Below are 72,089 nucleotides of genomic sequence, written 5' to 3'. Positions count from 1 at the left end.
AAATCACTTGAATTCAGGCCCAGATCTTCTCTTAACTCTCTGTAGGATGCTTAATTGTATTACTCTGGGCCACAGTTGTCTTCTATTATTCAAATATTGCTTTAGAGCTAGGAGCTCTTGAACATCTTTGACCTTTCTGATAGTTTATATGTTATTTACTTTAGGAAAATAACAACATGGGAAAAATATGCCAAGTGCCCTAAAAATACTATTATATTTGAGAGCTACACTTTAAAATACAAAGAGTCTAGATTACTTAATTTTGAAATCCAAAGCGTCATTTATGTTTGACGGATTTTGTGGTCTATGTCAATTGAAGCTAGTGCAATATTTTGTGACAATTTTCTTCCTAGTTGCTCTATATAATGGAAATATAAACAAGTACCAGTCTGAATTAAGCCCTCATAAAAGATTAATTTTGATCCTCCTTTGCCAACTATGGAACACCTAGCTTTATACAAACCTTGGTTTTCTTCATGATTGCCATGTCATCGGACCTCGTATGGTTTGAATATACATAGGTGTCTGAGGGTTCATTGCCTTCTGGGCTGTGACTCTATAAGTGAACTACCATGTATCTAATTGGGCACTTAAACAAGTTATACCATTATCATATATCTGTGTACCAATTTTCTTTACTAGAATTCAAATTTCATCTAAGCAGGCACCATGTTATTCCATAAACTTAACATCTCAAATTGGTATTCACTTTAAATTTTATATGTTCTTTTAGTTATATATATCGCCACACCTTTTAACCTGTTTAGTCAAGACTTTCTATGTAATACTTGATTCATTATTTATTTTCAGATAAGTAAAATATTCTTTCAATTACTTTCTTGGGCTGGATCACAACATTAAGAATAACATGACCCATCATTTCCCTAGAAATGGTTCTTCTTGTCAAAATTATGAACTAGGACTTGATAATGTCTTTGTGAAAGTTATGCATTTATCACAGTTTTTTCATTTATTTAATTCCACTGGAGAAACCAAATATCAAAAAAATTGTTTTTTCCTAACAACTGATATATTTTTTGTTATATGGTCACAGCTTATGTTGTAGCTAATAATGTTTTCCTTTTGATCTGCTAGAGGCTCAGAGCCATATATTTGATTCAGCTATCCAATTTTACCATTTAATGCAATACACATGTACCATAACTTTTTCTCTGGTTTTCGTTGTAGTTTTTGTTTTCTTTCCCTTTAGCTATTTTTATATTCTTATATATTATGCATTTTTAGAAAAGACTTCATATCTATTTTGGAATTCCATGGGTGTATGCAAACAGACGACTACTAAATACTCTGTTTCTAAGAATCTGAGCATTTTAAGCCTACATTCTTCCCCTGTTTAAATTGAGAGCAGTGAGGTATTAGCACCAGTTTATGATATGTATTTGCCTTTATTGGTCTTAACAAATACAAATTTTAGTTTTGCTGCTATTAGTATGAGTGGGCAAACCCAAGTCTATATTTGTAGGCATAATTGGAGTGTTTAGATAAGAAAATTTTGCATATTTGAGTTTTACTCTATTTATTTTACTCATCCACTTCTTTACACAAATCAGTCTTTTTATTTTTACAGAAGGGAGATCTCAAACCATTTCATCCATATAGTAGTAATTCAATTTACACTTGTTAGTTTGAATGCAATTTAAATATGAATGCCTTAATTTTGATTGCTTACAAAAGAAATGGGACTATTTTTTCCAAGCTTATATATATATCTAGAGAATGAAGAAAGTTCAGGCCCTTAAAAGTAGCTGAAAATTTCCTTCAAGCAAAAACTTTGAGGAATTTTTTTTTTTTTTACAGGTTTTAAGCCATCGGACATGATACATTAGAAAAAATAGTTTATTCAATGAATGGTCAAATCATTTTTACTTTCCTAATTTCACTAGTGTTGCATACATTTCAAAGTCTGATCACACTCTAGTAACATTAAAAATTTATTTAATGCTTGCATGTATTTCAGATGGAATGTTATTTTTTGAGTCAAGCTTGCATTTTTGTAGCAGATTTTATATGTTGTAGAGCAGTGATAATTTTGTGTGTTTTTCTATATTAAGTTTCAAGAACTGTATTTGGCATCATCTGGTAGAGATCTGTCTGTAATATTGACACTCAATTTAAAAATCTCAGATTTTTTTTGAAAATGTATTAGGGTTCCTTTTTCTCTACACCCTAACCAACATTTGTTGTTCTTTGATTTATTGATGATAGCCATTCTGACAGGTGTCAGGTGATATCACATTGTGGTTTCAATTTGCATTTTTTTGAAAATGAGGACTGCATTGCAAGACACAATCCCAAAGATATTTCAGGCAAATAAGGAATACTTTTGTCTCAAAATGTTCTGTACTTTCTTGAACCTCTAGTTAACTTTGTGTTGTACTGACCTGACACTATAATACAAATCAAAGCAATAATGATTAAAACAAGGCTTTAAAAAATTTTTATTCCTATTTCTTTAAATATATTTTTATTTTGAACTGCCTGTTTATATTGCCAATAAGAATAAAGTGCTAGATTTATTTAAAATGTATTATGAAAAAGATTAATTCCAAATATACCATAAAAATGGGTGACTCCCTAGTAGTTCTAATTAATTTACATTAATGAAACCAGTGAGCCTGGAGCAAGATTATGTATATAACACAAATATAATTTACATTGGTTAGATTGTAAATCGCACTGTATATCTGAACACTTCAAAGAGACTTTAAATGATTTTTTTTCAACAACGGGCAAAGAAATATATTGCTTCACCAAAATACATTCTAATGAGTAGGAAAAATAAAACTCAATGGATTACGTAGATCCTGAACCTCTATGTGGCAACCACATTAGTTTTTGTAAACTTACAGCTCTTTTGTATTTGTTTCATTTTACTGGTTCCCAGGATTTTTTTTCCTAGATGATCAAGGCTTTTCAAAATCCCAGTAACATATAAAAAGACAAAGTCAATGAAGTTCATAATAATTTGAAATACTCTATTAGCATATGAAGCCAATAGACCCCCAAATATGCTATTACCTTAAAATCAAAGATTTCCAGAATATATAAAGAACTTTAAGACACTGATGAGTGAAGAAAAAAAAAGACCCAAAATAAAACAAAACAAAACAAAACAAAATAAAACAAAAACAGGAATAAGATTGGAATAGGCAGTGATTAAAGAGGATATAAAAATTGGCAAATTATATATATATGTATATATAAATATATATACATAAGCATTCAATTTTGTTAAGTACTAGATTAATTGTAAAGTAAACCACAAGAAACCACCACATATTCATGGGTTAAAATATAAAAGACAAACAAAACCAAATTCAAAGCAACTGAAGTTCTCAGATATCAATGATGAACTAAAAAATTAGTAGTACATTTTGGAAAAAAGTTTGGCATCATCTGTTAAGTGTGAACATATATTCCCTTACTCAGAATTTCTACTAGGAATCAATAGTATATAGGATACATTAACCATAATATATTTGTGCAATGTAATCCTATAGAGCAATGAAAATAAATATGACTACATGCAATGATTTGGATGAATCTTAAAAATATAGTGTGAGCAAATGAATTCAAGAAAACAAATCCAAACTTCCTAAGTCAATTTATATCAAGTTCCAAAACAGGAAAAATTAATCCAATCAGAATAGTTGTTATTTTGAGTGGTAGACTGATAATGCTCTATTCTTTGATCTAGATGCTAGTTAATTCCAGTGATATAATTTAAAAAATAAAATTATCAAAATATTTATAAAGCTCTAAATCTATAGAAACAAAAGGAAAGTTATTTAACTTTCTGATGATTTTTAACTTTCATGGAAGTTAAAATAGTTTTGACAAAAGTGGAGGAGTTCATATTTTTCTGTTAGTTTTTGTTTAGTTAATATTAAGGAATTATCTATTTTTAATTTTTGGTGAAACAATGCCATTTACTTTTGTTATGGTTTCTAGCAAGTAAGTGTGATTTGGGAAGATGGAGCACTCTATTATTGGTAACAGTGATTGAGAGATGGTAGGTTAGATCTGAAAAATGGGGTTGAAAGAGGGAATGCAAGTTAGGATGAAAAAGCACATGAGTTTATCTGGTTCTAGGTTTCAGAATCCAGAATTGTAAGCCAGAGAGTGGGTTTATAACATGAAAATTGAGTGATCCTGTTCACAGGTCAGAAACAAATTGATGAGTCTTGCAGGACACACGAGTACAGGCAGAGGCCTTTCTGATGTTTTATACTGTAGCACACTCATGAGGAATCTGAGTTGAGTAGGAAGAATAAATGAAAGAAAACAGATGACTGAAGTCTTAGAATGACTTAGGCATTCAGCAAAGAACAGGCACCACAGTAAAAGAACAGTGTGCCTTTCAGACACGGAAACCCCTGGCAGTGAGCTCAGAATAGACTCATGCAGGACTTAAGTAACATCTGAGAAGGGCAAGGCCAGCTGATACTGAGGCAACCAATTTTGAGAGAGAGGCTCCTTGTAGGTTTACTATTTTAGATTAGAGCTAAAATTAGACTGTGAGATGAGGCTGAGACCAAAGGTAGAATAAATAAACAAACAAACAAACAAACAAATAAAAATAAGGAACATCTGTAGGCAGGAAATGAGTGATAGCTCCTGCTTCTTCTGTCAATTACAAAGAAAACTAGGGAACTTTTTATTTAAGACAATATTGATTAAAGTTTAATCAAATGTTATAAATATGCTAAATCTCAAGTTCATGAAGAATAAGGAAAATGAATACAAAATATAAAGGCCATCACATATTTTTTAATATTTAAATCTATATCTTTCTCTTTTCCAAAAGCATAATGATGAAGACAAACCTGCATTTTTATCTTTTAACCACTACTGGGCTGGATAACCTTGAACAAGTTTCTTAAATTCTGTAGGCATCAAGTCTGCCACTGGTGACAATACTATCTAACAAATTTCTTATGAATATAAAAGAAAATGTGCATATGAAGCACTGAGTCCAGTGCCTGGCTCCCTGAAATCTCTCAATAAATGTTCATAGTCATTGTCCTTTTTACCTATAAAATAATAGTAATCTCAGACTCAAAATGTTTTAATTCATCATGCACAGTGAATATGTTATTAAAAACACAATTCTGTTGAATGCTCAGATATTTTACCACTGCCTTTGAAACCAAATATTGGACTTATCTTTCTAGAGCTCACATTTAGCATCAATATAGAATACTAATTTTTCCTCTTATTTTATGGCAGAATAAAGAATATTTATAAAACTGACAGTTAATATGAGAACAGTTTCTCCATTATGTAATGACTATACAAATATTATCTTTGAAATACTATTTTTACTAAAATCTATCCCATTGAGAAATAATCAGTATAACCACTTCAACTTACGTTTTAAATGACATAGTTCTCTTATATCAAAAAGGATCAGATTGATTGATATTTATGAGACATATTTATATGTTTAAAATAAATGGCATTATCTTAACAATGTATTTTGAATATTTTGTACGTATTCTCTGTGTAAATAATTATCGATAGTTTGGTATTTCCCTTCTAGAAAGTTGTACAAATTTAAGAACAAAAATAATCTCTGCATACACAGGTATGAGGTTCTGAGAAACAAAGTCTAACAGCATAGATAGGAGAAATTATAGAGAACAATTTTAAGAAGAATATTTTTGAAAAAGGGTAAATTGGAAATTTGATCCTGATCACATAGTAAGCCATAAAATTTAATGAGGTTATCTTCTAGGAATTAACATGTCTGAGAATTGGGGAAAAAATCTTGAAGTTCTCTTAAATAAAATAAAAAAATAATCAGCAAATCAATAAATTTCTTTTTTTAATTTTGCTTTTTGTAAGTTTGATTGTACTATATTGTAACTGTGTGATCATTCACTAAACAAATGGTTTTATTATTTATTTATTTTATTAGTTTCAAGTATACAGTACATTGGTTAGATATTTATATAGTTTATAAAACCATCCCCCTAATTGCTCCTTCTCTCCTCTGGTTTTCCACCTAGCCAATATATTAATGCTAATTCCATTCCCTAGACCGAGTTCCCCATGCCTGTGATCATCTATCGACTACTAATTTGTAATTCTTTAACCCTTCACCCGATTCTCCCAGCCCCTCATGCCTCTATACTCCTCTGTCCGTCACCAAATTGTCCTCTATATTTGTGTGTGTTTTTGATTAGTTTATTCTTTATGTTCCTTAGATTCTGCATATAAGTGAAATCATATGATATTTATCTTTTTCAGTATGACTTATTTCACTCAACATAATAACCTCTAAATCAATCCATGTCATTGCAAATGGTAGGATTTCATATTTTTTTAATGGGTGAGTAAAATTCCATTGTATATATGACTTATAACTTCTTTATCCGATCATTTGTTGATGGGCATTTAGGTTGCTTCCACATCTTGGCTATTGTAGATTGTGGTGCTATGAATATTGGGATGTATAGAACTTTATGAATTATTGTTTTGATTTTCCTTGGATAAATACCCAGAAGTGCAGTTACTAGGTCAAAAGGTATATCCATTTTTTCATTTTTTGAGAAACCTCCAGACTGTTTTTCATAGCACTGTAGCAACTTGCAATCCCACAAACAATGTATTAGGGTTCCTTTTTCTCCACATCCTAACCAACACTTGTTGTTCTTTGATTTATTGATGATAGCCATTCTGACAGGTGTCAGGTGATATCACATCGTGGTTTAAATTTGCATTTCTCTGATGATTAGTGACCTTGAACATCTTTTCATATGTCTATTGGCCATCTGTATTTGGAGAAGTATCTCTTCAGATCTTCTGCCCATTTTTTAATTAAATTGTTTGATTTTTTTATTGTTGAGTTGTATGAGTTTTTTATATATTTTGGATATTAACCACTTATCAGATGTATCAATAGCAAATATCTTCTCTCAATCAGTCGGATATCTTTTCATTTTGTTGATGGTTTCCTTTGCTGTCCAAAAAATTTTTAAGTTTGATGCAGTCCTACTTGTTTATTTTTGCTTTTGTTTCTCTTGCTCAGGGAGATATATGCAAAAAGAAATTGCTGTTAGTGATATCAGAGAGTTTACTGCCTGTGTTCTCTTCTAGAAGTTTTATGGTTTGGGGTTTTACGTTTAAATCTTTAATACATTTTGAGTCTATTCTTGTATATAGTGTAAGAAGGTGATCCAGTTTTTTTTCATTCGTTTTCTTTTTTTTTTTTTTGCATATATCTATCCAATTTCTCCAACACCATTTATTGAAGAGACTGTCTTTACCCCCATGGTATATTTTACGTCCTTTGTCGTATAGTAAGTGAATGTATAGGCATGGATTTATTTCTGGGCTCTCTATTCTGTTCCATTGATTAATACATCTATTTTTATTCCAGTCCATTCTGTTTTGATTACTGTAGCCTTGTTTGATATCAGGTAGTGTGATACTTCCAACTTTGTTCTTATTTCTCAAGATTGTTGTGGCTATTCGGGGTCTTTTATGGTTCCATACAAATTTTAGAATTAATTATTCTAGATCTCTGAAAAATGCCATTGGTATTTTGATATGGATTGCATAGAATTTATAAATTGCTTTGGGTAGTTTGGCCATTTTAACGATATTGAGTCTTCCTACTAATGAGCATGCTATATGCCTCCATTTATTTGTATCTTCTTCAATTTCTTTTTTTGATGACGTCTAATTTTCTGAGAATGGGTCTTTTACCTCCTTGGTTTATTTGATTCCTAGGTATTTTATTGTTTTCGATGCTAATGTAAATGAGATTGTTTTTCTAATTTTTCTTTCTGAAAGTTGAGCATTGGTGTATAAAAATGCCACTGACATCTGAATATTTATTTTATAACCTGTTTTACTGAATTAATTGATCAGTTCCAACAGTTTTTTTTTTCCAGTGGAATATTTAGGGTTCTCTCTATATAATATCATGTCATTGTCAAATAATGAGATTTTTACTTCTTCCTTTCCAATTCAAATGCCTTTTATTTCTCTTTATTGTTTGAATGATGTGGCTAAGACTTCCAATATAATGTTGAAGAGGAGTGGTGAAAATGGGCATCCTTGTTCTTCATCTTAAGGAAAATGCTTTTTAGCCTTTCCCCTTTGACTATGATGTTAGTTGTAGGTTTGTCATTTATGCCTTTATTATGTTAAGGTATGTTCCCTCTATTCCCACTTTGCTGAGAGTTTCTATCATAAATAGATGCTGGATTTTGTCAAACGCTTTTTTCTGCATCTATTGATATGATCGTATGGTTTTTGTCTTTCGATTTGTTAATGTGGTGTATCACATTTATTGATGTGAGGATATTGTACCAACCTTGCATGCCAGGAAAAAATCTAACTTGATCATAGTATATAATATTTTTAATGCACTGCTGAATTCGGTTTGCTAATATTTTGTTGAGGATTTTGGCATCAATGTTTATAATAGATATGGCCTATAGTTTTCTTCTTTTGTAATGTCTTTGTCTGATTTTGTAATCAAGGTTATGGTGGCTTCATAAAAGGAGTTAGCGAGATTTCCCTCTTTTTGAATTTTTTGGAATAGTTTGAGAAGTATAAGTGTTAATTCTTCTCTGAATATTTAGTAAATTTGCCTATGAAGCCATCTGGTACAGGACTTTTTGTTTATTAGGAGGGTTTTGTTTACCAATTCTATTTCATTGGTGGTAATTGATTGGTTCAGATTTTCTGTTTCTTCTCGACTCAGCCTTTGTTATGGCTTATTGATTTGTCAATTTTTTATTATTATAGTGCCCTTATTTGTCTCTTATTATAGCCTTTGTTTTAAAGTTTACTTCACCTGATATAAGTATCGCTACCCAGGCTTTTTCTTTTTTTAATTTCCATTTGAAAGGAAATATCTTTTTTCATTCTTTTACTTTCAGTCTGTGAGTGTCATTTGATCTGAAGTGGGTCTCTTGTAGATAGTGTATGCATGGGTCTTGTTTTCTTATCCATTCAGCTACACTGTTTTTGATTGGAACATTTAATCTATTTACATTTAAAGTGATTACTGATAGGCATGTAGTTACTGACATTTTATTATTCATATATATATATAATTTTCTTTTTTACCCCTTCTCTTTGCACAGAATTTTCTTTAATATTTTTTGTAATACTGTCTTGTTGGTGATGAATTCTTTAAGCTTTTCCCTGTCTGAGAAGCTTTTTATCTCACCCTCCATTTTAATAGAAAGCCTTACTTGATAGCATATTCATGGTTATAGATTCTTGTTTTTCATCACTATGAATATTTCTTGCCAGTACCTCTGGCCTGCAAAGTTTCTATTTAAAAATCAGCAGACATTCTTATGGGAGTACCCTGGTAAGTAACTAACTGCCTTTCTCTTGCTGTTTTTAAGATTATATTTTTGTTTTGGACATTTTGCATTTTAATGATGATGTGTATTGGTGTGAATATATTTGAATTCCTCTTGTTTGGAACTCTTTGTGCTTCCTGAACTTGTATTTCTAATTCCTTTGCCAGATTAGGGAAGTTTTCTGTCATTATTTCTTCCAATAGGTTCTCAATCCCTTGCTCGCTTTCTTCTCCTTCGGGTACTCTTATGATCCCTATATTATTATGCTTTATGTTGTTCCAGAGGTTTCTTAAACTATTCTCGTTTTAAAAAATTCTTTTTTCTTTTTGTTGTTCTGATTGCGTGTATTCTGATACCTTGTCTTCTAGTTCACTAATTCGATTTTCTGCTTCATCCAATCTCCTGTTGAATCCTTCTAGTGTATTCTTCATTTCAGTTATTGCACTTTTTATTTCTGTTTGGTTCTTTTTTATGGTTCTTATGTCCTTTTTTATGTTTACTATCTCTCTGTTGAGGATCTCATTGTGCTAAATACTCTCCCCCTAAGTTCGTTGAGCATCCTGGTAACTATTATTTTGAACTCTGTGTCTGGTAGGTTCCTTACCTCCATTTCATTTAGCTTATTTTCTGGAGTTTTCTCCTGTTGTTTCATTTGTAGCATGTTTCTTTGTATTCTCATTTTATTACCCTCTCTGTGTTCATTTTTATGTGTCAAGAATATTTGTTTCATCTCGCAACCTTGGCCAGATGGCCTAATGTGGAAGATGTCCTGTGTGACCCAGTGGTGCAGTCTCCCTGATCTCCTATGCTGGGGGCTCTGGACATGATCTTTGTGTGGGTTGAGTGTGATCTTCTGTTGTCACCAAGCTTTTATTGTTGTTAATATATCAGGGTGGAAATGATGCTCAGGCTGACTAATTTTGGGAATTGGCTGCATTCACTGGGTAAGAGTTGCTGTGTGGGAATTGACCACACTGAATGGGATTTGCCCTTACAGCCTTGTGTACTTGTTGTAACCACCCTTTGTGTATACCGCTAATAGAGCCAGTCAAGAGTTTCTCCATTGTGATCTGGTGCCAGACTCCAGATGCATTGGTTTTATGGCCCCTTGTGAGTGGCTCCCCAGTAGGACAAGGTCAGCTGCTGCTTTTGATTGCTCAGGGGTACCCAGTGGGAGCTCCAAAGCGATCCACAGAAGGCTGTAGCTTATGCTGCATCTATAGGTAAGTGGAAGAGTCAGTGCTGTAGGCAGTGGTCTGGTTATCCCCGTCCTTGACCTATGGAAGTTTAGCAGAGAGACCAGAGCTCCTCCAGGTCTGACTTTGCCTGTCAGCTGCCTACATGTCTCTGAAACTGGAAGAGCCTCTGGATGATATGCTTATAGGGTGGTGCATGTACACCATCAGTCTCCTGGTTCTATTGAATAAATTTTCCCCTGCCATTACAGTGTCAGTTTCCATGCCAGCACTGTCTCTGTGGCTCCCTGTATAAGTTTCCAATTGTAATAAGAGAGAAGGCATCTGAGAAATGCAAAGAGAAAGGCTTACAGAAATGACTGACAGCTGATTATAGATGAACAACATCCTATAGATCTCTGAATGGCCTTCTGGAAACTCTTGTCACAACTACAAGGTAAACTGTAAATAGGACTGGTGGTCTGGGAATTTCTTCCCCCTTGCAGTCCCCACCCGAAACTTCCCCTCCCTATCCTGAGTCATGAGGTGTATGTAGAACCTAAGAGAAAGGAATCATGTGACTTTTGCATTGATACTGCAGAGGCATATAAGCTGTAAGAAATCTAACCAAGAGGATATTGTGCTTTGGTGCTGTTCAAAGCCCCATGCACTCTGCCGGCAACAAATTCTCCTTCTTCTAACAAAATTGTCTCAGAGTCCAAATTCCTCAGTCAGGTGTCGCTTCCTGCAATAGTAGATAGGTCAGATGCTGCTCACCTTATTCCTGAATGTGCCATCCCAGATAGGGGCAGCTGCCTATCACCGTGTGGAGAGCACTTTGTGTATTGGATGGGGCAGGACCTCAGGGATTCAAGGGCCTTTGGCTAAAATCTTCAGTTTTCTGCAATTTCTGTGTCTGTACATTCTTAAAATAGTCACAGATCACATGGAAACAAGCTGCTGTCTGGGGCAGTCCCACAAAGCCCTGAGATCCCCTTAAGAGATATTGCAGTTCATACGGGCAGCAATGTTCTGCCCACAACAGTTTTGCTCTAAAGGCACTCACTGCACTAGACATGATCTGTTGCCTGTGAAGAATGTGCAACCCCAGAGCCAAGAAAGGATGGAGGAGACTGCCTGTCAATGGGCTGCAGGCACTCTTTAGCAAGGGATGTCAGGCTGATACAGCCGCAGTTTGGGTGCAACATCTGTGCCTGGGCATTTACACTGTAGTCACAGATCACAGTGAGACCAGCTGCCATCTGGGGCGGTCCCACAGACCCTAGCTCTCCCCAGAAGCAATATTGTAACTCTTGCAGGCAGCAGAGGTTGGCCTGCAACTGATTTCCGTTCAATGCTTGCCCTGTGATAGCCAAAGTTTGTTGCCTGTGTAGATTGGAAGACTGGGGGTGGGGGGAAGGGTGGTGGCAGTTTACTGTCAATGGGCCACCTGGGGCAATTGGTGAGTAGGGTGGGGTGGGTTCTCAGTCATATCAATACAGCCTTAGTCTTGCTGCAACTTTGGTAACCATTGACACATTCCTGCAGAAGTCCCAGATCTCAGCAAAACCAGCTGCTGTCTGAGATTGGCCCACAAATCCCCAAGATCTGCCAATGTTCAAGTTGGCAACAGTGATCTGCCCAAAACTATCTCAGAAATGTGCACTCACAGGGCTGGCTGCCAGTTGTGAGTGTTTGACCCCGAAATGGTGCAAGGCAAGGTAGCCATCCAAAAACAAAAGGCCAGGGCAATCTGCACATTGGGTGTAGCAGGCTGATCTCAGACAAGTGCTTCCTAATGGCCATGTGTGTGGGGCGTTTGCACAGTCCAGCTGGAGTTGTCTGTAGATTTCATGGCAGGGGGCCCGACCAAGGAACAATGGTGGCTATCCTTCCAGTCCTTGTTCTGGTGCCAGGTAATTAAGACTTTCTTGATATGAATCCCACTGGAACCTCTGACCCACCTCTGGTGTCTCAGGTTAGTGTCCACAGGTCAGAAAGCCTGAGCATGGGTCCTTCAAAAGGGTGTCTAAGGTTTAAGACTCCTTCCATCTCACTCAGACCACTAGAATCCCCTCTGATTTTTACTGTCAGAGTTATTGGATTCTCCTCTTCTTTGGACTGGGACTCTGGACTGGGGAGAACCCAAATGAGGCCAGTAGTCCCCTCTCCTTCCGTGGAGACCCTGCAGCCTTGCTCTCCCTCCTGGTGATCCTCCACCACCTGCAGGTGCGGGTCCAGCTCAATTTGTGACTTTGCCCCTCCTACCAGCTTCAATATGGCTACTTCTTTATATTATCAGACATATGTGTTACAATCAACTGGACTTCACGTGATTCTCCACATTTGATTATTTTATAATTTGGTTATGATTTCAATGTGCACCTGAGAAGAAGCGAATCTTGCTTTTACCTAGTCTGCCATCTTTCACCAGCCCACCAAAATGTCTTAAAATTTTTTTTTTTTTCAGAAAGAATTATACTAAAGCTATCTATAAAAACAATCCCAGACTGGAAAAGGCTAGTGATTTTAAAATGTTAAATTCCCCCCTTGTAGATCAATATAGTAAAACGTGCCATCTTTCAAAGAAAAAATATTAATATTAAGTTCTGAACAGCAGAAAATTTATGTTTTAAGATTATAACATGAATTATCTGTTAAAAAGTTGAAAAATAAAGCAGTTCTTTTTCTGGCTTTAATGAATCAGAGCATGGCATATCATCTTTTTTGGCATCTCCTGAGCATATTAATGTTATGTTAAGAATCATAATGAAAATAAGGGATAATTAATGAGAAAAGGGAAAGAACTCCATGAAAATGTGTAATCTCACCTACGTTTACTTGATTAGCATTAAATGCAATTGAAACATTGAATTCTCTTTCAACATGTCATTTGATGTAGCAGCATCACTAAGATAAGAATATAAACAACTCAATTTCCTGCCAGAGTTTGGGTTCTGTTTTGTCTTAAAAGATAGATGTGGGGATAAAGCTACTTGCCTTAATTTAATTCTTACTGGACTCTGCTAGCATCTGCACAGAAGAGGAAAAATGGAAATATTAATTAGAATTTGAAATGAAATCTATCATTTCAGTGCAGCTGTCATCTTTCTGTGAAGCAAAGATCCTGGGAAAAATCTTTACCCCATACTTCTCTCAGTACAACCACTTTATTGACAGATCTTGCATGGGCCTTGAAGTCAAAGATTATGGGGTCTCCTCACCAACAATGTGATTTGAGGTCATCTACCAAGTTTTCTCTGGTTCAGAAATGGCATCTAAAGAATGCCGTTTGTTCTCTCTACCTACCCGAATTAAGAAAAGTAAATGATAATCTATTCGTAAAGCACTTGGCCCAGTGCAGGTCATTGGATACAATTCATATTATCTCTTATGTTTTCACAAACCTTTTTTGAATAAAATATTATATTTATTACTCCTTTTCAGTCCTGACACTCAACCTGCATTTAATCATCATGATCATTGTCAATGACAGTTCTTCATTGTCTGAAGAATTATTCAGATTAGAGCAGGCTGGCCAAAAGCAATTAGATTAGGCAGGTTGGCCAATGCCGTTTTTTGGCTAAAACAAATAAACACTAGCAATTTTATTAAATATAAATGTTACTTAGTAACTATCTTTCAAGCTTTGGTAATGTTGCTGGTATTTGGGGTGATTCTACAACAATTTATAGGTTTTATGTATCCTTTAAAAATATTTCTATTTTTAAAAATAATGCTACTTGACTATCACAATTTTTAATCCTACTCTATTGTTTTGTTTGAAAGAGAAATATACTCTTTTTGTTTGAAGTAAAGAAAATTCTCAATGTCTAGTTAATACCTGAAAAGAGTAGCTTTTGAAGCCATAAAAATAGTATAACCCTATATAATTCTACATACAGAAAACGTACACATATACGCTTTGCATATACATTTTAAATTTAAAATGACATATATAAAGATATTAATGACTATAAATGGATATAATTATAGAGTTTTTAATATTTTTAGTTAATTTGCATTTTCTGATATTTCTGTATTAAGCAAGAAGTAATAAAATGCTTCTATATTAGACACATCATACCAGACTATTGGCTGAACCTATTATGGTAATCACTGCATAATATTTATAAATATAACAATCTCACTATATGCTTTAAATTTATACAGTGAAGTATGTCAATTATTTCTCAATAAATCTAGAAAAAAAGACTTGGCTTTCTAAGTTGTTACAACTTTTTGTCTTTACAAATAACACAGAGCAAGAATAATTAGATAGAAATAATTTAGAAAATTTTAAAAGAGAAAGCAGAAATATTTTAATAATTTTGCAATCATAGATTCATAAATTATTATTATTCTATACATGATTCTCCAAAAATAAAAATATATCTAAAAATCATCAGTGGTGAATACTATTTTTTCATATTATCTCAAGATGGAATTGTAATGGTGACCACTCTGCTTTATAGCACAATTTTTTTGTTTTTTAATTTGTTGGGGTGACATTGGTTAAATAATTACATAGATTTCAAGTGTACAACTCAATAACACATCATCTGTATACTGCATTGTGTGTTCACTACCCAAAATCTAATTTTCTTACGTCACCATATATTTGAAACCTTTTACCTTTTTTTACCTCTTGCCTCCCCACTTTCCCTCTGGTAATCACTAAACTGTTGTCTATGTCTATCGGATTTTGTTTGTTTGACTTGTTCATTTGTTGCTTTTTATTTTATAATCTACATCTGAGTGAAATCATATGGTTCTCACATTTTTCAATCTGTCTTGTTTTGCTTTGTGCGATTATCTCAAGATCCATCCACGTTGTCACAAATGGCAGTATTTCATCTCTTCTTATGGCTAATTTGTACATTGTTTATATGTACAACATCTTCTTTAGCCAATTATCTATTGAAGGGATTTTCAGTTGTTTCCACATCTTGGCCACCATGAATAATGCTTCAGTGAACATTTGGGTGCATATATCTTTATGCATAAATATTTACAAATTTTTGGGGTAGATACCCAGAACCTTTTGAGAAACCTCCATACTGTTTTCCATAGTGGTCGGACCAATTTACATTCCCAATGACAATGTATGAGGGTTCTTTTTTTCCCACAACCTCTCCAACACTTGTCATTACTTGTCATTGATAATAGTCATTCCAGTGGTTATCAGAGAGAAAGGAGGAAGGAAGGGAGGTAGATAAGGGTAAAGGGGATCAGATCTTGTCGATAGTAGCCACTCTTACAGGTGTGAGGTGATAGCTTATTGTGATTTCGATTTGCATTTCTCTAATAGCTAGTGAAGTTGAGCATCTTTTCATATCTCTGTTAGCCATTTGTATGTCTTCTTGGGAGAAATGTCTGTTCTGGTCATCCGCCCATTTTTTAAATGGATTATTTGTTTTTATGTGGTTGAGTTGTATAAGTTCTTTATATATTTTAGATATTAACCTCTTATCAGAGGTGCTATTCACAAATATCTTCTTCCTTTCCCTCGGTTGCCTTTTTGTTTTGCTGATGGTTTCTAGTGCAGAGGTTTTTAGTCTGATATAGTCCTATTCATTTATGTGTGCTTTTACTTCACTTGTATTTGATGTCAAATTCTCATTTAACAAGATATCATATTTACTTATGATGAAAACACTAATGTAATGGTGATCGTTAGTTTCATTGTAGCATTTAATATTTAATATAATTTTGAAAGTTCTCAATTTATTTACCAAAGTAAAGTTTTATAAATTGACTTCTATTTGGCATACTCTTTTTTTTTTTAGTAGAGCTATGATAAAAGTTTTTTGTTTGTTTATTTATTTTGTAGTAAAGCTTTTTGTTTGTGCTTGTTAATCTTATATTAGATAGACTATGAAACATTATCAGAAATACCTCATAGAGATTTCAACATTCAGATTTAATTTTCAAATGTCCTGCTATTTATTTCCGCTGATTTAATATTAAAATTATAAATTGAGAAATAAGTAAGCTTCTTTTACATTATCGATATTCTAAACCTTTTTGTAATAATGAAAATGACATTATTTATTTTCTAACATGAATAGTCTACTTTAAAATTGTAAAAATATATTTGAGGATGTTTAAATGAAAAGATATGCAAATCTCTTTATGGAGTAAGGTGGAACAAATTCATTAATAAATAAAAGAAACACTGAGATAAATACTCTAATAATGGGAACAAAAGCAAGTTTTTAAAAGTTTATGTTCAAAAGGATTTTTATTTTAATTTAAATTTTTTAATTTAAATTTTTGTTTTTCAAAAAGATTTTTCTAGTTAATCTGTAAACCAAGTGACAAAAATTTTGAAAGATGAGAAAATGAACAATAATTAAAATTTAAAATGAATAGAAGGTTAACCTTGCTTCATAAATCTGTGTTTTTAAAATATTTAATCAGTTTATCTCAGGTCAAATAACCTAACCTGTTCAGTTAAATATATTAAAATAAAATTGTTATTGTAAGTTTTTGGCCCATGAGTTAAATTCATGGCCATAAATTATAAAATACATGTTAATAATTATAAACTGTGCAGTCTTCATTATATGTGATATACATAATAACTATTTGATTTGTATTCTTAAATATTCCAACAATTTCTCGGTAAAATATTTTAAAATTATTAGTTTAGTCTCTGATAAGCATTTATTTCAGTAATATAACAAAAATTCTATTTTAGATACTTTCACTTTACTATTAGTAAAAAAAAAAATGTATAGCATTCATCAAAAAGACATTTATAAATATACTTACTAGTGCCAGATTGATTCTTTCAATGAATATTTTCTAGCTACATTTTATATGCAGGCACTGGCCACTTAAGATTACAAGATACAAAGATGAATCAGAAAATAGTTCTGCTCCCAATGAATTACAGTCAAGTGCAAAAGGTAGAAAGTAATATGTCTTTATCACATGCAATATCTGGTAAGCCAAATGGCTGTAAAATACTCATAGAGAAGATGGCAATAGTGTAGTTACAAGAATAATTAATTTTGATTGTTTAATTTGCTACGAGCACTACATTTTCCCAGTCGACCTATTCAGCATGTCCTATTTTCCTCATTTTACACATAAGAAACTAAGCCCTAGAGAGTTATTTTTCCAAGCTCGTATGCTAATAGGAGGTAGAACTGATCTCACATCTGTTACTTCTAAATACTTATCTCTGATATTTCTTCTGATGAATTCAAGCCAAACATTATTGACCATTTACTGGGCATGATATTACTGTAAACAACAACAACAACAACAAGAACAACAACAACAAAACCCAGAAAACATGATCAGGAACAAATTTTGAGTGTAATTGAGACACATAAATATGATAATATGCCAAGGTAAATGAAATAGTAAAAAATATGTAGAATATGCTACTGAAAACATGTAGGTGGAAGCAGCACTCTCTAGAGGAGTCAGGACAGCTTTCAGAAAAGTAGTCATTTAAGCTGAGGTTTGATTTCTTTATTCAGTGTATATATATATATATATATATATATATATATATATATATATATAGTGTGTGTGTGTGTGTATGTGTGTGAACATGTGTGCTGCATGTGCGCATGCGTGTGTGCATGCACACGTGCGAGCACCATAGTATAGTTCAGGAGTGGACATCATTTGGCTAACAGACAAGGAACATTTTAAGGTAGAAGAATCCATCTGTGCAAAGAATTGGAATCATGCAAGAACATAGATTATTCAGAAAAAAAACTAAATAATGTGGTTTGGAGAAACAGTAACTATAGGGTAAGAAGTTGGAATAGTAAACTGGGATCACATTGAAAATACTAATGGACTTATCTAACATCCATCTCTGGTAGGAGAAAGCTATCAGTTATTTCTGGAGTTAAAAAATGAGACATGAGAGCCTGAAATTGGCAGCATCAGCTGATAGTTACTGAACTGAGAAATACTGCAGTGGTAGGATGCAGAAGGCTTGCTAATGGACTGGAAATAGGGAACAAGGAGTGAGATAAAATAGCTGAAGAGGGTACCGAGATTTTTAGCTCAGTTCAATCCATAGATAGTGACGATGTTACCAGGAGAATGGAATACAAAAGAAGAACAAGTATGGTAGCCAGAAGAAAGATGAGAAGATAGGAGCTGAGAAAAAAAAAACAAAAAAAACCCCCCAAAAAACCCCAACTAAATTTGTTTTATCTTTATTGAATATAATGCAATTAAGTAGAACAAGAGAGTTAAAAATAATGAGTGTGTCATTTAATTTGCTTTGAATGCTGAAGGATTTAGGATTTATAAAAAGAATTATTTCAAATTGTAAATTTCTTAAACATTTTAATAATAAATAAGCTTCTAGTAAAAACCTATAACTTTTTTTTATTCAAAATCACCATCGAAAACCAATTTTCTCTTCAAATAAAAGGCTCTAATTATACATGTTTTGTTACTATTTCTATCGAATAATGCACAATTTATATCTTTTCCACATGAATGAAAATTCGAACAAATAATTTCAGAAATGATTTTAAAGCATCATTGAGGAATATATGATTAGTCATTATATCAGCAATAATGAAGAAAATAACAAAACAATTATTTTTGAGGTAATAATATTTATTTTCCAAAATATTTTATAAGTAAGAAATATAATTTTTAAAAATGTGTCAATTATTATATAATGCAAGTTTTTCTTATTTTGAACTCTCATGTGTTCTTTAATATAAGATATTTCAGTGTATAATATTTAAAAATCATAAAAGAAACATTTAGCTTTTTTTTCAGTTAAGTTTCTTTCCTTAATTTTTAAATAGATATTATCCCATGATATTTGGCATCACTCTTTAAATTAAGAGTGAACTTAGTTCTAATCAGCTCTTAGTTCTGGCAAATTCTAACTGTAATAAAATAATAATAAAACCCCTGTAAGGTCTTTATAATTCAAACTATGTTGTATGTTTCTACATAGCATTATTAAATTGTCGTTTCTACACCAAATTGTATTTTGCTGGTTAGAATATTTCTTAATTATATCAACTTTTACTTAATTATACAAATACTAAAGGACATATTGAAATTAGGAATTATTAACATTGTACTATCATACATTTTTTGATAGTCTTATGAAAAAATCAAACATGAAGCTTTCTTTTTTAAACTGTTTATTTCTTTCCTCTTTTTTGCACAAATCTTGACTTGCCTTATAAATAGATCAGTATACCTGATGTTTTCTTCATTGATATTTTATTGTGTGTTGTATATACAATAAAAGGGCTTTAAAGTGAATATTTCTTTGTAGTTTCTAAAAATACCAGAGCCAACTTAAGGTAGTTTAAGAAACAAAAGCTCTGTTCTTTTTGCCTCTTGTAAGCACAGTTTGAAACACTGACATTAGTGGTGAAAATATGAGATTTGAATATTTTCACCACAACATTCTAAAATACTTTCTCTACATTAAAAAAAAAAAGTGAGCCTTTAGTGCTGTTAAATATTATCAAGGGGTTTAATTGAGAAGGTAAAGGTAAAGTTAGCATATTGGGCTTTAATGGGCTTTGGAGATTCTTAGGACATCGCTAACTATTCTATTAATATTTCTGCATCCATAGGATTCATTTATGTAACAGAATGGAACAGTTATTTAGGCTGATAGAAAATTAATGTGCTCACCTAATCCCCTGTATGATAGAGGCAATTATTTGGTAATATTGTCTTAATGTTGGGCAATTATGTGTATTACAATTTTAAGAAGAAGATAGACTTCGTAAAATATGGCAGAGTTAGAGATGTCCCCAGAAATCTCCCCTTGAAACACCAATAAGCTGAACAACTAAAACTCAACAACACACACACACACACACACACACACACACACACACACACAAACTGTACACAAGCACGTCTGAGTATGGGATCTGCGCATAAGAGATACCACATGTCAAAACCCTGAGTGTGGGGTAGTGGACTGGGAGAAATAAAGAAGCTGCCTCTTGTAGCCCCAGGAGCTCCTTATAAGAGAAAGGGGAGAGGAAAAGGAGCAGCGAGTTCCCTGAACAGTCCTGCTTGAGAAAGCTGTGAGCTTCCCGTGGCCGGTGGCAGGGCCCAGTCATCCAGGCAGAAGGTAGAGAACCGAGATGGCAGACAAACAACAGTTGATTTTAATGGTTATGGTTGCAAAATCAAGGCTGAGCCACAGCTCCCAACCCCTAAACCAAAGGGCCCTCCCTCCATACCCTCCAGACCTAATGGCGCGGAATCCTAGGGGAATCTGAGCTAATGCTACCAAAACTGTTGCTAACACTGACAGGGACTGAAACTGAGGGTAACGAGCATGATTAAATATCTATCAGAAAATAAAAAGACATTTTTAAGGTTTTATATAAAGCAGGGATCCCAGAAGCTTAGACGTCACCTACTGGAAATCAAAAAAAAAAAAAAAAAAAAAAAAGCCAAAGAGAAAGCTTTATATAATAAAACTTCCTTCTGGAAAAAAGTAGAATACATTTCCATTAATGCCCAGACAGATAAATAGTCCATTAAACACCATGAACAATCAAAGAGACATGGCAGCTCAGAAAGAAAGAGAACCATCTCCAGAAAATAAGCTTACAGACATAAAAATATGCAATTTAATTGACAGAGAATTCAGAATGGTACTTCTGAAAAAACTCAGTGAATTCTGAAACAAGTAATATCAACACTTTCAGGAATTGAAAAAAACACCTAGCTGAGCAGAGCGAGGAGATTGAACCCCTCAAAAAGAACCAAATAGAACTTCTGGAGATAAACAAACAAACAAAACACTGCCAGAGTTGTAAAATGAAATAGCAAGCTTGGGAAATAGAGTCGACCAAAATGGAGGAAAGGATCAGTGATATTGAACACAGAATCTAGAAATGAATTAGAAGGAAGAAGAGAGAAACTGAAGAGTAAAAAATAATAAAAAGGAAATTCAAGAACTAGCTGATACCATCAGGAAAGGAAACATAAGAATAATGAGCATTATCAAAGACAAGGTAAAGGAGCAGGAACTAGAAAGCATTTTCAGACAAATAGTAGACTAGAATTTCTTAAATCTAAAGAATGAGCTGGAGCTTGGAATTCAAGAAGTCAACAAAACACCCAATTATCTCAACCCCCAAAAGCCTTCAATAAAACACATTGTATTAAAATTATCAAAAGTCAATGATAAAGACAGAATTCTCAGGGCAGCTAAGGAGAAGAAAATGGTAACATATAAAGGAAAATCCATTAGATTATCCTGGAGTTCTCAGCTCAAACCTAATAAGGCAGAAATGAATGGAATCAAATATTTAAACAATTAAGTGAAAGGAACTACCAACCTAGAATAATGTATCCAGCTAAGCTCTCCTTTAAATGTGAAGGAGAAATTAAGAACTTTCCAGACATACAAAAATTGAGGGAATTTTCCACTATGAGGTCTGCACTACAGGATATACCGAAAGGAGCCAGTTCAAGTAAAAAAAAGGGAAAAAAATACACATTTAGGAGTACAGTGACTATCAGGCAAATAGAAGCAGAGTGCAACTTTTACTAAGAACAGGGCATTATAAGATTAAATGATAAGAAGAGATTTGCTACAGGAATATAATAATGAACATTCAGCATATATAGGGACAGACTGAGATAACAATGACTGAAAAGGGGAGGATTCAAAGATCCAAATTCGCAAAGGTGAATGGAGATAAGGCACACACAGAAGAAAATGAACAACTGAATATATATAACTATCCTTTACATATTTGTAATGGTAACTACACGCCAAAGATTCAGAACTGTTGTATGTAACATAACACAAGAAGGACCAGGGGGGAAACCCAAAAAGCCAACCAAAATAAAGAAAACAGAAACACAAGGACAAGGAAGCGAGAGAAACATCGAGCTACCAGAAAACAAAAGATAAAATGGCTATAAGAAGGCCTCATATTTCAATAATTACCCTAAATGTAAATGAACTGAACTCACCAATAAAAAGGCACAGAGTTGCAGAATGGATCAAAGGCAAAACCCAACCATATCCTGCCTTCAGGAGGCACATCTCAGCTCCAAAGACAAATATAGACTCAAAGTGAAAGGGTGAAAAATGATATTTCAAGCAAATGGCATTCAGAGAATTGTGAGTAGCGGTACTAATATCAGATGAAATAGACTTCAAAATAAAAAAAAGTAAAGAAAGATATTGAGGGACAGTTCATAATGATGAAGAGAATCATGCACCAAGAAGACATAACACTTATTAATATCTATGCTCCCAATCAGGAAGCCATAATATATGTAAAGCAATTGCTAACAGAACTAAAAGGAGGAAACAGACCAAAACACTATCATAGTAGGGGACCTAAATACCCCATTGTTGGATATGGACAGATCATCCAAACAGAAAATCAATAAGGAAATAACTTTCTTAAATGACACATTAGACCAACTGGACATAATTGACATATACAGAGCCTTCCATCCCAAAACAGCTGCCTATACATTCTTCTCTAGTTCACATGGAACATTCTCAAGAATCGACCACATACTGAGACACAGAAATAGCCTCAACAAATATAAGAGGGTTGAAATCACACCAACTATATTCTCTGATCATAATACTTTGAACTAGAGATCAACTGCAAAAAGAAAGCAGGATGAATCACAAATACATGGAGATTAAACAAAGTGCTACTGAAGAATAACTGAGTCAGAGAAGAAATAAAAAGAGAGATCAAGAGATACATAGAAATGAATGATAATGATAGTACAATATATCAAAACTTTTGAGACATGGCAAAAGCAGTTATAAGAGGAAAGTTCTTATAATTATAGGCCTATCTACAAAACAAGAACGAGCCCAAATAAACAATCTAACACTTCATATTAAAAAACTAGAAAGGGAAGAACAAATGAAGCCTAAAGTCAGCAGAATGGGAAAAATCATCAAAATAGAGCAGAAATAAACAAAATTGAAAACAAACAAAAAATAGAAAAAATAAATGCAAAAAGAGCTGGTTCTTTGAGAAGGTTAATAAAATTGACAAATCTTACTATATTTACTAAAGAAAAACAAAAAGGGCACAAATAAACAAAACCAGGGATGAAAAAGAGGAAATTATGATTGACATTGCAGAAATACAAAGGACCATACAAGAATACTATGAAAAATTATATAACACCAAATTTAATAACCTAGAAGAAATGGACCGATGTTTAGAAAAATATAACCTTCCTTGATTGAATAACTGGAAAATCTAAATAGGACCTATCAGCAGTATGAAAATTGAAACAATCATCAAAAACCTACCAAAAAGTAAAAGTCCAGGACCAGATGGCTTCACCAGTGAATTAAAAGATTTAATATCTATTCTCCTCAAACTCTTCCAAAAAATTGAAGAAGAGGCAATATTTTCCAACTCATTTCATGAGGCCAATATTACCCTGATATCAAAACCTGGCAAAGATAACACGAAAAAAGAAAACTACAGATCAATATCTCTCATGAGCACAGATGCAAAAATCCTAAATGAGATAGTAGTGAACCAAATACAGCAACATATTAAAAAGGTTATGCACCACGATCAAGTGGGCTTCATTCCAGAGACACAGGGATGGTCCAACATACACAAATAGATTAATGTGATACACCACATAAACAAATTAAAAAGTAAGAATCATATGATCATATCAATAGATGCAGAAAAAGCCTTCGACAAGATACAGCATTCATTTATGATCAAAACACATAACAAAATTGGTATAGTAGGAAAGTATCTTAACATAATAAAGGCCATATGTGACAAACCCTCAGCCAACGTTATACTTAATGGTGAAAAACTAAAAACCTTCCCTCTAAGATCAGGAACAAGGCAAGGCTGTCCACGATCGCCACTGTTATTCAATATAACATTGGAGGTCCTAGCGAGTGCAATCAGACAAGAGAAAGATATAAAAGACATCCAGATAGGTAACGAAGAAATCAAACTGTCACTATTTGCGGATACATGATTCTCTATATAGAAAATCTTAAAGACTCCACAAGAACACTACTAGAAATAATAAGTAATACAGTAAACTCTCTGGATACAAAATCATCGTTTAAAAATCCATAGCGTTCCTGTAGTCTAATAATGAAGTGTCAGACAAAAAAGTGGATGAAATTATTCCTTTTGTAATTGCAATAAAGAATAAAATACCTAGGAGTAAATATAACGAAACATGTGAAGGACCTAAATAGTGAAAACTACAAGGCCCTATCAAAAGAAATTGAACACGATACAAAGAAATGGAAAGTTACTCCATGTTCTAGGATTAGAAGAATCAACATAGTTAAAATGACTATATTACCTAAAGCATTATACACATTTAATACAATCCCCATCAAAATCCCATTGGCATTTTTTAAAGAAATAGAACAAGAAATCATCAGATTTGTATGGAAGTAACAAAGATGCCAAATTGCCAAAGCCACCCTGAGAAACAAAAATGAGGCTGCAGGCATCACTCTTTTTGACCTAAAATTATACTACAAAGTGACAGTAATCAAAACGGCATGGTATTGGGAGAAAAACATACACATGGACCAATGGAACAGAATTGAGAGTCTAGAAGTAAACCCATATGTATGTAGACTAATAATTTTCAACAAAAATGCCAACAACATACAGTGGAGAAAAGAAAGCCTCTTCTATAAATGGTTCTTGGAAAACTGGAAAGCCATCTGCAAAAGAATGAAACTAGACTGTTGTCTATCGCCATACACCAAAATTAACTCAAAATGGATTAAGGACCTGATTATAAGACCTAAAATAATAAAATATATAGAAGAAAACATAGGAACTAAACTCAAGGACCTTGGACTTAAAGAATATTTTATGAATTTGACCTCAAAAGAAAAGGAGATTAAAGTAAAAATAAATGAATGAGACTACATCAAAATAAAAAGCTTCTGCTTAGCAAACGAAATCATAAACATGGTCAAGAGACAATCATTCAATTGGGAAAATATATTTGCAAGCAATGCCTCCAATAAGTGCCTAATATCCAAAATATACAAAGAACTCATACAACTCAATAACAACAAAAAGCAAACGAATCAATCCAAAAATGGGCAGAGGTCCTGAACAGATACTTCTCCCTAGAGAACATTCAAATGGCCAACAAATATTTGAAAAGATGCTCAACATTGCTAGCTATTAGGGAAATGGAAATCAAAACCAAAATGAGATACCATCTCACACCTGTTAGAATAGCTATAATCAACAGGTCAAGTAATACAAATGCTGGAGAGGATGTGGAGAAAAAGGAACCCTCATACACTGTTGGTGAGACTGCAAATTGGTATAGCCACTATGGAAAACAATATGGAGTTTCCTCAAAAAACTGAGAATTGATCTACCATATGATCCAGCAATATCTCTACTAGGTATTTACCTCAAAGACTTGAAAACCCATATCCAAAAAGATATTTGCACACCGATGTTCATAGCAGCATTATTCACAGTTTCCAGGACACAGAAGCAACCCAAGTGTCAAATGATAGATGATTGACTAAAAAGCTGTGGTACATATATACAATGAAATATTACTCAACCATAAGAAGAGATGAAATACTGCCATTTGCGACAACATGGATGGACCTCGAGATAATCATGCTAAGTGAAAGAGGCCAGACAGAAAAAGTTAAAAATCACATGCTATCACTTATATGTAGGATATAAACCTAAAAGTAACAAATCAACAGGACAATCAAACAGAGACTCATGGACATGAACTATAGACTAGTGATTACCAGAGGGTAGGGTGTGGGGAAGGAAGGGGTAGACAGTTGGATAAAGGGGATCAAATATATGGTAGCTGAAGGAAACTGGACTTTGGGTGGTAAACACAATAGAATATACAGATTTCAAATTATAATGTACACCTGAAAATCATAGAATCGTATTAACCAATGTTACCCCAATAAACTTAATTAAAACAAAAATGGAGACAGAGCAGTCATTCCAGAGGACCTGCCTTTCCCATATTGCTCCTTGAAAGTCTGTCATGTTTGTAATAGGCCAGATCTTCAGACTGTCCAAACCAACATTGTCTTCTGAATAACTGTTTGCAAAGCTAACACTTCTATTCTGTTTACAAGGACTAATTATTACGGACTTTGTTGACGCAAGAAACATCCAAACCTGTAGAGAATTTTTATAAGAATTTGTGCCAAACTGACAACATGTGGCATGGAGCACGATCTCAAATTCTGTGAAGAATAACAGTTTTGCAGCTTATTTTATACATTTGAAATTAAGGAGAGAATGTAAGGAAGATTACATGGAGCTGAAAGAAAAGCAAGGTGGGATTTTGCTAACAGGATCATGAAAATCATGTGCTCTTTGAGGGTGGTTACAAAGTCATGTTAACCTAGATGTGCAGAAAAGAAGGCAAAGGTAAAACTTTCACTAAAGAAATTTTATGCCTGTTGCATGACTACTCACCATGATTTGCCCAGTTAGATATTTTCGTTCAAATCTCTCTCTGAGGTTCTTTTCATAGAATCAATTCCCGCTTCTTTTGACCACAACTCTTTCTGAAGATAGACTCAGTAACTATCCTTATACAGTGTAGAGGAGGAAGAAACTTTCCTCTACCTTCCTAGGTTCATTCCACTGGTCTAATAATTAAATTAATATGAATCAGATTAACAAGAAAAAATAACTGAATTCAGTAAATATGTACACGTGGGAACCCCACACACATGAGAGAGTCAGAGACTTCACATCCATGAACAGTTCAGCTAATGAAAATTATATTGATGTAAGAATGCCCAAACCTGTAGAGAATTTTTATGAGTTTTTTTGAGCCAAAATGATGACATTCTTTGAAGCAAAATCCCAAATGCTCCAGAAAATGACAGTTTTGGAGTTCTTTTCCTAAATTTGGAATTAAGGAGAAAACTTATGGAAGCTTACATGAAAAGTGTGACAGGGTAGTTAGTAAGATTATGTGCTCCCTTGAGGGTGGTAACACTTTCCTTCTCCTCATAGGGGTCTGAAAAAGAGGATTATTTCTGGTATTTCAAGGATGTGTTAACCTAGATGCACAAAAACAATGGACAGAGCTTGCTTAAGGCAAAGTTAAACTTTTATAGTCCTGTGACATGACTACCCACCAGGACCCTCCCAATTAGACATTTATGATCAGGTCATCTTGTAATGTTACCTTCTGTCACTGAACTTGCCAGATTTATAACATAGCCCTTTTTTTTGTTTGCAGTTAAATTGAGGTATATGTAGCATTCTGAGCTAAAGATGAGGTAAGGTACCTCAGAGCTTCAAAGGATCATTGCAAGATGATAATGATGATGTTCAGTAATTAATAGTTTGTTCTGTCATACAGATAGTTAAAAAAAAAGTTACTGTTAGTGATAACTCATTATGGGCAAGACCCCTTATTTAAATTCTTTAAAGGAGAGGTAAAAGTTTCTTGTGAGCCTGCAGGGTCTTGATTGCCTTCAGCTCAATATAATTCAAATGCTAAAATGGTACAATTTTGGAGGCCTTTTCTGAACCCCTACAATAGCCAAAGAATAATTCAGCTTGCCAGCTTATTAGCACCAATAGAAATGTCTTTTATCTATTCATGTAATTGTCCCTTCTTTTCTTATAAAATCGCTTGCTCTCACCCTGCAATCAGGACACTATTTGGGTTCCTGCCAGAATCAGTGTTGTCTGAATTTCAATTCATTGATCCCGAATACCCACTTAGTGCCACAGATTTTGGCTTTTTAATTTTAGGTTACCATAATCTTAACTTTCCCCCAAACTATTTTCTTTCTTAAATTAACATTAGATCATTTCTGTTACTTGTACACCAAAAAATAAACAGCCCAAGCACATTTATCTAGATGATACAAAATATCCCCAAATATTTAAGAGCCTTTAAACAGTTATAAAGAGCTTGAAAGAGGAAGGACAGTATGTTCAAAAAAGACCAGCTAATAAGACAAATGTGGAACATCTAAGCAGGGCCAATAAAAGAGGAAATCTTGGGTAAATAATTCCAGAATACTCTATTAACTTCACTTCCCACAAATTCTTACTTTTTAAAAAAAATTATAACTAATGGGGGATTTACAGTGTAACCCCCTCTGTAAACTTCATGCTTATTAGCATATGTTTTTATCCTAAATAATAGCATATAAGATTCTCATTTCAGCAAGTAGGGATACAAAATAGTTATGTTAAAAATCTGCATAATTAAAAAAATAGTTAGATGTCTGAACCAAATTATTTAATCATTCAAAAATACTCATCGAGTGCCTATCACTTGCCAAGTACTCTGTTAGATGTTGGGGATTAATACAACAGGGGCATATAGGCCTAACATCCCAAGCCAAACACTGAAGTCAAGATTCTGAATAGACAACATTAGTTAAAGGTCTATGCTTTACAAAATATTGTTTTAAGAAGCCTTATGCTTATCTACAGTCCATACATTATAATAAAACTGAGTACACCAAGATTTATAGTTCTAGCTTTACGCTTTCTTCCTAGGTAGAATAAAAGCTCCTCGAAAAAAAGTGATTGCATTGTTGACCTCTGTATATTCATGAATGTAGCAAGATGCTTGGATCCAGGCAAACGGTAAATGACTCTTGGGTGAATGAATGCATATCAGCGCAAGTCAGAAGGGGTTATTCTTTATCTGTTTCAAGGCTCCCATGGTCTCTGTGATGGCAAGCTGTTCTTTCCTAAGAATAATGGAGAATTTATGGTAGTTTATACTGTTACCAATTGGAGTCAAAGGAGATTTTGAAATAACAAATAAATCAACCAATGAGAAGTCAGACATATGAATGAGTTAGCGGGGTGGAGACCGGGGAAAAATATTTAGAGAATATTCCAAAAGACAGGAGAAGGACAGAGTGACAGAAAAAAGCAAGAGCATAAGAACATTAGGTAGGAATCAGAAAGCCATTTAGTTTTATGTTTTTACTGTACTCATGAGAATGATATATCCCCAGAGGTAGTGACTTTTCAATGCCACATAAGACTTATTTCATAGAGGTTGAATTAGAGAAAGATGAACAGAATGGAGGCTGGTGACAAGTGCAGAAGCTGAAGCCAGAGAGGAGAGTCAGAACCTGGGAGGAAATGAGAGGCTGAGTTGGCAGTCCCGGGTTTAGGGAAGGAGAACATTTTTTTTAAAATTGTTTTTGTTGCAGACAGTGACTAAAGGGGAGGTTTGTCTGTTGGTAGAAGAAGGAAGTCAGAATTGAAATGTTGTGGAGTAGATTTGTTTAAAACAGAAATTACAGACAGACTTTTCTGAGAGAAGAAATAACACCTGTAAATGAAATGCTGTCTCTGCAACTTCCATTGCTAGCAGTTCTCCTGCCAGGTGGTAACAATGAAGATGGTAAGAACTCTGGCCACTGCCCAGTTGGGTGCAAGAGTGTGTGTGTGTGTGTGTGTCTCCACATACCTGGAGACTGAGAAAGCCAGCATAGTTCCATTCTGAGCATCCCTGATTCCAGTACTCTGCACTTCTGATGGTTGTATATAATGTGTGGGGTCCTGGGGCAGGCAAATGTCTGCTGAGGTAACTATGGCTTCCCTTTCCTCCAGATTCTGAGTTTTCCCTCTCTGGCAACTTTCTTTTTCCATTCCCTCTCCATTCCAGCACCTTCTTTCTCAATTTCTCTGTTCTTTTGCTATAGTCTTCCAGGAGCAGATCTCCTTCAAAGCCATCCACATCTTATCTCTTTACAACCATTCCTGGATACAAAGTTGGAGCTTAGCTTGGTTAGGAGACTTGCAGACTCATGGCTGGGAGATTCATTTTTCTGAGGCCTTGGTTAACGGGCAACTTCAGCAACAAGGAGGTGATGGAACTGGAAGGTTTTTTTCTGCAGACTCTACAATGAATTGCTTCACATAATTAACAACTGTGCCAGCCAATGGAAGTTGGAATGTGAGTTCAATTCCCAAAATGGGGAGGTCGAATATGGGTGGGATGTTTATGTCTCAATGAGATTTTTACTCCGATTTTCTCCCCATTCAGTCTCTTCAGCTATCTCTGTGTGTATACATTTTTTGTAACCCATTGCATTCCATTCGCCCTAGATTATTTTCATCACAACTCCTTCACACTAAGTCTTTCCTTATTCTCTTGCCCTCAGCATTTATCACCTTCTTCAAAAAAATTTCCCCCTCCCTCATGCCATTTATCTTTTTCTCCACAACCAAATACCACTAATTCTCCCTTTTCTGAAACTGATCAAACCAAACTTTTTTCCATTGCCTCAATCCTCCAACTTCTCCCTTCTACTTCCTTCTTTTGCTTCTACTTGTTTAATCATTTTTAATCCCTCTTACCTCTAATTAATAACCCTTCTTCTATAGATCCCTTTGTAGTATAGATGGCAGGAGGCTGTGAGCAGCATTCTGGGGAAGCCAAGGAAGGCTTTGGGTGGTATGCTTATCAAGGATCAGATCTCCTGAACTTCTAGAACAATTCATGGTTGCCATCTCCAAAGGATGGGACTGGAGCTCAGCAGGCATGCAGAGAATTTAATCAACACCAGGTTCTCAAGAAAATAACACACAGACATATGAGTGACACTTGTCCACATTTCCTCTTGGTTCTACTTGATTCAGGGAATGCAGATCTCCAGAGACAAGGTCAGTCTCACACACTCCCTCCAAAAATTTTTTATCCTAAAATTATACCTTTTCACCATACCCTTCAAATTTGGGATTAGAAGAAGCCAAGAGGAAGAGATGAAAGATGTATCTGTCAAACTGATGTGAAGGTATGAATCTCCAAGTTTGTGTTAGAATTCTCATCTGAAGATCTTTCCTGTCCTCTGCAGTAAGACCAGAGGCCTGGCTATCCACTGACCCGTATCCTGGTTCTGACTTTCAGATGCTAGTTTTTTATGTCTCTGGCTTCTACCCAAAGCTATTTGGGCTACGTGGAATGGAGGTGAGCAGGTACAACAAGGCACTCAGCGAAATGATGTCTTGGATGTGGAAACCATCAAGACATCTGGCCTATCTTGCTGAGTGAGATACAGCAGTCTAGGAGGCAAGGACATCATCCTCTACTTGGGTAAGAAGGAACTGGAGCCCAGTTGGGAATGGGAGTAGGTGGTCCTCAAGAAGAGCAGGAGAGCCAAATGAAAAATTGGGGATTTATGGACTCCAGACCCAAAAAGAGTGAACATAATTAATTCAAGAAATAAAAGAGTTGAAAATTAGAGACCTGCATATGTGGGAAGATTTTGAGGGTTAGGTGAATGATTTCTCCCTGAAGAAGGATGGGAGAAGAAATAGGAAGAAAGGTGCTCGGTGAAGTAGACACTCAAATGAAAAAAATAATACCAGGGAAAGGTACTAACCAGGGGGTGGTTTTGAAATGACACCCTTGTGTGTACTCAAACCCACAGAACATCACAACTTCGTGGGCTTGATTATCTCGGCAGTGATGGTGCCACTGATGCTTCTGATAGGTCTTTGTATTTTGGCCTAAGAAGTGCTGGTGAGTTCTTTGTGTCTATCTTTCTTGCTCTTTTACCCACTCACCACTTGTCTTCTCATTTTTTTTCTATTCTCAGTTTTCCTCTTCCCAGTCCCCTTCCCTCTTTTTCTAAACTTAATTAATTGGGGTGACATTGGTTAATAAAATTGTATAGGTTTCAAGTATGCAATTCTATAATACATTATATGTATATTGCATTGTGTGTTCACCTACAAAAGTTAAATTTCCTTTGTCACCTTATATTTGACCCTGTTTACTCTTATCTACCTCCTCCTCCTTTCCCTCTGGTAACCATTAAACTGTTGTCTGTGTCTATAAGTCTCTGTTTGTCTTGTTCACTTGTTGCTTTCAGTTTTATATTCCACTTATGAGTAAAATCATTTGATTCTCAATGTTTTCTATCTGACTTATTTTGCTTAGCATGATAATCTCAGGATCCATCAATGTTGTTGCAAATGGCAGTATTTCATCTTATAAATAAATATAAATATTCCATTTATATAGATACCACATATTCTTTATCCAATCATCTATCAAAGGTTCCTTCAGTTGTTTCCAGTTCTTGGCCACCGTGAATAATACTGCAGTGAACATTAGGGTGCACATACTTTTAAAAATAAACACTTTCGAATTTTTAGAATAGATACCCAGAAGCAGGATTTCTGGGTCATTTGGTAATCCTATTCTTAATTTTTTGAGGAACCCTCATACTGTTTTCCATAGGGGCTGTACCAATTTTCATTCCCACCAGCATTATATGAGGGTTCCTTTTCCCCACAACAACCAAGACTTGTTATTACTTGTCTTGTTGATGATAGCCATTCTAACAGGTGTGAGGTGATATCTCATTGTGGTATTGCTTTGCATTTTCCTAAGAGTTAGTGAAGCTGAGCATCTTTTCATATTTCTGTTGGCCATTTGTATGTCTTCTTGGGAGAAATATCTGTTCAGGTCCTCTGTCCATTTTTTAATTAGATTGTTTATTTTACTCTTCAAATCTCACCTCTATCTTATGCAGAATAACTCCATCTCTGTTCTTATTAGGACACATTGTGACCCTCCTCTCACTCTTAGTTTCTTGCAATGAAATTCCAGCTATTGAGGACTCAGGATGCAACATGATGATGATGTCCTTTCAACTCTCCATGTATAACTTTTGCTATTATTGTTTGTTTATGCTTAATGATCAGTTGTTAATACAAGCTAAATGTAATATTGCAGAAAATTTTTTTCTGACCTGTGCTCTGAGATTTTAAAACTCATATTTTAACTCTGGATAGAATGGGGTCATAACAACCTCTACATATTCAAAAACTAATGAAATTTCCAGCCTATTTCAGATGTTGCTTCTTTCTGGGGGCCTTCACTGATACACAGTGTCTGAACTCCAATCACGCTTTTCTAAATCTACTTCCCACTTTCTATACTTTGTTGCTGCTATGTAGGTCCCACTTACTCTTGTAATTTTTAAGCTTTGTGAGAGCATAGTTCATATCTTTTTAATATTGTATCATTGACAGAGTGTATTAAATGCATGTATTATTTTCTCACTAAAAACCTGTGTGGAATTTATGCCAAATATATAGTATTTTCTTATTCTTTACCTTCTGACATGTTTGTACTAGTTGAGACATTTTATGCTCTTTTCATTAAAAGTCTTCATAGTTTACTACTTCCTTAGTGATTTCTCTGAGCCCCTGAAGAAAAATATAATTTATCCTCCAACCATTCTTACGATTTAACCATAGAGACCTATTGGTATAAAACTATTGGTCCAAGTATCTTAAACAAAAGGAGGAAGACAGAATGTAGCCCTTGGTCTTTAGTGTGATTAAGAAATAAGCACCAGTGTTGTCACCTTGGAGGATGTAAAAAAAATCTAGAATCTTGGACCTCACTTCAATGTTACTGATTCATAATTGTACTTTAGCACAATCAGAGGGGATTCATAGGTGCATTAAAATTTGAGAAACACTGATATAAGTGATGCCTGAGAGGTAGCAGTGTGAGTATGCCCCTGAAACAAAAGAAGATGGTTAAGAGAAGAGAGCAAGTATGTTGGTAGTCAGGACTGAAGTGAGATTAAGGCAAGGGGAGTACATACAGCACATTCTCACTATTCATGGCTGTTGTGTTAAAGATACTGTGAACACTGAGTTAATAAATGTGGAGCCATTGCTCCTCAGGGAAATACAAGGGTTAAGTTTCTGTGAGCCTCTGGTCAAATCATTTTTGTGAACTTATGAATACAGAGCTCTATTTTATGTGTGTTTCTGTGTAAAAACATTTTATTTAACGTATATGAAATTTCAAATAATTTATTTTGTTATGTGCAGTATTTTCTTTTTTGTAATAAAACACCAGCCAATAAGTATTTAACATTTTCCTGACTCTAAGTAATGTGATTGTAATTTTTTTTTTAGTTTTAGCCACACAGCTTTGCTGTTCACTTATACTTTCATAAACAAACAAAAATGATGATCATATCGATTAAAAAATGTAGCTCTTTTTCCATTTTTAGCTTCATCATAGCATTACAGATGTTACTTTAGCACTTTCTGTGCAGCTCCACATACAAGTCAGCAAATTCCTCTGTTTTTCTGGATTTACTGCACTGTCGATATATATTAACACTGAACTCATGGACCACAGTACTATAACTCATAACTTGAACAAAGTTTATCTACACATGCATTTTCTCTGTAAGGCATATCAGTCTTCTTGTCCTTAGGAACAGAAGGCTCTTCTACACACAGCACTATTTAAATATCAAAATCACCAACAAAGAGCACAAAAATGTGAAAATTATGTCACTAAACAGACCTTAAAAGAGACACTTGTTCACAGTGTGAGAACTGGAACAAGGTCTTTTTCAACCTTAGCAGGGAACATGTGAGGGGCTGACTCAAATTATGTGCCACTCTGAACAGGCCCATGAATGATGGTGAAAGCATTATAAATATTGATTGGGGGTTACAATTCAATTTTATCAGGTAGGCAAATTCACAAATACAAAATTTTTCAGGACTGAAGATTGACACTTTCTGATGAATAAGCACAAATGACAGTGTGAATTGAGACATCCATGATTAGAATTAATTAGAATTCACTAATTAATTCTGCAAATAATTCTTAAGCACTTGTTATGCAGCAGGGACACACTGAGTATAAAGTAGTGGGTTATCACTGTCTTCTGAGTTTGAAAATTTTACTATTCTAAACTGATTCCACAGTTTATTGTTTTCATTGTTTGTTGCATCTATCTTAATTTCTTAGTTTAATGACTTATTTGGATTTAACGAGGGGAAGAGGACTTGGCTCCAGTTTGTTTAGGGAGTTGAGAGAGGGGCTCAGGGCAAGGAGAACATCCAGATGAATCTAGTGCAGGTGGCAGCAGCTGCACATGTAGAAAAGTTTGGAAAATAAAGCTGAGATGGGAAAGGAGGAAAAGGTGAAAATTATGGGATGTGGGAGAGCAGACAGTGGGACCACTGCAATGTTCCTGCCTGGATTAGATTGGTTGGTTACTTCTCTTGATTCTAATTTACCTTGTCGCTCTTGCAAGCAGCCATGTGGTTTTGGGTTGATTGATTACACTCCCATCTGTAGTTTGGGACTCTGATCAGCCTAAGGCAATCATAAGAAAGTATCTTTGACAATGTGATAGACTAAAGGACAGACAGGTAACCTATAATTTAAGCCAAATCATCATACAGATTCCACTTATTCAGAGTGATGGATCTGGGCTAGGCATCTACTCTAAGGTGGCACAGTTTATATGAAGTCTGATTCTTGGATTTGATTCTTGGGGGAAAAAGATGCTGTTTGTTTGTTTGTTTGTTTGTTTATTTATTGCTTGCCCTGGACGTTATGGTCTGGGATATAAAGCTTAAAACAAGTAAAGCTATTTTTTTCCAACACCAGAGAAGCAAACTGACAATGAAATCATACATGCAAGAAGGCAGGTAAATTGTATACTTGAAATTTGTTAAGTGGGTAGATCTTAAGTTTTCTTAGAACAAAACAAGAAAAAAAAAGTAACTGCGAGGTGATGGAAATATTAATTACCTTGATTGTAGTGATCATTTCACAACATACATAAATCAAAACATTGAGTTGTAGACTTCAAACATATAAAATTTTTATTTGTCAATTATGCTCCAAATAAAGCTAAGAACAGCAACAATGACATCAAAACATTTTTTTTAAAGGTGGACATGACAGACCCACAGAAGAGTCCAGATTAAACTCTAGCTAAAGCCTGAGTGACCCTGACTTCTCAGTTATGTCAGACCATAAATTCCCTTTATTACTTCAGCCAAAAGTGGGATTTTCCTTTGTTTGTGACTGAAACATCCTGTCTTATGTACATGGAGCTCAGAGGACTCTTGACTAATTTCTACTCTTACTTGAAACATTCCTCTTCATGTCCCTCCTTTTCCTCTATTTTTTAAAAGTGGTTTCTGGCCCTTTTGCTTTTTCCATAGTGTCTTCATTCTGTTAAATTCTTGCACTGTCTTGCTTTTTAACTGTGACATATGGATCAGTCCCTCTCCTGGACTCTTTTCATATATTCCTAACAAACCACTGATCAGGACAAAGTGTTGGTTCTGCTGTTGGCTAAGTGAGTAACTTTGGAAAGGCTTCTTGATCTTCATTGTTTTCTTTGGTTAAATGAAGTTGAAAAGACAGTTTAGCACCAACATTTAATAAACCATAAAATATCAATGCAATGACAGTTAAATAATCAAAATGCAAGACATTTTCCACAGAGTTTCTCTAAACACAATAAGTTTGTTTCATTCATTCATTCATTCATTCATTCATTCATCCAATCATTACATATTCAGCTTTTACTATTTGTATCATAAACATATTTACTGAAATATGTTCCAAAATATATGTGAAGCAGCTCTGCCTCCAGGTATTTAAAATATAATACATGTCTTTTTCCAAGCTTGTTTCTTTTTTGATGGCTGTATTTAATCACTCAGAGTCAAACATCAGAAGCCTTTCAAGCCCTTCTTTCCCAGCTTTTCTGTTTACTAAGTTATTCTATGCAATATCTTTGAAGATTATTTCTTCTTTTCCCCATTGATAGGCTTTATCAACCTAAACATGTAATAAATGTAGAGCTTTCTTGTCTCCTAAGCCACATTCCTGTTGGTTTCTTAAACACTCTGTTACAGCCACAAAAGTTTGGGCTCACGTTTAGAGGATAATAATATCTACCACTGAGATTCTCCTCAAAAAAACAAAAAACAAAAATCAAATCTGTGGCAGGTATGTAATTGGATTTAGAAGAAAATACAAGTTGATACATAAACCTCCTGGGCTTTCTCAACTGGAAGGAGTTGACTGTATTGTCAGAATTAGTAGGCAGACCAGGGAAGTGAGTAAGTGAATGATGACAAAGCCCCTTCATTTGTGAAAACACATAAGGTTCTGGGTATTATGTCTCTCCCTATCTGTATTCCATATCCTGGTTATCTGATATAAAAGCAATTCGATCGAGTGGAAGATGAGATATTTTAAAATGTGAAATTGTGTTGAATAACAAAAGTATGTAAATTAGTATTTGATGATTTTTAAATTCATTAATTAAATTTAAAATTTTAATTAAATTTTATTTTTAACTTTTTAATACCATATAAAATATTATTTTTTGAAGGGAATACAGGCAATGTGACCAGGCTATCGTTAGCTTTGTAAGTGACAGACGATTTAACACATCATTGGATTATCACATTTACAAATATTTGTTTACTTCTTATAATGATTTAATTATGAATTCTTTAATTACTAATTATTTTAATGGTTTCTGGTGCTCTTTCTACAAAATCTTTTTCTTATTCACACTTCAGAGAATGTTTAACTGACCAAGTCCACGGTGAGCTGTAAGTTTATAGGAAATTTCTCAGTTCTAGAAAGAAAAATTAAAAGAGAACTTGTGACATTATTTTAGAATCACTATTCCAGTGAAAACCAAAGGGAGGGAAATTTCTTCTTACAATAGACTCAGCCACATCTACACACAATATGTTTCATCATAGGCAGGAGCAAGTGATAAGGAAGGATTTTAGAAAGATTAAAGGAAAAATCAATCTATATCATGTGTTGTGAAAATTAGTTTTAGCCATTCTCACTTTGAAATTCATCTTCTGTGTGACTTTAATTTGGGGTTAGAGACATTCACTGGTGAATGTGAAAATCATTGTGGTCCACAAGTTTCAGAAATGGTATATATGTGTTTTGTTCAGTTTTCTGTGGTAATCTGTGCATTCAGTACCTCAGTATATAAAAGGGGATGTAGACATGGACTATGAACAAAGTGTGTATCTGTCTTCACACATTTCTGCTTTCTGCTTTTGTTTAATTTTAAATATTGTGAGATTTTTAAACAATTAACTGAGGATTAGTTCTTGCAATCTTATTACCATGCATTGTTTTTATATAGGTGAGCCCAAATTTTCTTTTTCTGGTTCATTAATGATTCTTGTTTACAAATAAATGCTTTTAAAGTTGTAAAGTTGTAAAGCATTTATTTGTAAACAAGACAGACTGAAAACATGAGCAAAGAAGATTTTAATTGAGAAAGCTAGAATAAAGAACAAAATCAATAAGAATTTAGGAAGTAGAAAGTTAATTTAAAAGCACTAAAAATTGAAATAAAAAGCAAAACAAAACATTGATAAAGGTGATTGAAAATACTAAAAGATGACTTCTTGAGAAAAGTAATAAAAATGGGAAAAGCTCTCAGAACCTATAAGAGTAATAAATATTAGAAAAATAGACATTACATATAAAGATATATAGATTTATTTTTTTAATTCTATACATAATTTATACCAACTCACTTGTTATAGATAAACTTTTATTTAAAAAAAAATCCTAGAAGAGGGGGAAAATCTGAGTAAGTAAGTGTTAAAGAAGATGAATAAGTCATTAAACTTCTTACTATTCACACAAGGTTCTCGTCCAGACTACAGGGTACATATTTTATATACATTGTTCCAAGTAGAGAAAAAATGGAAAAGAATTTCAACTAATTTTACGAGGCAAAATTATTATGACACAAAAACCAGCAAGAATTTGGAAGAAAACAAAACTAAACAAATATTAAAATGTTAACTATCAGCTAATTTCATTTTGTATATTTGTTCAGAAATGATGTAAATGTATAGACTCAAATACCATATTTGCAAACAGAAACCAGCATCAAGTGCAGTGGGATTTATCCATAGAATGCAAACATTGTTTACCATTAAAAATCTCTTAATAAAGTACAAATTAGTCGTTCATAGTTGGTCACCGGGATGGGGAGCACGGCATAGGGAATGTAGTTAACATTAATATGATGGCTAGGTGGAGGGCCAGGGGAGGGAGGGAGCAATTGGGGGAATCGTTTTATGAGCTATATAGATGTTTAACCAATGTATTGTATACTTGAAACTAATTTAAATAAATACATTTTAAAAAATCTCTTAATAGAATCACTTACTATAACAGATTAAGAAAATAAAAACACATATTTTTCTCCAGAGTTACAGAAAAAGCATTTGATATATTTAAATGTACATTCCGATAGAACGATACCAACTCAAAATAGAAGGAAACTTCCACCGTATGGTCAAATGTAGCTCTAAACACCTGATGTCAGATATACTTAATTTTGAAGCTTTAAAAGGATTCCAGTAACAATCAAGAACAAAATGTCTGCCTACTATAGTCATCACTGTTCAATAAGATAATCAAAGTCCTACTTAACCCAATAAGGCAAAAAAAAAAAGTATACAAATAGAAATTAAAAAAATATATAATTATTTGCAGATCATATGACTATATACAAAAAATAAGCAAAATATTGGCAATAATAAGAGAGCTCAGAAGCTTATCTAGATATAAATTAAGCATATAAATAAAAAATAAGATTTAAAGAGAATAGGCATTGTTTTTCAGATGATATGATTTCTGCCTAGAAAATGAATAGAATAAAAAGGAAACTATTAGAGCTAAGATGAGAATTTTGTGAGGTATCTAGAGACAAAATAAATATTAAACAATCAGCCCTGAGCCCTTGAGCTGCTCATCTCTTGTTCAGGTTCAATGTCATATCTGGAAATGTATCATTACTTCTAATAAAGCTATTCTTTTCTACTGTAAAAAAAAAATCAACTGCCCTCTTTTATACAAACAACAAATAAGTAAAATAAAATGGCACCATTTATAATAGCAACAAAATCTATAAAACAGTTAAAAATTACCTAAAGAAAGAATATACCAGAATTCTACAGAGAAATTCTAAAAAAGATTAAACAAAAATATTTCTGATTAATTAGAGTTGCGTGAGAGGAGTTATTATTATAAGAAATCTGTCTCTTTATTCTATAACTTCAGTAAATTTTTAATTAAATTCCCATTGGATCTTTTGGAAGTTGTTAGTAAACATATTTTTATATTATACAGTATAATAAATGACTACAACAAACTAAAACATTATTGAAAGAGAAGAGCAAAGGTTTATTCACAAGATAATAAAGTCCTGTATGCAAAAGACAATATTATAAAATTAGTAGCATAATATAGCCAAACGTCTTTATAAATAATCAATGAGGAATTATTTCCTAAACTAAATTCCCAAATTGGAAACTCTAGAGTCTTTGAGAGAAATGGCCTATGGCAGTTTGTTTCTCCCACACGCATGCACACATACCCATTTCCAATTAATCAGTGGGCCCCAAGAGTGCTAGTGCCCCTCACTCTTGGTCTTGACTGTGAAGGATTTGGGTCCTCCCAGGCCTGTCACTAAATCAAGGACTGTCAAGGAGGGTCCTGGGTTTTCAATCTCCTTGAAGACAGGAATGGGCACATCCAGATTTCGAGCAAGCAGAACAGACTATTCTACTGCATTGCAATTGTTACTTCTGTACCACAAACTATATAATTTTTTTTCACAAAAATAATAAAATTAAAAGTAAAAATTGTTAAATTTTTATAAAATTAACACTTTCTCTTCAATAAAGTAAATACTGAACAAAATAGATAGGAAATTGAAGGAAGTATTTGGAATTCTAAAAATAAAATGTATATGTGTATTTTTATACTTATATACACGTTATATGAGGTCTTTATAAGTGCTGAATAAAACATTAATAAATGAAGTATACATATAATATCTATTGTTGAAATTAAAGTTGGATTCTAACTCATTAGTAATTAGAGCAATGCAAATTAATATAAGATCTCATTTTATATCAAATTGGCAAAATCTGAAAGCTACAGAAGCCCAATGATTGTAGGGATTTGGGGGAGGTGGGAATTTCCATGCATTGATAGTGAAGTAATTTTGGAGAGCTTGAGGCAATATCTTGTCTAATGATGTACATGTTTAGTCTGAAAACCCACTTCTGAATATGCATAACAGAAAATATATATAAAGATGTTTATATATATTATAAACATCTATAAAGATGTTTATTATAAGGTAGGGAGGTGTTTGAGGTATTGGAAGCATGCTAGATGTTCATTCCTATGGGAACACATAAGTAAAATGCAGTAGATGCACACTATGGGGTTCTATGCAGCAGGCAGAAACCACAGGCAAGACACAGATTACTATAGAAGGTCTTTAAAAGAATGCTGAATAAAATGTTAATAAAGGAAATATACCTTTTGTTGAAATTAAAGTTGTACAGGTTAAACAACACCATATTTTATAAGAATGCATAGAAACAGAAGATAACACTTTAACACATTAGAATGTGGAGAAGGGAAGAAAATGAAGATAAATCGATCATCAAATAGCTTACGGAAGAAGTCTGCTCAGATCAAATAATAACCATGATCCATAAATGGAGAAGATTTACTCAACAATCTATCTGTACTTAAGATTCCAAAGGCAAAATACAACAAAATAAAAATTGGAGGATATTTAATGATGCTCTATAGAATATGAATTGGGATGATGGATTGCCCCATGGGTAGTACCTTCTCAGAGAAGAAACATAAATATATAATGTTGTATAATATATTTCTAAGCGCAGAATCAAAACGTCTGCAACATTGAAACCCTCTGTTTGAAAACTGTTAGGTTCGCTGAAGGAGGAACACACAAGGACAAAGGGGTTAAGCGAGGTTTATTGTAGCAGAGTGACAATCCGGCTGAGCCGAAGATGGCGTCAGCCTGGAATGCGAGGGCATCTGAAATTTATATCGGGCTTGAGGCAGGCTTTTTCGGTGGGAGTATTTCCGGCAGGTAAATTGGCAGGGAAAAGAGGAAAGTTCAGTGAAATATGAAGTGAACATGTAGCGTTGCCAACCTGGACGTTGCAAGGTCTGGTTCACACAGAAAAGGTAAGAGAGGGGTCTGGTTCTCACACTACAGAGGTAGGGATAGGGCCCTCCTGGACCTAACAAAAATTTCAAGGTTCTTGTAATCATCAAAGGCTAAAAAGATTGGGATAAATTTCTATATTTTACCACTGGGTGGCAGTAGACATTAAAACAAAGTTTCAGCATCCTTGTTAATTTCTCAAAAATCATAAGTGTTAAGGCTCCTAAATCATCAAGGAGTTTACAGACCCATGCTTGCATTTACAATAACTTGTTAGCTCTAAAAATAAATGAAAATTACTTACACAAGCATGCATGTAATATTAAAAATATAATAGTAATATAGCTATTAACTCCAAGGGAATATGTGGCTACTAAAATAAGATAAAACCAAGAAGGAAATTGATTAAAAAACAAAGTGTCACGATACCCTATACATAGGCTATATGTGAGTGACAACGGTGTGTACAACAGTTTTATATTATCTGTAAAATGCAGAGCTGGTTGTGGTTATGTGACCGTGGTCTGGTTAATGGAGCTTACAGCTTCCGCAAGTAGATCTGCAACAGTTGGAGGTGGGTGTGCTCATCTTCTTTCATTCTTCTTATTGTTGGTTAAAAGATGGGCTTGATAAAAGTGCCTTTGACAACTATCTCTGCGTCCTGATACCTTTTGGAATGAGGGCCAAGTGCAGTAAAGACCAAAACAGAACAAAACAAACCCCCCTTAAACAAAAGAGGAAACTGAGAACCAGTTCCTTGACATAATAAAATGCCATAGCAACCTGAAATTGCCTACTCCCAGCTTTTTCAAGAGAGAGAACTATAACTAAATCATTCTAAAGGTTTTCTTCATTTGAATTTTCTGTCACTTGCAGCCAACTTGATTTAAATTAATCCAGGATTTTCGCTGAATAGCAGTGAAAGGTTGATGGCTCTTGTTCATCACATGTTTACTTGTAGTTCTTTATTTTTCCCACTGTGATGACTTATATGAATTATTTATTTTTTTCTAAAGCTAAATCAAGTTTTTGATAATGAAACTCATGTTATTTGCTGGTATGTTTTGTTGATAATTATCTGTATGTTTTCTAAGACAAGGCAGAGAATACAACAAGTTATTTTGAAATTTATGTGAAAAAAATGATAGAAATCAGAGTGAACTTCTGGGAAAAAACTTCTGAGAGAAATCCATGGTAGAAAAAATAACTTTATCTATATTGAACCTAGGGAAGAAGCGTAACTTAAAACAAAAACCAAGGAAGCTCTGCAAGTGGTAATCAAAGTTTTCCTGAAGGGGGAATGTCAGTGGCTGGCTACAGCAACCACTAGAGCAAGAGTGTGTTCCTGTAAAAGAAGAGATTTACTTACTGAATCTGAAATAAATGCATAGGCCTCACAAGGAAAGTCAGTATTGAAAACACAGGCTGTGAAGCAAAGAAAATCTTAGGAAATTTGCAGGAGATTCTATAAGCATAAGTGTTCAATTAGGCTGGCTCAGCAGGAATGATGAGGCAAAGATTCTGTTAAAAGAATCATAGAGCTCTTAGATATGGATTATTGTAAAATAATAATTAGTTCCAGTTTTTACCTGATTTTAATTTAGATTAGGTATGCAGCTTAGATGAGATGCCCTAAATTGGGTTCCTCTTCCATATTATTTGGAACTGGCATCATGGTCCAGCAGGAGACCTATGAAGAAACTAATCTTGAATTTATGTGGTTTGTATGCAGTCTCGATAATCACCTCCTACTATTTCATCTCAATTTGCTATATCAATTGTTTATTTCCTGGATTTCTGAAACATGAATTGTAATTTGAAGCATTGAACGATGAGCATTCTGATCAAGATGGCAGAGTAGATAAATGCTGTGCTCCCCTCCTCCCACAACCACATCATATTACAACCGAGGTACAAAACAATCATCATTGGGAGTTGCCTGAAGTCCACAACTAAGTTCTACAAATAAGGACATACAAAAGAAGCCACCTCAAGACTGGTAGGCAGTGTGGAAACGTGAAATGGACTGGTCTCACTCCCACAAATGGCAGTTGAGAATCAGGAGGGCTATCTCAGCTGTGGAGGTCACTCTGGAAGAGAAAGAGGTCCTAGCCCAACAACAGACTCCCCAGTCCAGGGCTCCAGTCCCCAAAATATCTGGCTTTGAAACCAGCGGAAATTGTACCTGAGTGAGATGGAGGGTGGCTGGAGTCCCAGGTGTTCCCCTTAAAATGCCTATGAAGGAACTCATTTGCTGAAGGATTCTTTCACTCTGATCTTCAGTGTTTGGGCAGTAACTTGAAAGGTACTAGGGATATACAGAAAGGAACTGAGTTGTCTGGCTTCAAGATGAGGGCTATAGGGACAGCTTTTTCCAAGAGAGAAATGCTGGCAGAAATGACTGTTTCTTTGTTGAGTGTTTTCCCATTCTAACAAGCAGACACAGGCAGCCACCATATCTGAATACCACCCATCAACGTGGCTAACACCATTCACCCTGCCCTAATGATTCCCTGAGATCTCACCCCACTCAACTTGTGGGCCCACCCAAACCACTTTCAGTGGCTTTTCTATACAAATAATCTGTCTTAACTCATGCTGCAGACTTTCCTAAAATCTCTCAAAGATTCACAAAACCTAAAGAAGCAGCATTTGGCCTTGGTGTGCTGTGTTGCTCTTGCTGAGCAGCCCCAAGCCTGGCACTAATGGTTGCTGGCCTTAGTTCACAGCTAGGCTGATTAAGGCATCTTTAAGGTCTGTGCAGGTGGTAGTCATATGTGGATTGCTTGGTGGCTCATGTCAGGTGGCTCCAGGCAGGGCATGGGCTGAAGATGGACCTGGCCTGCAGCTAGGCCACTCTCAGGAGTCCCCGGGGCTGGCACACCTAGTGACCATCTTTGGACTAAGCTAGACCATCACCCAGGCTGCATTTGAGGACAACATAACCAAAAGACAGACTGGGCAGGTTCCAGAGGAGCACAACGGCTCCTTTACTGTAGTCATGGCTAGTCCTCACAACCAATCAGCCTGAGAATCAATCTTTTCCATTGATATGTCAATAGTAACCAAGGCTCAACTACATAGGAGGGTACACACAACCTATATGAGGAACACATCTGGTTCAGGTAACCAGGGAGACTGTGTAACTGGGCCCCACAGGACACCTATTACATAAGGCCACTCTACCAAGAACAGTAGACAGAGCAGGTCTATCTAATATATAGAAACAAACACGGGGAGGCAGCCAAAATTAGGACACAAAGAAGCATTTCCCAAATGAAAAAAACATTACAAAGCTCCAGAAATAGAACTTAACAAAATGGAGGCAAGCAATCTACCAGATGCAGAGTTCAAAAATACTTTTTATAAGAATGCTCAATGAACTTAGGGGGAGAGTAGATGAACTCAGTCAGAACTTTAACAAAGAGATAGAAAACAAAAAAGAACTGATCAGAAATGAAGACTACCTTAGGAAAAATCAACAGCAGAATAGATGAAGCAGAGGGCTGAATTCATGATTTGGAAGACAAGGTAGCAGAAAACACTCAATTAGAACAGCAACAAGAAAAAAAAAATCCAAAAAATAGGGCTATAGTAAAGGGCTTCTGGGACAATATCTAGCGTACCAATATTTATACGATAGGGGTACAAAACAAGGCTACTTTGTGCCCTACCAGCTTCTCATTTTGCTTTGGGCTAATCTGGGTGAGTTTCTCCTGGAATTCTAGCCTTCTTGCAGGCTCTGACTTCATCTGAGCTGTTCTTAGAAAATCAGATAGATAAAATGTAGATAACCCAGAGAAAGGGAATAAAATGGGTTGCTGCTTTTAATTTTGGCTTTTTAATTGGATTACTTACTGAGAGTCTGAATGCAATCTTTGCTGGTTAAACGAGAGACTAAACTCTCTCCAGCTCCAAAAGAATAAGGATACTTGCTTCCCTAACCCAAATAGCCAATAGGGTGACAATAGTTGTTCAAACCCCTGAATCCAGAGTGTTGGTACTATCAAGACTTCCTGTGTAGTAATGCAGCTGATTCCAGAGAAGTTGGAAGGAGCCCCAGGGAGACCATCAGGGTGCCCAGGAATGTATTCACCCTTGGAGAGAGGGGCCTGTGCCTTGGAAAGTGTTGTGGTTTCCAGCAGCATCTGGTTAGCTCTCATTGGCCCTTGCTTGGATATTTTTAGGTAACTAAGCCTCTTTGTAGGGTTACCCGAGAAAAAATTTCCTCCAGGGTGTAAAGCAGTCCTATAGGAATACCCACAGCATTTGGCTCATCTGGAGATATTCACAGAAAGATTGTTTTCCCTAGAAGTTTGTTCAGACTCTACAGATCTCAAAATTAACATAGGAAATCATACCTCTGAGTTGGACAAGTTCCATGGCAGTCAGGTTCCCATTAATATTAAGATGGCCTAGATGAGGATATTTCAATACTTCTAAATTAATTTTTGTGTACACAATTAGAAATAGCCAGCTATACATTTAGACAAAATGAATGGAAGACATATTTAATGGGTCACTTGAAGCTTCAGAAAGAGAATTTAAATAAATGGATGAACCTATGATGTGCTTTAGGTATCAACCTAATTCTCTGAAGTATTAAAAATGGCTGTCCTTATGTTACTTATTTTATTTTTAAAATCATTTCTTTATTTAGTTTCAAGTATACAGTACATTGGTTAGACATTTATATAGTTTATAAAATGATCCCCCCAATTGCTCCCTCCCTCCCTCCCTCCCTCCTATCCAACATATTAATGCTAACTGCATTTCCTATGCTATGCTCCCCATCCCCATGAACATCCATCAGCTACTAATTTGTACTTTTTTAGCCCTTCACCCCATTCTCCCAGCCCCTCAAATCCCCTTCTCCTCTGTCTGACACAAAATTGTCCACTATATTTGTGTGTCTGTTTTTGATTAGTTTGTTCTTTTTATTCCTTAGATTCTGCATATAAGTGAAATCATATAGTGCTTATCTTTCTCTGTCTGACTTAATACCTTCTAGGTCCATCAAAGCAATATCTTTTTCTACCTCCTTTCTTTTCATATGTAGGGGTCTTGTTTTCTTATCATTTCAGCCACTCTATCTTTTGGTTGGAGCCCTTAATTCTTTTCCATTTCGGGTACTTATTGATAGGAATATAGTTGTTACCATTCTTAATTCTTGTTTTTGATACATGTTTTTTTTTTTCTTAAAGAAGTCCCTCCAACATTTTCTGTAATATTGCTTTAGTGGTGATAAATTCCTTTAGCTTATTTTTGTCTGGGAAGTTCTTTATCCATCTTTCAACTCTAAATGATAGCTTTGCTGGATAAATTGTTCTTGGTTGTAGATCCTGGGTCTTTATCCTGTCAAATATTTTTTTTGCCAAGCCCTTTTGTCTCACATAGTTTCTTTTGAGAAATCAGCTGCCAGTCTTATGGATGTTCTCTTGTAAGTAATTACTTGTTTTTCTCTTGCTGCTTTTAATATTTTTTTCTTTGTATTTAATGTTTGACATTTTAATTATGATGTGTCTTGATGTGGGCTTCTTTGGACCCTTGATTTTGGGAATTCTCTGAGCTTCTTGGGTTTTAAGTCCATTTCCTTCACCAGGTTAGGGAAGTTTTCCATTATTATTTCTTCAAATAGCTGTTCAACATCTTGATTTTCTTCAGTTACACCAATCAGATGAATATTTGGAACCTTAATAGTGTCCTATATCATCTTTAAATTATTTTTAGTCTTGGCATCTTTTTTCTTGCCATTCTGATTCAGTGTCCTGATTGGCTTTCCTGTCCTCTAGATAGGCCATTTGATCCTTTTCTTTATTCACTTTGTTTATTCCATTTAATGTGCTTCTCATCTCAGATAATGTGTTCTTCATTTCAGACTGGTTACCTTTTATAACTTTCATTTCTATTTTTATGTTTTGTATCTCTTTGTTAAAGTTCTCACTGAATATATTAATATATCCCAAAAGTTCATTGAGCATCTTTATAACCAGTGTTTTGAACTCTACATCTGTTAGATTGCTTGACTCCATTATTTCTGGATTTCTGTTCTGTTCTCTCATACGGTTTCTGCTTCTTTGTCTTCCCATGTTGGCTGCTTTTCCATGTCTGTTTCTATGTACTAAGCAAAGCTCCTAAGTCTCTCAGTCTTATTAGTGTGGACTTGTGTAGTAGGTGTTCAGCGGCACAGTATTGAGAAGGGTTCAGCTGCAGGCCAAACTTAGCCCAAGCCTCTGCCTCTCCAGAGCCACTGTTAAGATTCAGCAAGCAATCCACAGATGCTGTACTTATAGTTGCCTCAAAAGGCCACACCACAAACTGAGGCCAGCTGCAACCAGTGTGAGTCTAGACGCTGCTCAGCAAGGAGCACTTGACTTGCTGAAGATATATCTGGATGTGGCTTGGGCAGGGTCACGAGTTGTGGGAGGCAGAGTTTCAGGGAATCCTCTGGGTGGAACAACCTCTGTTATCCAGTTTGATGACATTATGGCTATGGTGGCGCTGTGTCCTTGCACTGGGATCGGGGAGGGCTCAAAAGGGAACAATGGATATGGCCGGCACTTCTGGAAGTAGTAAGTCTTGCCTTGGCCCTCATTCTGACAATGTCTCCCTGTAAGTCCCTGATGCCCCCTATGTGCAGCTGAATCGGCACCAGTGCTCAGAGTGAGCAGGTCCATCACTGTGACAATCCACTCGCAGACACGGTTCCTTTAAGAGGCTTATGCCACTGCCACAGCCCGTGTCTCACTCAGCATCTCAGGACCAGGCAGCCTCACGTCCTCACCCCATCCTACCTTCTGCCATTGCAGGGTGTTTTCTTGGACTTTTTCCTAGTTGTATGGCTTGTTCCTCTAGATAGCAGGCGATTTTTCTTGCTGCTGCTCCTTGTTTCCGTCACAACTTTGATTTGGTCACCAGAGGGATAAACATAATCTCTATCATCTACACAATTATTTTTTCTCCTGTCTTTATTTTCAAAGGGGAAAGGTCATTTGGTACTTGACTTGTCAAAGTCAGATATAAATTGTAAATACCTCCAAATCAACTGTTTTCTATATCTGTTTGTGTCTATCTATATACGTATATTATAAGTGTGAGATAATTTTAACTTTGCACGGTCTTGTTAAAACTAATTTAAAGGCAAGTGCTTGTAAGCATTGGGTATTCTAAAATCCTCAGATATTTAGAAACTAACAAATGCTTTTCAAGTGCCTTTGATCTATGATCAATTCTCAGTAAATAAAAGCTAGCTTATGAGGGGGAAAAATGGAGTAGATGATAGAGGTTCTGTTCATCTCTCTGGTGACTAAATCAAAATGTAATGGAAACAAGGAGTAAACAGTAAGGAAAAATCGCCCGAGATCTAGAACAAGCCATATAACTAGGGAGAAATCCCATGTGTGTGTCCTAGGCTTGGCTGGTCCCAGGTCTGGCTGTGATCCAGGTTTGAGGCTAAGATTAGGACCTTGGATTTAGAATAGTAGGGTGCCTGTGCCTAAAATATGTAAACATAATTTAGCTTATTATATCACACATGTGTGGCTGAATGCCACTATTGTACTCTGATATGTATGGAGCCATGCGGTCCCCTCAGGAGCAAGAGAGGGGCACAAGAAAGGGGAACAGAAGAAGAGCAGAAGCAGAAGCATGTTCCTTACAATAGAACAGCACTTCTCAGAACAGAAGTGCACTCCCCACAATAAAGTTGATGCCTGCCATTTCATTCTCATGTCAGCCTCTTGTACATTCTTACAACTGGACATCTCACCAACAAAACCTTCCCTTCTTGATCAGCTCAGCACTGACACCCCGCAATGGCAGAAGGTAGGACAGGGCGAGGATGCGAGGCTGCCCGGTCAGAGTGGCTGAGTGGGATGGAGGGTGGCAGTGGCAGCTGGAAGTGGCAGCCAGCAGCTGCAGACGTCAGCTGCGGATGCCTATTAAAGGAGCCATACCTATGAGCAGTCTTGCGTGGTGCCGGACCTGCTTGCTCTATGCACCAGTGCTGGTTTGGCCATCTTCAGGGGGCACCAGGGACTTACGGGGAGATGCTAAGTTGTCAGAGTGAGGGTCAGGATGAGACTCGCTAGGTACAGAAGTGCTGGTGATATCTCTTGTTTCTCTGTTGAGCCTTCCTTGATCCCAGTGCAAGGACACAGAGCCGCCATAGCCATAATGTCATCAAACTGGATAACAGAGGTCACTCCATCCAGAGGATTCCCTGAAACTCTGCCTCCCACAACTTGCAGCCCCACCCAAGTCGCATCCAGGTACATCTTTAGTGAGTCAAGTGCTCCTTGCTGAGCAGCACCTTGACTCACACTGGTTGCAGCTGGCCTCAGTTTGTGGTGTGGCCTTTTGAGGCAACTATAAGTACAGCATCTGTGGATTGCTTGCTGAATCTTAACAGTGGCTCTGGAGAGGCAGAGGCTTGGGCTAAGTTTGGCCTGCAGCTGAATCCTTCTCAATACTGTGCCGCTGAACACCTACTACACAAGTCCACACTAATAAGACTGAGAGACTTAGGAGCTTTGCTTAGTACATAGAAACAGACATGGAAAAGCAGCCAACATGGGAAGACAAAGAAGCAGAAACCGTATGAGAGAACAGAACAGAAATCTAGAAATAATGGAGTCAAGCAATCTAACAGATGTAGAGTTCAAAACACTGATTATAAAGATGCTCAATGAATTTTTGGGAAGTAAAGATAAAATCAACAAAGAGATACAAAACATAAAAATGGAAATGGAAATCATAAAAGGTAACCAGTCTGAAATGAAGAGTACCTCATCTTAGATGAGAAGCACATTAAATGGAATAAACAAAGGAATAAACAAAGTGAATAAACAAAAGGATTAAATGACGTATACAGAAGATGGGAAAGCTAAGGACACTTGATCAGAATGGTAAGAAAAAAGAAACCATGACTATAATAATTTAAGGAGCTGATGGAAGACCATTAATGGTAAAAATATCCGTCTCATCGATGTACCAGTAGGAAAACAAGATGTTGAACAGCTATTTGAAGAAACAATGATGGTAAAATTCCCTAACCTGGTGACGGAAATAAACAGGAAGGACAGAGAATCCCCCAAACCAGGAATCCAAAGACGCTGACACCAAGATACATCATAATTAAAATGTCAAAGGTTAGGTACAAAGAGAGAATCTTAAAAGCAACTAGAGAAAAGCAGATAGCTACCTACAAGGGAGCAACCATAAGACTGGCAGCTGGTTTCTCAAAAGAAACTATGCAGGACAGAAAGGCTTGGCACAAAATATTCGATGTGATAAAGACCCAGGATCTACAACCAAAAATCCTTCATCCAGATAAACTATAATTTAGAGTGGAAGAACAGATAAAGAGCTTCCCAGACAAAAACAAGCTAAAGGAATTTATCACCACCAAGGCAGTATTACGGGAAATGTTGGAGAGACTTAAGAAGAAAAAAAAGTATCAAAAAACAGTAATTAAGAATGGTAACAAATATGTTCCTATCAATAAGTACATTGAATGGAAAAAAAATTAAGTGCTCCAATTAAAAGAGAGAGTGGCTGAATGGATAAGAAAACATCTCTACATGCTGCCTACAAGAGACTCACTTCAGATTAAAAGACACACACAGACCAAAAGGAAGGGGATGGAAGAAGATACTGCCTTGATGGGACTAGAAAATATTTAAGTCAGAGAGAGAAAGATAAATACCATATTATTTCATTTATATGCGGAATCTAAAAAACAAAAAGAACAAACTAATCAAAAACAGACACACAAATATAGTGGACAATTTGGTGACAGACAGAGGGGAAGTGGGGTTGTGGGGTTGGGAGAATGGAGTGAAGGGTTAAATACGTACAAATTAGTTGGTGATGGATGGCCATGGAGATAGGGAGCACAGCATAGGGACTGTAGTTAGCATTAATATGTTGGATAGGAGGAGGGCCAGGGGAGGGAGGGAGCAACTGGAGGAATTGTTTTATGAACTATATAGATGTCTAACCAATGTATTAATGTATTAATTTAAATTAATAAATAAATTGTAAATAGAATTAAAAAATAAAAAGTAGCTTAAGTATGTTGGTTAAGTAAAACAGACATGTCTTAATTTTGCCTGGGTTTTACAAAAGTAAGTTCATGTAATAATTGATATTTATATCTATTAAGGATGTTTCTAGAAGTTATAAATATCCAAGGTAAAGAATGCTAAATGATTACTTCTTAGTTTTCATTAGACAGTGAGGTTTTAAATGTTGAAATCTCAACATATGTAGGAATAACTTTGTGGTGTTCCAGAAGGGTCCCTGTAACACCTCAAGATGTAACCAGAGAACTCAGACCCCCAACGACGAGGTTCTTGTCTTATGTCTTAAGAAAGAATTTAAGGGAAAGACAGACAGCAGGCAGGAAAGCCTAAGGTTTATTAAAGTGAAAGTACACACTCAAAAGGAGGATGCAAGGAGATAGAGAGAGAGAGAGAGAGAGAGAGAGAGAGAGAGAGAGAGAGAGAGAGAGAGCGCGCGAGCGAGCGAGAGAGAAGTATGTCTCCACTATGGGCTTTTGTTCTTGGGGCAGAGCACAGAAATGTATTGACTTAAACTTGTTGTCTCCTCTCAGTAGGTGGGAGCTTTATTCCTCACTTCTTATTTCTTATATGGTATTTTCGGAACAGTCATGGCAATAGGTGCATGTTGGAACTGCAGTATTTGCAATGTGGATGAGGTAATAATATTAGAATTAGTCAAAGGTCATGACTTAGCTAAAAATGTCATCTAAGCAGGAAGAGACCACTTTTGGCTTATCTCCCCTTGTCGGAGCTAAAATAAGGGGAAGTCTGAAGAAAGGAAAAAAAAATCTAGAGCCATATCTTGGAGGGAGAGGGGACATCTCTCCGCTAACTATCCTGCTTCAAAAAGATTTGAAATTGCATGGGAAGCATTGTAAAAATAAGTGATGAAAACTTCTAGGGTATATTGTATGGGTGAAAAATGGTTGTGATTTAAACAAATAGTTGGGGCTATGAGAAACCCAAGACAATAGCTTGATTCTTCCCTGCTCCCAGGGTCCCCATTTTTTGCTTTTTACATTTCTTTATGTGTCATAGTGCATATAAGTTGGACTTAGATGAAGGCACTTGTAAGTGATATTTTTGAAAAGGAACATCTTACACTGTTAACAAGGTTTGATAGAGTCACTTCAAGAAAATTCCAAGTTGGTGACCAGTTCCTTCCACAGCCAATGTGCGGTAGGAATTTATGATTAGGTCACCCTATGATGTTACTTTCTGTAGACTCTCTTTTTTATCCATAATAAATCAAAATTATAGTGAACACAGATCACGTCAAAGAATGTTAAAGTTAAAGTGGAATTAGAGAATATCAAGTTCTTTTAATCCAGTCATTCTTATAATGCGGGAAACGGAGACCTGAAATGATGATCTATACATTTTAGTAAATGGTTGATCTAGGAGTTTATCTTTGCTCTCAGGATGGGGCTCTTTCCACTGTTGTGAATATGATATGTAGGAGGATACAGAATAAAGGGAGGGACTGGTGTTGGAAACCAAAAAGGGGAGAGATAAACTTGAAGAAGGGATGATGGGGAAATGAAAAACACTGTAAAATGCATGTGGTTGTGGGAGGCAGTGGGGTTTCTCAAATAGGGAAGTGGGCAGAGGACAAGATTTCTGTTGGCAGAAAGGCGGATGATAGAGCATATGACTATGCCATCGGAGTTCTGAAGAGTTCTCTCTAGAGGAACAAAAATCACCCACTGAAGTGAACTTGGGGGAGTGCCAGATAAAACCCAAGCAAAGGTAAACATGAGGATGTCTGTGGCCTGATCACCTATGGGACAAAAAGCAGGAGCCTGGGGAAGACTGGTAACAGAGGAAGAGCACTGGGCTCCCTCAGAATGGCCAGGATAGTCTAGTCAAGCTGGATTCTAATAATAGGATTCTCCATCCATCTCAGATTATTCTTTTTCAGATTGTATTTGTTTACAGGGCTTATATAATCAGCTCCTTCCCTTATTACATTTTATATAAATTTCAGATTCTTGGATCTATGTTCATAAGTATTCTTTGGTACAAATAGTCTGTCAGTTTCCCTTTTTTCACAAAGCCAGTTTTATCCCACATCCCTTTTTGTTGAGGATTGAGTTATATGAGCCTTTGTGTATAAAAATGACATACTTAGGAGTTTGGATTATTTTTCATAAAACTAATTGAAGTGTTTTAAGCATGAGCTTGACATGATGCGGTTTAAATTTTATGTAGCAATTCTGAAGCAGGGTGCTGAATAGATATGGAGAGCATTTGGATTGCAATGTACAGCTAAAGGCAGTAATCCAGGTCACACATAATGTTGACGTAAGAAATGTCAAACTTATAGAGAATTTTATGGGAGTTTATTTGAACCAAACTGACTACACATGCTGGAAAGCAAGATCTCAAATACTCCAGAGAATAATAGTTTTGCAACTTCTCTTATGCATTTGAAATTAAGGAAGATTACATAGAGATAAGAGAAAGCAAGTTGGGGTTTGAATTATAGGATAGTTAATAAAATGATGTGCTCTCTTGAGGGTGGGTACACTTAATTTCAAAGGTGTGTTAACATAGATACACAGAAACTATGGACAGGGCTTGCTTAAAGGAAATATAAACCTTTTGCTAAAAATTCATATGCCTGGGATGTGATTACCCACCATGACCTGCCCAGTTAGAAATTTATGATCCAATCACCCTGTGAGGTTACTTTACAACTTTTTTCATCCACAACAAAATGTCAGTGAGGATAAAGAGGAGAGATATTTAACAAATTAAAGAGAAAAATAAAATGGTGACATAGTAACTGTGTGGAGTAAAGGAGAGGTAAGTTTCCAAAGAATGAGGTTTTTTAGGTTTCTGCTTAGATAATTGCATGGATATTGGCAGAGCATGGGATGAAGCTGTCATCTATTTTTCTAGTTTCACCGAAGGAGAAATTTCCCTAAATAAATACTTTTTGTTTCTTTCCTCACTCCTTACACGCTTTCTTTCTTTCTTTCTTTCTTTCTTTCTTTCTTTCTTTCTTTCTTTCTTTCTTTCTTTCTTTCTTTCTTTCTTTCTTTCTTTCTCTCGCTCTCTCTCGCTCTCTTAGAATGGTGACATTAATTAATGAAATTCAGTAAGTTTCAGACATACGATTTAACAATAAGGCATATATATATATATATATATATTGTGTGTTCACTTCGCATAGTTAGATTTTTTTCTGTCACCGCATATTTTATCTTTTTTATCCTATCTACCTCTTACGCCATATTCTTTTCCATGAAAATAGAGTGAAATAGCTCAGTAGTGAAGTAGTGAGTACAGGAGAGAACATACATATATAACTTGGTTTGTAGTACAAGCTTTCTTCATGACTTGAGATAGTTGCCTTCTTGATATGTCCTCACATGACTTTTCCTCAATGCATGTGGAGAGAGAGAGAAAGACAGAGAGAGAGAGGGAGAGGGCACGTGGAGAGAGAGTCAGGGAGCAAGGAGAGAGTGATGAAGACAGAGAGAGGTAGAGAGGGAGAGAGAGACAGATAGAGACAGTGAGAGAGAGACAGAGAGAAACAGAGAAAGAGAGGCAGAGAGGCAGAGAGAGAGAGAAGAGAAAGCTCACTCTATGATGTCTCGTCTTATAAAGTCCCACTCTTAGGACCTCATTTAACCTTGATTACTTTCTTAGAGGCCCCATCTCCAAATCCAGCCACAATGTGGATTAGGGCTTCAACATATGAATTTTGAGGGAACATAAATAATAAGTTTTTAACAGTAAGACTACTTCATTTGGAGTTCAATACCAGCAACATTACTGGCATTACACACTTAATGGAAATTCCTTAGAAGCTTTTTCGAGAAGTTATGCAAAGTTGACAATTTGATCCATATATCTTATACTCTGTATCTTTATTTCACTTGTTTCTGAATTCAGGAGCAAGGAGTTCTATAACATTAACCAGCATAGATAGGTTAATATCACAGTTATAAATAAACTTGAGCATATTAGAGGTTAAACGCAGCAAATTTTATTTCTCATGCAAGCAAACTCCATGCAGATCAGTAATTCCTTCTCTGTCTTGAAGCTCTGCCATCTGGAACAGGTGACTTCCAAGCTGGCACTGCAGGCAAGATGATCAAATGTGATATTTTACAGAGTCAGGCCTGGGTGGCTGATATCTCCAGCAGAGCATACTCCATTGCCCAGTACTCAGTTACAAGAGAGTAGAGGATTATGTTTTTCCTATAGGCCCACAGAGGGGAAAATGTGATAAATATATAACAGTACATCAGCTATACCTTCCTAAACTATAAACTAGGATTTTGCCATTGACAAGGAGATTCAGGCAAAGATGAGATCTGGTGCTTGTGAGTGACTTAGGTGGGGCATAAACTGTGTGTTGTTGTTCAATGTGCGTGTAGCTCATAGAAATTACCAAATATCTGTGGCCATAATAGAAAGAGTTCATTAAGTGTAACTTTCAGCCTCATTATTAATGTTGACAAATATGAAAGAGAAATAATGTTACAAATGGGGTTTTAAATAACTGCTTCTTGCATTCAGTAATTACTTAAAGTTTTAAAGAGATATTATAATAATAATCATAAGGCCTAGGTATTAAAAAGATTTTGTGTTTACGTATTCACACACATTAACCAGTCAGAACCATTGACAAATCACCAACTACTTCTCAAGTCAACGACTTAAACTAAAATATTAACAACCGTTACCTCTTTTTGACAATGTGTTTTTATCTGATCACAAAATTTAACTTAAATATGGTTGTTTAATGTCTCCCCTTGTATCTCTTGAAAAGTTGAATTTTCTAACTTCCAGTTGTACTCTGCACAGAAGTTTACCTCTTTGGTTGAAAAGCATGCTGCTCTTCTGAGACTTCCAATTATGAAAACCTCAAGGGTTAAGCAGTAAAAATGTCTTCCTGGAAAACATTGTTCTGAACAGGCTTGTATCTGGAATTCTAGACACAGAAATGGCAATCACCATAATACATTTTAATTCTTGGTTTACATATACTTCTGTAGATTGAAGCTCCTTGATAGAAGAGAATACATTGCAAATTATGTTATGTTAATATATTTACTAAGATACTTGGTACCAAGCATGTGTTGAGGGATTTTTTGGTGAGCGAATATATAAATTAAACTCACTAGGAGGTCTTATTCTTTATATATGTGTGTGGTTTTATGAACTCTGGCATGCCTGCAATTTTATCTCTAAGGATAATGAAGAGCTGGCTATAGTTTATACAGTTGCATGGGGAAATCATAGGAGATGTGAAAAAGCAAATTCTCCAATATATAAATAAGCCAGCGAGAGTCAAGAAATGAGAAAGGTGGAGGAATAATGGTTGAATGGCAAAGAGAATACTTTGAGGGTATTCAAAGGGGGAGAAATAGAATGGAGTGCCCAGAAGAGGGGACATAATGGAGCCTGGAGGTAGAGTTGAGTGAAGAAATTTGTAGAATTGTGATCTGTTCAAACAAGCAGTGTCCAGGGAAGCCATGCCATTTCTCTCTCTCTCTCTCTTCTTCTTTTTTTTTTTTGTTTTAGAGATGAGATGCAAGTCTCAGAGAGGTGAAGTGACCTTTCAATGTCACACACAACTTTGCCCATGACAGTTGACGAGGGGAAATAGAAAGGGTGAAGGCTAGTGATACGAACAACAGCTGAAATCAGACAGGAGAGAATAACCTTAGTCAGAGCTGGAGAGGAAATGAAAGATCAAGTAGGAGGCCCAAGGTGGAGGGAAGCAGCAGATTTTCTTTGTTGAAGTCAGTGGTTGGTGGGGAGGTTTCTGTTGTTGGAAGCAAGAAGTCAGAATTCAGAGTTTCTGAGGGATAAGTTTGCTGAAAACAGAAAGGAAAAAAGAAACATCTGCAAATGGCATGCTGTTTTTGCAACCTGCAATGTTAACTGTTCTGTCAGGTGGTGACAATGCAGACACTAAGAACATCTCTCAGGAGGCCCAGATGGTGAACTTTCCCAAGATGCATCTGGATTTCAAGGATGCCAGAGTGCTTACAATCTGAGGAGTCCTGTCTCTAGGTCCAGTTTACACTTTGAAAGATGGTAGTAGAGAATGGAGTTCTGTCTCAGGAAAATATTATTGTTAAAGTAATCATTATGTTTCTCTCCCTCTCTACTAACTGGTTAATTTTCTATTTTCTCTCCTTCCTGTTTGCCTAAACAGTCAAACAAACAAACAAACAAAACCTAACCTACCACTCATAGTGGTCCAGGAACACATCTCATTCCATCTCATCCAGATCTCATCCTTTGCCAACCATTCCAAGGCACAAAATCAGGGCTCGCATTGGCTAAAAGAGCTGCAAACTCATGGCTGGGAAAGCAAAAATGGCACAATAATTTTCTTGCACACCTGTTTCAAGGATAACTTCAACAATGAGGAGCTGATAGACTTGGAGCTGTTATTTCATGTCTACTTCATTGGATTAACTCAGAATTCAGTGATTTAAGACTACACCAGTCAATTACAATTTGAATATAAGTTCAACCCACTCAATTAGGGGATTCTCTAAAAGGTTTTATTTGTGGGAAACATTCTCACACCTTTGTGGGTCATTTCCCATTATTCCTATCCCACCATAAAAATTGTCATGCATAAATTTCTTGGGGGTTATTTCAGATGTGGACTCCTCAGGATCTTGTAGACTCTTTCTTCTTCTGGCTGTTCTTTTCTTGTGCTTTAAAAATATCTTTCCACATGGTCCCCCTTCTATGGCCTAAAACACAGAGTCACTCAGTTTTACCACTCTGTGCTTGAAATCTGATCTCTTAAAATTGTCCCTTAAAATCTGATCTTTCTCCATTCAGTTTCCCTCACATGGGTTTCTCTAACTGCCCCCCCTCCCAGCTTATATCATGCACCTCCCTATCATTTCCCCAAACTTCTTCAAATTTATCTCTTATACCCCCTTCCCCATCTCACTAATTTTTTTCTTTTTCTTTTTTTCCTGATCAAATACATCTTTGGCTCAACTCACACTCATATAAAACTTTCTTCTTGTTCCACTTATTTATTAGACCCTACGTTCTTATATAGTTTCTCTCATGTTTTTCATTAATGGTTTTTTTTTTCTTATTTCTCCCTTTTCCCGAATCTCTTTAAATTACAGGTGACAGCGAGCTATAAGCTGCATTGCAGAGACCCTGCAAAAGACTTCTTTCAGGGTCTCTAGATTCCTTGAGTTTCCAAAACATGTCATGGGTACCATCTCCAGAGGTTTAGAGTAGAGCCCAGATTGTCTGCTATCTAATCAATCCGTATTCAAGCATCAAAGAAACAGTGCATGGGCTCATCGGAAACATCTGCCCCCAATTTGTCTTGGGTCTCCCCTATGCAGAAAAGATGGATATCCAGAGACAAGTTTAGTTCAGCCCCTTCCTCTAAGACTTTTATATACAAGTCTTGCCCCTTTCCATCACTTCCTTCAAAGTTAGGAAAAGGAAGAATTCAAGAGGGAGTGGGTTTGCCGGGAAAAATGTTTCTAAATAAAGCTAATATGTGTATATTAATGAGATAATTTGCCCCTAAGTTGTTTGAGTCTTTATCTAAATACTTGTTATGCCCTCTACAGTGAAGCCAGAGGCCTGGCTATCTAGTAGTCACATCCTTGGTCTAGCCAGCTGTTGCTGATTTGTCATGTCCCAGCTTCTACTCAAAGCCTATTTGGGTGATGTGGATGTGGGGTGAACAGGAGCAATCAGGCACTCAGCAAGGTGATGTCTCACCTAATAATGATGGGACATGGTATCTTCACGAGATCCTGGCTGTGGAGGCTGAAGAGACAGCTGGTTTGACTTGCCAAGTGAGACACAGCAGTCTAGGAGACCAAGACATCATTCTCTACTGGTGTAAGTAAGATTGAATCTGTAAGTGTGAGAAGGTAGTTCTTGAGCTTAGAAGGTAGTGCAGAGAAAAGTTTCATGATGTCAGAACTAGGTGAGAGAGATATCAAGAAGAAAGGAATACAGGTGATTCCAGAAATGTAGAAATAAAACACAAAAGACATTCAGATGTAAGATATTTAGGGGGAGATTAAGAAGCCATCCTTGAGCAGGAATGGGAGTAAAGTAACTAAATAGAATGACTAATGGGACTCATAACCAATGCACATATAAGATAGGAAAATCAAAGAAGTAGAATTGACAGTTTAAAATGACATCCATGTGTCTCTCCAACATTCACAGGACGTCACCTTTCCATGAACTTAATTCTGTTGGGCAGTAATAGCACTCCTAATTTTTTCGGTAGTCTTTTCATTGTAGTTTAAGAAACCCTGGTGAATTCTTTTTACTTCATTGTTTCCCAATTTCTTATTCTCATTTTTACCTGTCTTAGCTTTTGTCTCTTGACCACTCCCTTTATCCCCAATTACCACCTTCAATTTATGTAGAATTTCTCCCCATTTCTCTTCTTTCTCAGCTCACATGAAGACATTACATGAGATTCTTTTTCGCATCTTCCTCATTGTAATAAGAGCTCAAGAGCCAGGAGCCTAGAAAAACAGTGATGCCATTCTTTCTATTCCTCACTTAAATTTCATTATTCCCTTGTTTCTTCCTTATAATCAAGCTAATTTAATTTTTGTAACTTTGTGTGGAGGATCTTTCTTGTAATTTTTATTTGTTCAGTAGTTCTCAAACTTCGAAATTCATTCCTGATGCTTCTTTCCTGATTTGTAAATGGGAATCAATCTCTTCCTCAAGTGAATCCAGATAGCAGTTCAACCATACTCTGCTACATGCACACATCACTTCTTACCCTGCATTACAGTTACTTAGGTCTTTCTTCTCCTTACAGTATTTAACTCTTTTAGGACATAATCATGGCAAAGGTGCTTTTCTGTGTGTAATATAGGTTTGGTGACAATCAAACCAAAATGAACAAATAAAAAACATATCCAAGTTGAATTAACTGTTGTGTTGTTACTCTTTTTTACTATATTTATTCCGGACATTGTTGTAGTATTTGAAATATTAATTCTTTCCTTCATGATTAAATGTGTTTTACTTGGCCAAAAAATTTCCCACTCTTTTTGCTTCCTCATGTTCTCCCTAAACTCTTAAAGAAAAATGCAGCATTGCCCCTTGCCACATTTATTTTCTAAACACAGTGAGCTAACTCTTTTCTATTTGTTACAAACACAAAAGGAAATAGAATGTACAGGCCATTGTGAAAGGGAGTGGTTTGTCACTGAATGATCAAGAAAAAGAAGAAAGAGAGCTGGTCCTCAGAATTAGTGTGGGATCAAGGCAAGGGATATAAACGGAAGACAAATCTCCCAAAGGGTGGTGCTGTCTATGATATCCTTCCCTAGACTTTGGTTCCTTTTAAGTTCTGCTTACTAATTTAAGTAATATTTGTTAAGTACTGAGTATGAGACAGGCACATACAACTTGTAAACTGGTGGGGGAGAAAACAAACCAAGATTGTACTACCTACTTGAGTTGCAATGTTTACTTCTTCAGTCTGTCCATGTCCTTTTTACTGGTTACATTATTTTTGTTTCTTTTTAAAAATTTTGAATCAACTTTATGGACATATAATTTACATATAATACAGTCTGTCTATTTTAAATGTACAGTTCTGTTCATTTTGACAAATGTTCACACCCATGTAAATATGGCTACTCTTAAGATATAGAACATTTCTATTCCCCCAATACCCTTCATACTCATTTATAATTAAACCCACTGCCAGCTGGGCATCCTAACAATTTTTATATGCCTTGTGCTAGTTAAGCTTAGATTTATCTTTTCTATAATTTTATTAAAATGGAATAAATTCTATGTATTCTTTGTATCTGGCATTTTCCCCCACCAGCATATAGGTATAAGTCACTCATGTTGCTTATGTGTGTTTTGTTGTCTATTCTTTTTTATTGCTCAATAGAACTCCATGTATAAATATCCTATAATTTTTTTTAATCCATTCACTCTTTGATGGTCATTTGATTTGTTTCTAGTTTGAAGCTCTTCAAATAAAGTCATTATTATTGTTTTGCTTTTAGTGTGTTTTTTTGTTTGTTTCTTTGATCTTTTGTTTAGTTACCTGCCTAGACAAGTTCTGTAGATTCTGGATGCCTTGCAGTTTGTAATCACCAATGGTTTTGCTTCTTTTAAAAAAAACTATATAGAACTTTTTCTTTACTTCCTCCCTTCTTTTCTCCCCCTCCTTCTCTTTCTTTCTCTCTCCCTCTCTTTTTATCTACTATTCTCTTCCACTTCCGCCTTCCCTCCTTCTCTCCCCACCTCTCCACTTCCCACCTTTTTTTCGTTTGTTTCTTCATTCTCTTTCTTTTCTGGCTTCCCGAGGGTCACTCCTAAGTCAACATAGCATAGTGGTAGTCAATGATTAGTCAGAGGTTGTGCCTTTACATCTTAAATTGGTAAGGTTTCCATCTTTTGCTGATGGAATATGTGTGGATTAGAACACATATTTACCATTCAAGCAGTTTACAAATCTGCCCTGGTGTCTGCTTTTTCTATGCACAAGTTCTCATGTTTGGCCAGGTGTAAGTACATATTGTTGCCCTCTTTGGTGTCTCCTTAGTTGTGTGCATCTTTCAAACTTCTGGAAACAAGTGGAAGCTTATCAAAGTCCACTATGGCTATCTCGTTTCCCAAATATCTTTGTTAGGTTTTGGCTGGTCTCTTCTTCACTTCAATTAGTATTCACAGCATCAAGCAGCTATAATGTTGACCTTTGATTTTTTTCCCACCAATTGCTATTGTTTTCTGCAACTTCCCTGGGCATCAGGCCTCTCCATGTGGTTCCAGATTAGATATACCCTTCTGCAACAATAAGACTGTTGATCCTCAGCCTGTGGTACCACCAAGTCAGGGGAGGGATGAGAGCAGCCTCAGGTTAACTTGCCACCATTGTTTTTGCTGAGATTCAGGTAGTTCTTGAATAAGTACTTCTCAATCTGCTGTATGTCTTTTGGTTATATGAATTCTGAAATGGTTTATTCTGAAAATTTTGTCCAATATTATTATTGATGTTTGGGAAAAGGATTTTCTGAGCTCCTTAATCTGCCACCTTGGATTGTCTGCTCCATGCAGACTTTTTGTAACATTATAAATCAAAGAAACAAGTTTCAAGTCTTAAAAATTGAAAGCAAATGCAACAATGAAAATAACTACTTATCAAGTTGGTGACATACCATAAGTCAGGGACTGTTTCATTTGAATTTAAAGCATAACAATTTGCTTAACTCCAGGGGATATACCCTAGTATCAGAAAATAAATTTTAAATTGTTTTTAATAATTATATTGTTGATGGTAGTGTTACTCTAAGACTATCATGCATGTATAGATTAGTGGGATATAGTATATAGTGAGATTAAGTGAATTCATAATTGTGTTAACATATTGGGAACAAAAATTATCACATTGGAGAAATTGATATGAAATAGATGAGTAAAACTCTGTAGTTCTAAACTTGAATCAGAAGCATAAATATGGTTCATCATAACATTTCTCTTTAAAAATATGTTCTGGCCACTTAAAAAGTCCAGAGACCAAGACTAACCTAGGGTTCAGATAATGATTTCTACATAATATTTTTTCACTAAAAGGAACTAAGACAACCTTAGAGAAAAGGAATGAAAAGTCTGGAACAATCTTACCACACCAAAAAGTAATGGAGAGCTCAAAAATGAAGTCATATTGAAAGAATTCAGAAGCAGCTGACTTGATAGAATCCCATGTCACTTGTGGTACAGCTTGAGCCACAATAAAAAAAAAATATGGCTCAGTTATAGAGTCAAGCATTTCAAATATGTCAAAGTTCATAGGTATGCAATGATGCAAAAAATAATTCATTAGTCACCTAGGAAGCTACATAAACAATTCATTCTCTTGAAAAATGGTAAATAAATGGAAAGAATCAAGTATTTATTCTGTCTTTTGTTATCTCAGGATAAGAGATAGTTATTTAGGATAAAATAGCTCTTAAAAATATTCTAACTAATAAAGATAAATAATAAAGAAAGTGTAATACCTTTATGTATTCCCTAAAGAAATACCTGATTTTGGTTACTTGTTTCAGGGTGTGCTCAGGAATAAAAGGGAGTTCCTGATATCCTTTCAGAGGGTCCTTGAATTCAAAACTATTCTTATAGCAATACTAAGATGTTATTTTAGTGTTCATTGTTTTCCAGAGACTATACGATATTGCATGTACTATTGCATAAGTTTTTATTCAAAAACAGGTATAAAATATAGCTATCTTCTAGTAAGTCAGATGTTAAAGAGAATTTCAAAACTATTTTAAAATGTTTTAAAAGCTACAAAGTCACTATATTTTGGGGGGATTAGTAAGGATATTATTTTTAATACACATTCAGTTTGTTTCATTTCAAGTTAGTTAACAAATACACATTTAAAATTTTTATTAGTTTTTACTTCTGATATAGTATAGTATTTATCATCTATCTATCATCTATCTATCTATCTATCTATCCATCTATCTATCTATCTATCATCATCATTTATCTATTCTATCTAAAATTCCAACACTCACACTTTGCTGGTGGAAATATCAAATGGTAGTGCTTCTACAGAAAACAGTTTCGTAGTTCCTCAAATACTCACATATTGAGTTAACCATTTGACCTAGTGATTCCACTTTTAGGTATATTCCCAAAAGAATTGAAAACAGATATTTAAACAAATATTTGTACACAAATATTCATAATTTTACTATCAACAACAGTAAATAAGATTAGGAAGACAACCCAAATATCCCCCAATGAATAAATGAAAAAAACAAAATGTGCTATATACACACAATGGAATATTATTCAACCATTAAAAGAATGAGTGATACATGAGACAATGTGAATGCACCTCAAAAACATTATGTGAAAGAAATCAGACACAAAGGACACATATCTTATCATCCCATTTATATGAAAAATCCAGAATAGATAAATCCATAGAGACAGAAAGAGTATTAGTTAAGAGAGGCCTGAGGTGGAGGAGAAATGGGAGGAGTGACTGTTCAATGGGTATGGGATATTCTTTTGGGGTCCTAAAAATGTTTTGGAAGGTGTTAGACCTGGTAGTTGCACAACATGCCACTAAATTGTAAACTAAATTGTACTAAATGCCACTGAATTGTAAACTTTAAAATGATTAATTTTATGTTATATTTCACCTCAATAAAAAATAAGTAATTGTGAGATATTCACACTATAATATGAAACTCCAGAGTCTAAGGATAAGATGTTTCATTAGAAAAGAATGAAAGAAAAGATGGAAAATCTTTGGAGATAAAAAGTTGCCTACAAAGTAATATCAAATAGTGTGATAGATGTTTCCTCATCAACAATAGATACAAGAAACAATAAAGTAGAATTTGACACTAGAATTTGAAATCTAGATATACTTGGACATATATCTGCTATTCATCCATATGGACCATACTATATGCACTATTTTATGTTAGACAATAGCAATAAATAAATAAATAAATAAATAAATAAATAAATAAATAAATAACCTACAGGAGTATCACAAAGTCAAAAAAAAAAAACCAGTTTGGATTAAAGGATCGATAAGGCAAAAATGCAGTGGTTTTGCCTATCGGACTATCTTAAAGGTTTAAATCCCTCCAAATAACTGGAGAGGCAGGTAAATTTTCACTGTAAATATAGCCTTTACAGATCAACTTTGAGGTTCTTTCCAATTCTGAAGTATCAAAGAATCCTGGACAAAATTAAGCTAATTAATGTTCCTGAGGTTAAAAAAAAAAAAAGTCTGTGCACTCATTTCCAAGTTTGGGAAAAGGTGGGATAAAGATGAGAATTTGGAGGGTGAAGAGGTAGTGCAGAGCTACTACAGATTAGTAACAGTAGGTACTCAATAAATACCGTTGATAAAATGAATAAGTGCATAGAATGTATAAGTAGGTCAAAATATACGTCATTGTGAATCTATTGTTAAATTTTATTACTTGGTTAAAATAACAAAATTTAAAAAAAAAGAAGAAAAGGAATAACATGGAGAACCCACTTGCTTCAGTTTCCTCTGCTTAGTTTAGCATCTTTAGGTACTGTGACCACTGCTCAGACTAAAGGATTGCATACAGTAGCAGACCTCAGACAACCATTAGATACCAGCTTAATTGAGCAGCTAGCTACCTTATACTTCAGTGGAAGGTCTTCCGTTGACCTCAGGTCTGCAGAAATCTTACTTTTGGATCCAAGGCATGTGTCTTCTTTACCTTTGGGGTAGAATGTTAGGGTATTTGTTGTATTTCATATTGTTGGGTACTTGGGGGAATCAGAGGTAAATTTTTACCTTTTAATTCCTACTCTCTCTCACTCTACTTTTTACCAGGAAAGGCAGGACCTTGTCTTCTGAGCCTCTTGATTGGAGTAGTCTCAATTTTTAAAACATTTGCTTCCAATCATGCTTGTGTTTGGGAGGCATAAGACATTTGAGAGAGGAATCTTTATAGTATTAGAGTGGAATGGCTTGTGTAAAATTAAGTTTTAAATGTTCCTCTTTTTTTGGTCATTATCTTCATGTCCTAGTGAGTATATTTAGAACCTGTAGTCAGGTCTGCAACCAAGCATTAGATAATAATGGTGTTGGCAAAGGTATGATGAGTATGAGTGCATTCAATTGTCTGACTCCCTGAAATGTGGGCTGCAGTTCTCAGAATCTCTGGTGCTTTTTGATTCTCAGTGCATGTCTCTCTTTAAATGTACACCAAGACACTGTGGGCACTTACAGTGATCCATTTGGCATCATTTTCAAGGTTAACTGGTTTACCTCTCTAGCACTGCCACATCACCGTCAGTGGTATATTTGGTCTGTGTCAAATGAATCTACAGAATCTATATGTCAGTGAATCTATAGTATAACAAATAAACTGAATCTTGGGTGTTCTATCCAAAGCTCAAGGTTTACAAAGAAAAGAAAAGATGTTAACATCAAAGGCAGGTAATGTTAAGTCTCTGCTGTTGTCTGTGACTGTTGTACCAAAACTGAATAGATTATATCATGTACTGAATTATGAGAACATTGTTTAGATTTGTATGCTTTGCAATTTAGAGAGTAATTCTGGACTTTATAATGAGGCAGTGATAATCTTGGATGAAGGCTACTCTTAATAATGTGAACAATTTATTTCTGGGAATAGAGAATGTTACATTACTTATTTTGCCGTTTCTTATATATGTGAATAACATCAGTTAGTGAAAACTCTTTACACTTGGAATGTTTTGCTACCTTATTTCTAATAGATTATCTGTGCAAATTTGTCATTTTTTTTTCCTGAATGGAAAAAATCCAAGATATTAATACTTAAAGTCGACATTGATTGGAGTCCAAATATTTTACTCAGTGGATGCTAAATATATTGTTAAAACCTGCCAAGGGCATACTAAAAGAAAATAGATGACATCATAAGACAAATAGCTCTGAACTTTTGGTGAAAAAAAAAATGAGATCACTGCTCACTTCAGAATGGTTTATTTGGTGATAGGAAAGGCCAAAATGTAGATTGAGGCTATGTGATATTACATAAGGAGAAGGAGATTCTATTGCTTATAAACTTTCTACAAAAAGTTAATTTTGACATGTTCTGAAGCTACACATAACATAACTTTCAAAGTTTTGCTTGTCTCATGAAGATTTGTTGCTCAAACCTTCAAAGGTCAAGAGCTACTGAAAAGAATGTCATATACTAGTAGCAAATGTAACTTTCCTTCTCAAAACTTGCTATGACATAAAACAATTTTATTTGGATTATAATCTGCAATATTTATCACATTTGATTCTGGCATTTGGGTCTGTACCACTATAGTCCAGATGATTTTTTGTTGTTGTTTTGTTTTATATTTTACACACTATTTGAATTTATTTATATGGAGTTCTGGAACAAGCAAAACTAAACTATGATGACAGAAATCAGTGGTTGCCTGCATGCACGCGCACGCGCGCACTTGTGTGTGTGTGTGTGTGTGTGTGTGTGTGTGTGTGTGTGTGTGTGTGTTGGGGGTTGGGGTGACAACTATAAAGAGTGATAAAAAACTTCTATACTTTGTTTTACATGCTGGTTATACTTGTAAAAATTTATCAAAATATGAATTTTATTATGTATACAAATGTGTTATTGCTTTATGATAAACAAAATGTGGTGAGTGAACTGACTAACTACAATCTTCCCTTCCCTGTCCCTCTTATTTTTCCCATCAGAATTGAGAAATCCACCACCTTCTGGTAACTCTGGCATGTTAAGAAATGTAAATTGAGTTTAATTGCAGAAAATGTAGTATGCTATCTAGACGAGGTTTTAAATGCTCTTTGTAAATGATTGTCAACACATACACAAATACATACACTCACGTGATCAAGAATGTGGGATTAGGGAGACAAGACAGAGCAATGAGGGAAGAAAGAAGAGCCACTGGAAATGTGGAGAAGAGGTAATGATAGAGTGCCAGAAAAGAGAGAACCATGGGGAGGAAGGTCTATTTGGGTGGGTCAATCAAAAGAATCTTTCTAGATTAAAGTAGGCTAGAAGCAGAACAATTATTTAATATTTAACAGATGTTGCAATAAAGGATTAGGGAAGTGAAATAATTTTTTAGGATCAGATGAGAGCTTTTTCAAGTTTGTAAGTATGAAGAAAGCTGAGGTCAGGAAGAACAACTGGAAGCCAGGGAGATTAAAAAAAAAAAAAGTCTGGAAATCAAGGGCTAGAGTGGAAATGAGAAGCAGAGAGGGAGGCCCAGGGCTGGGGGAGGTACAATTTTTCTCCAATGTGCAACATGGATGAGGAGCATATTTGTCAGTTGGAAGAGAGAGGAAGTTACTAAAGAGTATTGAGAAAAAGGTTTGCTGAAATCAGAGATCATTCGTGGGCTCTTAGGAGTCAGAAGTTCTATCTCCCAGTGAAATGCTGCCTCCGTCACTTCTATTGCTAGCAGTTCTCATCTCAGGTGGTGACAATGAGAATGGTAAGAGTACTCTGGCAGCCCCCAGCATGGGTGTAGGGGGTCTGGATAAAAGCATGCTGCACTTACCCCTATGGTTCTGGGTCCTCCTGTATCCAGCCCTCCTCTCGTTCTGTAGGTCAGGGATGGCTTCTGAGGCCCTGCACAGGCAAATGTCTCAGGATTTATTTTGTTCTTCAGACTTTGGGTTCTTTTGCTCTAGATCTTTTCTGTTTTCATTTTTTTTTAAAATATTCCCTCCTGCTTCTTCTTTTCTCCTCACTTTTTTTTATCCTTCTACTACCCACAGCTTTCCAGGGACCAACTTCTTTCCATGTCATTCAGATATCATCCTTTGCCAACAGCACCTGGGCACAAAATCAAGGCTCAGGCTGGTTGGATGATTTGCAGATTCATGGATGGGATAGTGACTCGGGCACTGCTATTTTTCTGAAGCCCTGGTCCAAGGGCAACTTCAGTGATGAGGAGGTGACTGAGCTGGTTGAGCTATTTCGAGTCTATTTAATTGGATTCATCCGGGTAATACAGGACCACGTCAGTGAATTCCAGATGAAATGTGAGTGCAGTCCTCGGATCTGGGGAGCTTCTCGTTGAATTTTTTTTTTCTCTTGGTTTAGACTACTATTCTCCATGAACTTTCTCCCCTCCTCACTTTACCCAACTGCACGCACACACTTCTCTAAAGTAGTCTCCAGTCAGACTTCATTCCAGATTTTTCCTGCTTCCTGCATTCTTGTCTGATAAAGATATCCTTTTGTAACCATCTCCTGGTTTGTTTGTGTATAATTTTTTTCTCTCTCAAACCTTAAGAAAGAAGTCCTCTTTTCTTACACTGTGCTTGAGTAAACTATAGTGTGACTTCCTCCCCTTCCAATCCATCTCCTCAAATATCTCCTGCTTGATCCCTCTTTTCAATGAAATTCTCCTGTTCACCCTGGAATGTTGTACTCCTGACTTCATCACCCTGCTTCTCACACTTTGCGCCTCTTCTCCCTTCTTATCCCTTGTATGTCATTACAATAGCCCTTCTCTAGCATTTTTGACATGCATACTTCTCCCCTATGCTCTTCTTTCTAGAAAGTCTCTGAATACAGTCATGCACCACTCAATGACAGAGATATGTTCTTAGAAACATATTATTAGGTGATTTCATCATTGTGCAAACATCATAGCATGCACTTACACAAACCTAGATTGTATAGCCTATTATACACCTAGGCTCTATGACATTGCTTATTGCTCCTAGTCTACAAACCTGTACAGCATGTTACTATATAAAATAATGTGGAATTAAATCAAGCACAAGAGGATATAATGCAATCAAGAGACACATGAGATGTATGAAGTTACTGCCAGTGTAACACAGCACACTGTTTTACAGCAAATGTGTTTTTTTTATAAGTAGGAAGAATATACTCTAAAATAATAAAAAGTATAGTAAATACATAAACCAGTAACATAGTCATTTATTATCATTATCACGTATTATGTACTGTACTTTGTATGTGCTATACTTTTATATAATTAGTAGCATAGTAGATTTGTTTACACCAGCATCACCACAAATATGCAAGTAATGTTTTGTACTATGATGTTATGATGGCTACAGTGTCACTAGGCAATAGGAAATTTTCAGCTCCATTATAATCTAATGGACCACCATTGTACATGTGGTTCATTGCTGATTGAAATGTTGTTATGCGGCATATGATGGTACTGAGTTGGTTGTTGGCTCATCATTTCACATCTCAGACTTTTCTCCCCACAAATATCCAACACCCTAGGTCTTTCTCCCATCCATTTCTTTCTTGTTTGCATTTAATAACATTTTCTCTGATTTCCTTCTATCCAGACCCCTTTGAGATCCAAGGCATAGCAGGCTGTGAGCTGCATTCTGGTGAGGCCACAGTAAGCTTCTTGAGGGGAGCTTTAGGAGGACTGGATTTCCTGAGCTTGAAGAATAATTCATGTGTGCCTGCCCCAGAGGGCGGCAGCAGGGCACAGCGATTCTGCACGCTCATCGTTCAGTACCAAGGTTTCTGTGATATCGTAGAGAAGCTCCTCTTAGAAACCTGCCCTCGATATCTCTTGGGTGTTCTCAATGCAGGAAAGGCGGAACTGCAGAGGCAAGGTTAGTCCTGTTCTCTCTTCAAGACCTTTCTATTTCACTTCCCACCACCTTCTTTAAATTTAAGATTAGATGGTAAATAAGAAGAGAGGGGTTTAATCAATAAATGATTTGGTTTCCAATGGTTTTTTGAGTACCTATGCTCTAGATTAAAGCCATAATCTGGCACTGTCCCTTCTCATCCCTGCTACAGTAAAGCCCGAAGCCTGGCTTTCAAGTGGACCCAGTCCTGGGCCTGGCCGTCTGTTGCTGGTGTGTCATGTCTCAGGATTTTACCCAAAACCTGCATGGGTAATGTGGATGAGGGATGAGCGGGAGCAGCCAGGAACTCAGCAAGGTGACATCCTTCCCAATGCTGATGAGACATGGTATCTCCGAGTAACCCTGGATGTTGTGGCTGGGGAAGCAGCTGGTCTGAATTGCCGAGTAAAGCACAGCAGTCTAGGAGGCCAAGACATTATCCTTTACTGGGGTGAGAAAGAACTGGGGGCCAGCTGTAAATGGGAGAGGATGATCCTCAGGCATTGAGGG

General features: G+C 35.6%; 1 protein-coding gene and 2 pseudogenes across 2 annotated transcripts in view; all 3 read left to right on the top strand.

Moving 5' to 3' along the window:
* Positions 1–29,859: 29,859 nt before the first annotated feature.
* Positions 29,860–33,131, top strand: LOC105309314 (annotated as a pseudogene).
* A 9,085-nt stretch (positions 33,132–42,216) lies between these two features.
* LOC105309312 lies at positions 42,217–60,955 on the top strand (annotated as a pseudogene).
* Positions 60,956–69,251: 8,296 nt separating this feature from the next.
* LOC105309300 (T-cell surface glycoprotein CD1b-like) overlaps positions 69,252–72,089 on the top strand; it is a 4,205-nt gene continuing 1,367 nt past the window's right edge. Inside the window, exons 1-4 of one of the 2 annotated variants that reach the window (XM_011385430.2) lie at positions 69,252–69,433; positions 69,720–69,986; positions 71,283–71,561; positions 71,752–71,895. In XM_011385430.2, the coding sequence (XP_011383732.1) occupies positions 69,373–69,433; positions 69,720–69,986; positions 71,283–71,561; positions 71,752–71,895 (751 nt within the window). In that variant the 5' untranslated portion in view covers positions 69,252–69,372. Of the gene's footprint in view, positions 69,434–69,719; positions 69,987–71,282; positions 71,562–71,751; positions 72,031–72,089 lie in introns of both variants that reach the window. The other variant, XM_011385429.2, reaches the window with a different exon arrangement.

The sequence above is a fragment of the Pteropus vampyrus genome, unplaced genomic scaffold (assembly GCF_000151845.1).
Source record: "Pteropus vampyrus isolate Shadow unplaced genomic scaffold, Pvam_2.0 Scaffold715, whole genome shotgun sequence".
Taxonomy (NCBI): domain Eukaryota; kingdom Metazoa; phylum Chordata; class Mammalia; order Chiroptera; family Pteropodidae; genus Pteropus; species Pteropus vampyrus.
The sequence above is the reverse complement of the archived record's forward strand: the minus strand, read 5'-3'. Positions and strand labels throughout refer to the sequence as shown.